General features: G+C 46.6%; 3 protein-coding genes, 1 long non-coding RNA gene and 3 pseudogenes across 6 annotated transcripts; 5 read left to right on the top strand and 2 right to left on the bottom strand.

Annotated features, from left to right (window-relative positions):
- Positions 1 to 16050: 16050 nt before the first annotated feature.
- Positions 16051 to 16810, top strand: LOC109779030 (uncharacterized). Its single transcript, XM_020337607.4, has 2 exons — positions 16051 to 16326; positions 16400 to 16810. The coding sequence occupies exons 1-2, from the start codon at positions 16146 to 16148 to the stop codon at positions 16657 to 16659; spliced, it is 441 nt and encodes a 146-aa protein (XP_020193196.1). The 5' UTR covers positions 16051 to 16145; the 3' UTR covers positions 16660 to 16810.
- Positions 16811 to 18523: 1713 nt separating this feature from the next.
- Positions 18524 to 19820, top strand: LOC109779025 (BTB/POZ and MATH domain-containing protein 1-like; annotated as a pseudogene).
- A 3517-nt stretch (positions 19821 to 23337) lies between these two features.
- LOC109779029 (BTB/POZ and MATH domain-containing protein 1-like) lies at positions 23338 to 24215 on the top strand (annotated as a pseudogene).
- A 3036-nt stretch (positions 24216 to 27251) lies between these two features.
- LOC109779048 (65-kDa microtubule-associated protein 2) lies at positions 27252 to 37754 on the bottom strand. Of its 2 annotated transcripts, XM_020337635.4 has the most exons (15): positions 37434 to 37585; positions 36654 to 36836; positions 36333 to 36536; positions 35734 to 35991; positions 35409 to 35624; positions 35161 to 35316; positions 34779 to 35090; positions 34575 to 34662; positions 34236 to 34384; positions 33648 to 33838; positions 32987 to 33091; positions 32603 to 32687; positions 31211 to 31271; positions 30717 to 30802; positions 27252 to 29651 (listed from the first exon to the last, which is right to left on the bottom strand). In XM_020337635.4, the coding sequence occupies exons 2-15, from the start codon at positions 36705 to 36707 to the stop codon at positions 27315 to 27317; spliced, it is 4302 nt and encodes a 1433-aa protein (XP_020193224.2). In that variant the 5' UTR covers positions 36708 to 36836; positions 37434 to 37585; the 3' UTR covers positions 27252 to 27314. The 2 variants fall into 2 exon arrangements, with proteins under 2 accessions (XP_020193224.2, XP_073358245.1); XM_073502144.1 differs by lacking the exons at positions 27252 to 29651; positions 30717 to 30802; positions 31211 to 31271; positions 32603 to 32687; positions 32987 to 33091 and having other exon boundaries at positions 33257 to 33838; positions 36654 to 36839; positions 37434 to 37754.
- On the top strand, positions 30442 to 32954 carry LOC141026161 (uncharacterized). Its single transcript, XR_012187983.1, has 2 exons — positions 30442 to 31370; positions 32093 to 32954. It is a non-coding gene; the product is annotated as an uncharacterized lncRNA (long non-coding RNA).
- Positions 37755 to 52375: 14621 nt separating the features above from the next.
- On the top strand, positions 52376 to 53123 carry LOC109779022 (uclacyanin 1-like; annotated as a pseudogene).
- Positions 53124 to 53380: 257 nt separating this feature from the next.
- LOC109779047 (uncharacterized) lies at positions 53381 to 62481 on the bottom strand. 2 transcript variants are annotated; one of them, XM_073502143.1, is made up of 5 exons: positions 62318 to 62481; positions 56411 to 56723; positions 54301 to 56019; positions 53906 to 54024; positions 53381 to 53735 (listed from the first exon to the last, which is right to left on the bottom strand). In XM_073502143.1, the coding sequence occupies exons 2-3, from the start codon at positions 56721 to 56723 to the stop codon at positions 54338 to 54340; spliced, it is 1995 nt and encodes a 664-aa protein (XP_073358244.1). In that variant the 5' UTR covers positions 62318 to 62481; the 3' UTR covers positions 53381 to 53735; positions 53906 to 54024; positions 54301 to 54337. The 2 variants fall into 2 exon arrangements, with proteins under 2 accessions (XP_073358244.1, XP_073358243.1); XM_073502142.1 differs by lacking the exon at positions 62318 to 62481 and adding an exon at positions 60655 to 61278.
- Between the last annotated feature and the right edge of the window lie 8787 nt (positions 62482 to 71268).

The following is a 71268-nucleotide window of genomic DNA, read 5'->3' as shown; positions in this document are numbered from 1 at the left end:
TAATTGCTACCATCATCTTTCAACTTTGCTTTCTCAAGGAACGCATTAAAATTCAACGAAACAATAGCACGGGCCGTCTATCTACAACAACATAGACATGCAAAATACTATCAGGGACTAAGTTCATGATAAATTAAAGTTTAGTTAATCAAATTATTAAAGAACTCCCACTTAGATAGACATCCCTCTAATCATCTAAGTGATCACGTGATCCATATCAACTAAACCATGTCCGATCATCACGTGATATGGAGTAGTTTTCAATGGTGAACATCACTATGTTGATCATATCTTCTATATGATTCACGCTCGACCTTTCGGTCTCAGTGTTCCGAGGCCATATCTGCATATGCTAGGCTCGTCAAGTTTAACCTGAGTATACCGCGTGTGCAAAACTGTCTTGCGCCCGTTGTATTTGAACGTAGAGCTTATCACACCGATCATCACGTGGTGTCTCAGCACGAAGAACTTTCGCAACGGTGCATACTCAGGGAGAACACTTCTACCTTGAAATTTAGTGAGAGATCATCTTATAATGCTACCGTCGATCTAAGTAAAGTAAGATGCATAAAAGATAAACATCACATGCAATCAATATAAGTGATATGATATGGCCATCATCATCTTGTGCTTGTGATCTCCATCTCCGAAGCATCATCATGATCACCATCGTCATCGGCGCGACACCTTGATCTCCATCGTAGCATCATTGTCGTCTCGCCAACTATTGCTTCTACGACTATTGATAACCCACAAGTATAGGGGATCAATTGTAGCCTCTTTCGATAAGTAAGAGTGTCGAACCCAACGAGGAGCTAAAGGTAGAACAAATATTCCCTCAAGTTCTATCGACCACCGATACAACTCTACGCACGCTTGACGTTCGCTTTACCGGAAACAAGTATGAAACTAGAAGTACTTTGTAGGAGTTCTTGGATAGGTTTGCAAGAATATAAAGAGGACGTGAATAAAAACTAGGGGATGTTTAGATAAAGACACAATAAAGTAAATATAGCGAGTGTGGAAAAGTGGTGGTAGGAGTTGCGAAATTGTCCCTAAGCAATTGACTACTTTACTAGACCGATAGCAAGTATTATGTGGGAGAGGCCACTGCTAGCATGTCATCCCTTACTTGGAATTCTATGCACTTATGATTGGAACTATTAGCAAGCATCCGCAACTACTAACGTTCATTAAGGTAAAACCCAACCATAGCATTAAGTTATATTGGTCCCCCTTCAATCCTGTATGCATCAATTTCTATGCTAGGTTGAAGCTTCTGTCACTCTTGCCCTCCAATACATAGTCCTATCAACATACAACTAACCCTATGGTGTGATCCACGCGCGCGCTCATATGATGGGCACCAAAGGACAGCAACATAACCTCAAGCAAATTAAATCAATCATAGCAATTCATCAACCACCGATAGGACAACGAAAATCTACTCAGACATCATAGGATGGCAACACATCATTGGATAATAATATGAAGCATAAAGCACCATGTTCAAGTAGAGGGTACAGCGGGTTGCGGGAGAGCGGACCGCTGTAGATAGAGGGGGCAAGGTGATGGAGATGTTGGTGAAGATGGCGGAGGTGTTGGTGTAGATCGCGGTGATGATGATGGCCCCCGGCGGCGTTCCGGCGCCACCGGAAGCGAGGGGGAGAGAGCCCCCCTCCTTCTTCTTCTTCCTTGACCTTGTCCCTAGATGGGAGAAGGGTTTACCCTCTGGTCCATGGTCTCCATGGCGTGGGAGGGGCGAGAGCCCCTCCGAGATTGGATCTGTCTCTCTGTCTCTCTTTGTTTCTGCGCTCTCCTCTTCTGCCTTTTCACCGTTTCGTGTATATATGGAGATCCGTAACTCCGATTGGATTGAAACCTTCGCCCAGATTTTTCTCCGAAAATTAGCTTTCTTGCGGCCGAAGAAGAGCAGTAACCGCCTTATGGGTGGCCCACGAGGGTCAGGGGCGCGCCCAGGGGGGCAGGCGCGCCCCCTGCCTCGTGGCCACCTTGGGCACCGTCTCGCATTGATTCTTCTTCCGGAATTCTCCAAATATTCCAAAAATATTCTCCGTCCGTTTTTATCCCGTTTGGATTTCGTTTGATATGGGGTTTCTGCGAAACATAAAACATGCAACAAACAGGAACTGGCACTGGGCACTGGATCAATATGTTAGTCCCAAAAATAGTATAAAAAGTTGCCAAAAAGTATATGAAAGTTGCATAATATTGGCATGGAACAATCAAAAATTATAGATGCGACAGAGACGTATCAGCATCCCCAAGCTTAATTCCTGCTCGTCCTCGAGTAGGTAAATGATAAAAAAGATAATTTTTGATGTGGAATGCTACCTAGCATAATCTTGATCACATATCTAATCATGGCATGAATATTAAGACACGAGTGATTCAAGGCAATAGTCTATCATTTGACATAAAAACAATAATACTTCAAGCATGCCAACCAAGCAATTATGTCTTATCGAAATAACATAGCCAAAGAAAGCTGATCCCTACAAAATCATATGGTCTGGCTATGCTCCATCTTCACCACACAAAGCATTCAAATCATGCACAACCCCGATGACAAGCCGAGCAATTGGTTCATACTTTTTAACGCGCTTCAGCCTTTTCAACCCTCACGCAATACATGAGCGCAAGCCATGGACATAGCACTATAGGTGGAATAGCATATGATGATGGAGGTTGTGTGGAGAAGACAGAAAAAGGAGAAAGTCTCACATTGACGCGGCTAATCAACGGGCTATGGAGATGCCCATCAATTGATGTCAATGTGAGGAGTAGGGATTGCCATGCAACGGATGCACTAAGAGCTATAAGTGTATGAAAGCTCAAACTAGAAACTAAGTGGGTGTGCATCCAACCTGCTTGCTCATGAAGACCTCGGGCATTTGAGGAAGCCCATCATCGGAATATACAAGCCAAGTTCTATAATGAAAATTCCCACTAGTATATGAAAGTGATAACTCAATGAGACTCTCTATATGAAAAACATGGTGCTACTTTGAAGCACAAGTGTGGTAAAAGGATAGTAACATTGCCCCTTCTCTCTTTTTCTCTCTTTTTTTTATTTTTTTCTTTTTTTCTCTTTTTTTGGTGGGCTTCTTTGGCCTCTTTTTTTTATTTGGGCTTCTTTGGCCTCTTTTATTTTGATAAACTCACATGGGACAATGTTCTAATAATGATGATCATCACACTTTTATTTACTTACAACTCAATATTACAACAAGATGTCTAGAATAAAGATATGACTCTATATGAATGCCTCTAGCGGTGTACCGGGATGTGCAATGATCTAGCGTAGCAATGACATCAAAAAAAACGGACAAGCCATGAAAACATCATGCTAGCTATCTTACGATCATGCAAAGCAATATGATGATAAATGCTCAAGTCATGTATATGATGATGATGGAAGTTGCATGGCAATATATCTCGGAATGGCTATGGAAATGCCATAATAGGTAGGTATGGTGGCTGTTTTGAGGAAGATATAATGAGGCTTATGTGTGACAGAGCGTATTGTATCACGGGGTTTGGATGCACCGGCGAAGTTTGCACCAACTCTCGAGGTGAGAAAGGGCAATGCACGGTACCGAAGAGGCTAGCAATGATGGAAGGGTGAGAGTGCGTATAATCCATGGACTCACATTAGTCATAAAGAACTCATATACTTATTGCAAAAGTTTATTAGCCCTCGAAGCAAAGTACTACTATGCATGCCCCTAGGGGGATAGATTGGTAGGAAAAGACCATCGCTCGTCCCCGACCGCCACTCATAAGGAAAGCAATGAAAGAACACCTCATGCTCCGACTTCGTTACATAACGGTTCACCATACGTGCATGTTACGGGACTTGCAAACCTCAACACAATTATTCCTCAATTTCACAATTACTCAACTAGCACGATTCTAATATCACCACCTTTATATCGCAAAACTATTGCAAGGAATCAAACATATCATATTCAGTGATCTACAAGTTTTATGTAGGATTTTATGACTAACCATGTGAATGACCAATTCCTGTCATCTCTCTAAATAGATATAAGTGAAGCAAGAGAGTTTAATTCTTTCTACAAAAGATATGTCCACGCTCTAACAAATATAAGTGAAGCAAAAGAGCATTCTACAAATGGCGGTTTTCTATGTGAAGAGAAACAGGCAATCCAAACTTCAAATGATATAAGTGAAGCACATGAAGCATTCTATAAAGCCATACTCAAAAGATATAAGCGAAGTGCAAAGAGCATTCTATAAATCAACAAAGGACTATCTCATACCAGCATGGTGCGTAAAAGAAAAAAAAAGGAAAACTAAATGCAAAAGACGCTCCAAGATTGCACATATCGCATGAACGAAACGAATCTGAAAACATACCGATACTTGTTGAAGAAAGAGGGGATGCCTTCCGGGGCATCCCCAAGCTTAGACGCTTGAGTCTACTTGAATATTTACTTGGGGTGCCTTGGGCATCCCCAAGCTTGAGCTCTTGCCTCTCCTCCTTTTCCTCATATCGAGACCTTCTCGATCATCGAACACTTCATCCACACAAAACTTCAACAGAAAACTCGGTAAGATCCGTTAGTATAATAAAGCAAATCACTACTCTAAGTATTGTTTCAAACCAATTCATATTTTGTTTTGGCATTGTAGCTACTGTAATATAACTTTTTTATGGCTTAATCCACTGATATAAATGGATAGTTTCATCAAAACAAGCAAACTATGCATCAAAAACAGAATCTGTCTAAAACAGAACAGTCTGTAATAATCTGAACATTCAGCATACTTACGATACTTGAACAATTATTCCAAAATTAGGAAAAATAAAAAATTTGTACAGAAAGACAATACAAAAAGTTTCAGAACCGTTTGTCGTTCTAGTAAAAAATTAAAAATCGCGCACTACAGCCAAAGTTTCTGTCCTGCACCGTACAAACCAACAAGCATTGTAAACATCCTAAAGGCAAACCTTGGCACATTATTTTATTTTTAAGCTTTATAAAAGCACACAACAGAAATAAATGACTCTCTAAAACTTCCGGGTTGTCTCCCTGGCAGCGCTTTCTTTAAAGCCATTAAGCTAGGCATATAGTGCTCAAGTAATGGATCCACCCGGATCCCAAGGTATATCAAAGCCAATTTGAATTAGCAATGATTTGTAATTTAGTAATGAGCACAAAGCAACATATATCATGTAATGACGAAGTCTAACTCTCTTCCTATGCATTGGCATGTCATAAAGGAACAATTCATGCACACAAAGTAAAGGCCAATGCATAGTATAAACAGTTTCTTGCAATTTTATCGTGTTGGAAACATAGAGAGGTGGAGATATAATTTCTCTCTCATAATAATTGCAAGTAGGAGCAGCAAGCACATGCATATTATATTCATCAAAATCATCATGTGCAACGGTATAAGGCAACCCATCAATATAATCCTAAATAAGGGTAAACTTCTCCGATATAGTGTAGTTTGGAGAATTCAAAAAGATAATAGGACTATCATGTGTGGGTGCAATAGCAACAATTTCATGTTTAACATAAGGAACTATAGCAAGTTCATCTCCATAAGCATAATTCATATTGGCACCTTGGCCACAAGCATAGCAAGCATCATCAAAAAGGGATATTTCAAGAGAATCAACGGGATCATAACAATCATCATAGCATTCATCCTTCGGTAAGCACGAAGGGAAATTAAAAAATGTATGAGTTAAAGAGTTACTCTCACTAGAAGGCGGGCACGGGTAGCTAATCCGCTCTTCCTCCTTTTGTTCTTCGCTCTCCTCCTCATCTTTTTCATCCAATGAGCTCACAGTTTCATCAATTTCTTCTTCCATAGATTCCTGCAAAATATTAGTCTCTTCTTGGACAGCGGAGACTTTCTCAATAAGCGCATCAATATAGGAATTATATTCATAATTATCATAGCAATATTTCAATATAGCAAAATTTTCAGGTCTATAAACATCATCATCAAAAGCTTCATACTTTTCAAACAAAGATTCAATTTCATAAGCACCCTTAAAAGCAACAAATTCTTCTATTTGTTCCACATCATAGTAATCATATATACCATTAGCATAAGAAGCTAAGGTTTCATTATCATTAAATTTGCATGAAAAGGGAAGGTGTGGAGCCTTCATCCTAGAGCAACAAGTATAATCATATATCAAGCATACTTGCCGAGCATACCACTTCAACATATAAATTTGATCCCATAATAGTTTCCCTTTTTGTGTCAAGCGATAATCCCTAAAGTATTCACGTTGATCCAACGTTACTCCCATTACCAAATTGAATGGGGTTTTCTCTGGATTATCAAAGTAGTACATAATATCTGTCACATAACGAGCATCGAGGGTTTTAGGAGGTTCCTCATCTCCATGAGCAGCAAGTACACCTAATTTTTTTTGGTATTTCGTGTTCCAAATCCATAACTAAAGATAGAGAACAACTAAGAACAGCAAATAAAAATTACTTAGTGATACAGCAAACAAGCACACACGAGAATATTCACCCCACGCTATTGCTCCCCGGCAACGGCGCCAGAAAAGGTCTTGATAACCCACAAGTATAGGGGATCAATTGTAGCCTCTTTCGATAAGTAAGAGTGTCGAACCCAATGAGGAGCTAAAGGTAGAACAAATATTCCCTCAAGTTCTATCGACCTCCGATACAACTCTACGCACGCTTGACGTTCGCTTTACCGGAAACAAGTATGAAACTAGAAGTACTTTGTAGGAGTTCTTGGATAGGTTTGCAAGAATATAAAGAGGACCAATAGCGAGTGTGGAAAAGTAGTGGTAAAAACTAGGGGTTGTTTAGATAAAGACACAATAAAGTAAATATAGCGAGTGTGGAAAAGTAGTGGTAGGAGTTGCGAAATTGTCCCTAAGCAATCGACTACTTTACTAGACCAATATCAAGTATTATGTGGGAGAGGCCACTGCTAGCATGTCATCCCTTCCTTGGAATTCTATGCACTTATGATTGGAACTATTAGCAAGCGTCCTCAACTACTAACGTTCATTAAGGTAAAACCCAACCATAGCATTAAGTTATATTGGTCCCCCTTCAATCCTGTATGCATCAATTTCTATGCTAGGTTGAAGCTTCTGTCACTCTTGCCCTCCAATACATAGTCCTATCAACATACAACTAACCCTATGGTGTGATCCACGCACGCGCTCACATGATGGGCACCAAAGGACAGCAACATAACCTCAAGCAAATTAAATCAATCATAGCAATTCATCAACCACCGATAGGACAACGAAAATCTACTCATACATCATAGGATGGCAACACATCATTGGATAATAATATGAAGCATAAAGCACCATGTTCAAATAGAGGGTACAGCGGGTTGCGGGAGAGTGGACCGCTGTATATAGAGGGGGGAAGGTGATGGAGATGTTGGTGAAGATGGCGGAGGTGTTGGTGTAGATCGCGGTGATGATGATGGCCCTCGGCGGCGTTCCGGCGCCACTGGAAGCGAGGGGGAGAGAGCCCCCCTCCTTCTTCTTCTTCCTTGACCTTCTCCCTAGATGGGAGAAGGGTTTCCCCTCTGGTCCATGGTCTCCATGGCGTGGGAGGGGCGAGAGCCCCTCCGAGATTGGATCTGTCTCTTTGTTTCTGCACTCTCCTCTTCTGCCTTTTCACCGTTTCGTGTATATATGGAGATCCGTAACTCCGATTGGATTGAAACCTTCGCCCAGATTTTTCTCCGAAAATTAGCTTTCTTGCGGCTGAAGAAGAGCAGTAACCGCCTTACGGGTGGCCCACGAGGGTCAGGGCGCGTCCCCCTGCCTCATGGCCACCTCGGGCACCGTCTGGCGTTGATTCTTCTTCCGGAATTCTCCAAATATTCCAAAAATATTATCCGTCCGTTTTTGTCCCATTTGGATTCCGTTTGATATGGGGTTTCTGCGAAACATAAAACATGCAACAAACAGGAACTGGCACTGGGCACTGGATCAATATGTTAGTCCCAAAAATAGTATAAAAAGTTGCCAAAAAGTATATGAAAGTTGGATAATATTGGCATGGAACAATCAAAAATTATAGATACGACGGAGACGTATCAACTATCGCTATCGCTTAGTGATAAAGTAAAGCAATTACAGGGCGATTGCATTGCATACAATAAAGCGACAACCATATGGCTCCTGCCAGTTGCCGATAACTCGGTTACAAAACATGATCATCTCATACAATAAAATATAGCATCATGTCCTGACCATATCACATCACAACATGCCCTGCAAAAACAAGTTAGACGTCCTCTACTTTGTTGTTGCAAGTTTTACGTGGCTGCTACGGGCTGAGCAAGAACCGTTCTTACCTACGCATCAAAACCACAACGATATTTCGTTAAGTATGTGTTGTTTTAACCTTCACAAGGACCGGGCGTAGCCACACTCGATTCAACTAAAGTTGGAGAAACTGACACCCGCCAGCCACCTGTGTGCAAAGCACGTCAGTAGAACCAGTCTCGCGTAAGCGTATGCGTAATGTCGGTCCGGGCCGCTTCATCCAACAATACCGCCGAACCAAAGTATGACATGCTGGTAAGCAGTATGACTTGTATCGCCCACAACTCACTTGTGTTCTACTCGTGCATATAACATCTACACATAAACCTGGCTCGGATGCCACTGTTGGGGAACGTAGTAATTTAAAAAAAAAATCCTACGCACACGCAGGATCATGGTGATGCATAGCAACTATAGGGGAGAGTGTGTCCACGTACCCTCGTAGACCAAAAGGGAAAGCGTTAGCACAACGCGGTTGATTTACTCGTACGTCTTCACGATCCGACCGATCCAAGTACCGAACGCACAGCACCTCCGAGTTCAGCACACGTTCAACTCGATGACGTCCCGCGAGCTCCGATCCAGCAAAGCTTCGCCGGAGAGTTTCGTCAGCACGACGGCATGATGACGGTGATGATGATGCTACCGACGCAGGGCTTCGCCTAAGCACCGCTACAATATGATCGAGGTGGATTATGGTGGAGGGGGCACCGCACACGGCTTGGAACAATCAGCTTGTGTGTCTTTAGGTGCCCCCCCCCCCCCGCCCCCGTATATAAAGGAGCAAGGGGGAGGCCGGCCAGCCTTGGTGCGCCCCAAGGAGAGGAGGAATCCTCTTCCTACTAGGAAGAGGATTCATCCTTTCCTAGTCCAACTAGGAAGAGGGAAGGGGGAAGGAAAGAGAGGGAGAGGGAAAGAGGGCCCCCCCTCCCCTAGTCCAATTCGTACTCCTCATGGGAGGGGTGCGCCACCTCCTGGGCTGCTGCCCTCTCTCTCCCCTCAGGCCCACTAAGGCCCAATACTTCCCCGGGGGGTTCCGGTAACCCCTCCGGCACTCCGGTTTTCTCCGAAATCACCCGGAACACTTCCGGTGTCCGAATATAGTCGTCCAATATATAGATCTTTACGTCTCGACCATTTCGAGACTCCTCGTCATGTCCGTGATCATATCCGGGACTCTGAACTACCCTCGGTACATCAAAACATAAAAACTTATAATACCGATCGTCACCGAACTTTAAGCGTGCGGACCCTACGGGTTCGAGAACTATGTAGACATGACCGAGACACGTCTCCGGTCAATAACCAATAGCGGAACCTAGATGCTCATATTGGCTCCCACATATTCTACGAAGATCTTTATCGGTCAAACCGCATAACAACATACGTTGTTCCCTTTGTCATCGGTATGTTACTTGCCCGAGGTTCGATCGTCGGTATCTCAATACCTAGTTCAATCTTGTTACCGGCAAGTCTCTTTGCTCGTTCCGTAATACATCATCCCGCAACTAATTCATTAGTTACAATGCTTGCAAGGCTTATAGTGATGTGTATTACCGAGTGGGCCCAGAGATACCTCTCCGATAATCGGAGTGACAAATCCTAATCTCGAAATACGCCAACTCAACAAGTACCTTCGGAGACACCTGTAGAGCGCCTTTATAATCACCCAGTTACGTTGTGACGTTTGGTAGCACAAAAAGTGTTCCTCCGGTAAACGGGAGTTGCATAATCTCATAGTCATAGGAACATGTATAAGTCATGAAGAAAGCAATAGCAACATACTAAATGATCAAGTGCTAAGCTAACGGAATGGGTCAAGTCAATCACATCATTCTCCTAATGATGTGATCCCATTAATCAAATGACAACTCATGTCTATGGCTAGGAAACATAGCCATCTTTGATCAACGAGCTAGTCAAGTAGAGGCATACTAGTGACTCTCTGTTTGTCTATGTATTCACACATGTATCATGTCTCCGGTTAATACAATTCTAGCATGAATAATAAACATTTATCATGATATAAGGAAATAAATAATGACTTTATTATTGCCTCTAGGGCATATTTCCTTCAATACATACCATCAAAATATCAAACACATATCGAGTTCACATGATTACTTGCAACAAGATTTCTCTCGTGACCTCAAGAACAAAAGTAACTACTCACAAATGATAATCATGCTCAAGATCAAAGGCGTATTAAATAGCATAATGGATCTGAACATATAATCTTCCACCGAATAAACCATATAGTAATCAACTACAAGATGTAATCAACAGTACTAGTCACCCACAAGTACCCATCTATAATTTCGGTACAAAGATTGAACACAAGAGATGAGCTAGGGTTTGAGAGGAGATGGTGTTGTTGAAGATGTTGATGGAGATTGCCCTCCCCAAGATGGGAGAGTTTTTGGTGATGATGATGATGATTTCCCCCTCCAGCGGAGGGCAAAATTGCTCTTGCCCAAGTTCCGCCTCGAGACGGTGGCGCTTCGTCCCGAAAGTCCTCTCCTAATTTTTTCTAGGTTAAAATGAATTATATACCAGAAGAGGGGCACCAGAGGTGGGCCGAGGAGGGCACAACCCACCAGGGCGCGCCCAGGTGGGTTGTGCCCACTTGGTGGGCCCCCTCTGATACTTATTTGCTCCAATAATTCTTATATATTCCATAAAAAAATTCATGAAGTTTCAGCTCATTTGGAGTTCTGCAGAATAGGTAGCCTGACGTGGCTTTTTCGGGTCCAGAATTCCAGCTGCGGGTGTTCTCCCTCTTTGTGTGAACCTTGCATATTATGAGAGAAAGGCATTAGAATTACTTTAAAAAGCATTATTATGCATAAAAACAATATAAATAACAGTAGGTAAATATGATGCAAAATAGACGTATCAGTCACTTGCCAAATGGACTCTTGACATGGTGATGTCCGTAGGATGCTCCGCATCAGGGAGGGTGCTTCCGTGGAGCTCAGGTGGGTTTCCAGGATGGTCTAAGATAAAGGAAAACCGGTCGGGTAACCGGCGGTGCCCTTCTTGGGACCCAAGCGGCGACGACCCCCCGTGTTCTACTTCTACTCGATGATGACGACGGGCGCGGACGGGCGGGCCGCCACCTCGTCCACATCCGCGCAGCCGGCTTCTTTCTCTGCATGCATGGCGCCGCTATGCGCGTGTCGATGGCAGATGGCGTGGTCGCAGGCACTGGATGGGGCGATGCCCGTGCCGCCATGCTCCCCGTCGTGCTGGTGTGGAGCAACTCGCCATTCCTCATCGAGTTGGCCTGGAGTGGCAAGTTGCCGAACTACGCGGCGGCTTGGAGCGACGGCTTGCTTCGTCGGGTCAGGCATGGGAGATGGAGTAGCGAGCTGCCTCGCTCATATCCCGCAGGCTCGGCGGACCACCCAACCGGCTTGTAGGCCGGAGAACTGCTCTTCGGAAGCCATCGGAAGAGTGAAAAAAATGATGAAGGAGGAGATGGGGAAGCTGCGGAGGGGTGCAATTTTTCCCCGGCGTCTGGCTGTGACGCCCGGATAATTAAGCTACAGTAACTTTCTACTAATGATGCCACGTCACCTCGATTACTGTTGCTAATCTCATGTTAGTTCGAAACTGATTCAAATTCAAATTCAAAATCAAGCAAACAATAAAAGTTTTCAAATATTAAAATTTAAATGTTCGGGATGAGCCAAATAATCCATACTAAATATTGGTGTAGAAACCACACTCCTCTAAAGTATTTAAATGCACCATAGTAGTTAAAACAGCGGCAAGACTGTTATTTAATAAATACTTTTAAATAATAAATAATTACAAAACTATTTTATTTAGGTGCCAAAGTTAATGTGGCAGTAGTATATTTATAAATACAAATTTAGGTGCTAGTGTTAATTTTTATAAAACTGAAATAAAAAGGAACAAAAATAAAACAAAAAAAGGGAAAAGTCTAAACAAAGAAATAAAGAAAAATAAGAAAAGGAGAAAAGCAAACCCCCCCCCCTCTCACTGGGCTTCGGCCCAGCTGGCCACCGGGCCAACCAGGCCGGCCCAGCCGCCCCCTGCTAACCCCCCCCCCACCCCGACCGAACCCTAGAGCCCAACCCCCCACTCTCCCCCCGCACGATCCCCTCTGCCTTCCCCCGACTTGATCCAGATCGGGGCAACGGCCTCCCGACCCCCATCGCCGATCCCGCCGCCCGTCGCCCCACCTCGCCGGCGCAGAAGGCCACCCCACGCCACGGCCTCCTCCCCGCTGCTCCCCGCGGCCCCGGCGAGCACGCCCACGCCCGAGGGCTGCCGTCTCCGCCCTGCAGCTCCTTCACTGCCTCGACCACCGCGCGACCCGACATCGCCGCCGCACGAGGACCCGAAGCCGCCTGACACTGCCCCGCCGTCGCCGCGTCCCCGTCCTCCTCCCCGCCGGACTGCGTCCGCCTCCCCAACGCGGCGACGACGCCTCGTCCCCATCCTCCTCCACAACGGTCGCCCCCGAGCCTCGCCGCCCCGCTTCTCTCCAACGCCGGTGAGGCCACCTCCGGCCTCCACTCCCTTCTCCCTTCCCCGCGCCGTACCCGCCCGCTGCCCGCCTCGCATCGCCCCACCGCGCCTATTCCGGTAGCCGCCCGTGCCGCCGCGGATGTCGACTCCGCCGTCGACGCCGGCCAAGTCCGGCCGCCCCGCGACCACCGGTCGACGTGGTCGACCACCAGCTACCCATCGGTCCCCTTCGCGCATCGAACCGACGCCCGTAGCGCAAGCCCGGTGGGTTCCCGCGTTGCTGTCGTCGCCGGCGCACTGTAACTCCTCGCCGGCGTTAACCACGATGACGTGGACGTCATTAACCCCCTAACCAAATCCCTAACAGCCACTGACATCGGACCCCACAGTCCTAATTAATCTCATCGGTTTTGTTTAAAAGTCTGTTAAACAAATCACTCAATGACACTCGGGCCCCACTGGGCCCTTTGACCAATCAAACTACTGAGTAGGACTAGCCCAGTCAATGGTAGGTGGGACCCCGTGGCCCACGTTGACCAGTCAACAGGGACCAGTCAACTGCTGACTGAGCAGTCAACTGGGACCCACTGTCATCCTCACATACAAATAGCTAGGTACACTCTCTATCTACCCGTAGCAATTTAACATTTAATTTCGAATTAAAACAATTTAGAAAATGTTTTAAAACTTTAAATATTAATATAAAATAATCCGTAACTCGGATGGAAAAACTTTGTACATGAAAGTTGCTCAGAACGACGAGACGAATCCGGATATGCAGCCCGTTCGTCCGCCACACATCCCTAGCATAGCAAACACGCAACTTTCCTCTCTGATTCATCTGTCCGAAAACGCGAAACACCGGGGATTCTTTACCGGATGTTTTCCCCACTTCACCAGTATCACCTATTACTGCGTTAGGTCACCTTTAGACCGCGTATTGCCATGTTACGTTTTGTGATGCTTTGATTGCTCTGTTATTTATTGTGTTCCCCCTCCGTTACTTCTTTCCGGTAGACCCCGAGACTGTCGGCGACCCCCAGTTCGACTACGGTATTGATGAACCCTCCTTCATGCCAGAGCAACCAGGCAAGCCCCCCCTTGATCACCAGATATCGCCTATTCCTTCTCTATACTGCTTGCATTAGAGTAGTGTAGCATGTTACTGCTTTCGGTTAATCCTATACTGATGCTAGCCTATCATTGTTGCTACAGTTGTTACCCTTACCTGCTATCCTACTGCTTAGTATAGGATGCTAGTGTTCCATCAGTGGCCCTACACTCTTGTCCGTCTGCCATGCTATACTACTGGGCCGTGATCACTTCGGGAGGTGATCACGGGTATATACTATATACTTTATATACATGACACATGTGGTGACTAAAGTCGGGTCGGCTCGTTGAGTACCCGCAAGTGATTCTGATGAGGGGGCTGAAAGGACAGGTGGCTCCATCCCGGTAGAGGTGGGCCTGGGTTCCTGACGGCCCCCGACTGTTACTTTATGGCGGAGCGACAGGGCAGGTTGAGACCACCTAGGAGAGAGGTGGGCCTGGCCCTGGTCGGCGTTCGCGGATACTTAACACGCTTAATGAGATCTTGGTATTTGATCTGAGTCTGGCCATTTGGTCTATACGCACTAACCAACTACGCGGGAACAGTTATGGGCACTCGATGTTGTGGTATCAGCCGAAGCCTTCGTGACGTCAGCGACTGAGTGGCGCGCACCGGATTGGACTGGAACGCCTGCTAGGCTAGGTCTGCTTCCGGCCGCGTTCGCAACGTGCAGGTGTGCAATGGGCGATGGGCCCAGACCCCTGCGCCATAGGATTTAGACCGACGTGCTGACCTCTCTGTTGTGCCTAAGTGGGGCTGCGATGTGTTGATCTTCCGAGGCCGGGCATGACCCAGAAAAGTGTACCCGGCCAAATAGGATCGAGCGTGTTGGGTTATGTGGTGCACCCCTGCAGGGAAGTTTATCTATTCGAATAGCCGTGTCCCTCGGTAAAAGGACGACCCGGAGTTGTACCTTGACCTTATGACAACTAGAACTGGATACTTAATAAAACACACCCTTCCAAGTGCCAGATATAACCCGGTGATCGCTCTCTAACAGGGCGACAAGGAGGGGATCGCCGGGTAGGATTATGCTATACGATGCTACTTGGTGAACTTACCATCTACTCTCTTCTACATGCTGAAAGATGGAGGTGGCCAGAAGCGTAGTCTTCGACAGGATTAGCTATCCCCTCTTATTCTGGCATTCTGCAGTTCAGTCCACCGATATGGCCCTTTACACTTATACCCATGCATATGTAATGTAGCTCCTTGCTTGCGAGTACTTTGGATGAGTACTCACGGTTGCTTTTCTCCCTCTTTTCCCCCTTTCCCTTCTACCTGGTTGTCGCAACCAGATGCTGGAGTCCAGGAGCTAGAGATCCCGAGGATGATTCTACATGGAGTTCGGCTTCGAGGAGTAGTTTGGAGGTCCCAGGCAGGAGGCCTTGCCTTTTCGATCGTTGCTACTTTTGTGCTAGCCTTCTTAAGGCAAACTTGTTTAACTTATGTCTGTACTCAGATATTGTTGCTTCCGCTGACTCTCTATGATCGAGCACTTGTATTCGAGCCCTCGAGGCCCCTGGCTTGTATTATGATGCTTGTATGACTTATTTATGTTGTAGAGTTGTGTTGTGATATCTTCCCGTGAGTCCCTGGTCTTGATCGTACACATTTGCGTGCATGATTAGTGTACGGTCAAATCGGGGGCGTCACACTGGCCTCGTTTAAATAGAGGACGGACGGGAGTGGGTCGGCCGACGTTACGTTTAATGCCGGCCAGCTCATGAGCGGGCGTGTGGCCGAAGTAGCTTTCTCGGCTTCCGCGCGGGTGTAACGAAGGTGTATGAATGTGACGAGAAGCCATGTTCAGCCGGGCGTGCAGTGGGCGACGTTCTCGGCCGGTGCGCTGCTTCAATGACGAAAGCAATGAGAGGTCGCGTCCGCTCTGACCCGTCTTCAATGTAGAGCAGCGCGCTCGGCATAAATGCGGGCAACCGGGGGAAGCGCAGCGAGAGAGGGGAAGGATTTTTGGTGGGGCAGGCGATCACAAGCGGGCTTGGAATCTGTCCGGACTCCCACAAATCTCCTCCATTTTTGTCTCCGGTTTATTTGAGAAATTGCATGCGGACCACTTCTTGAACCCGATACAGCCCCACGGGTCCGCCCTCGAGATGCCTTGGTGCGGCGCTAGGGTATGGGGAGATCGATCGAAACCCTAATCCCCAATCCCCACCAAAAATGTCCACGCCGCCGTCGGAGGAGGGAGGAGGAGGAAGCCTTCCACTACCGGCGGACTGCGAAGGCTTGATCAGCGAGAAGACGTGGGCGTTGCTGGGTGAGGAAAGGCGTCGTATGATCATGGATACCCTGCACCGGACGGAGGCGGATAACGTGGAGGCACCGCGGGGACGCTTCGACGGTACCCTCCTTCCTTCTCCTCGCCGCGCGCGCTTCCATTAATCTCTGATCCGCTTATGCGTGGATGGGCGCAGAGTTCCACTTCTCTCCTGTCTCTCCTGGCTTGGGTTTCAAGGCCATGATGCCGTCCGATGGTTACTGGGAAGCCGTGCGCCGGCTGAAGGAGGAGGATGCGCGCCGGCAGGAAGAGGAGGATGATCGCCGCGAGAAGAGAGAGGAGCTCGCACGCCAGCAGAGGGAGGAGCTTGTGCGCCAGCAAATGGAGGAGCACGCGCGCCAGAAGAGCGAGGCGATGCTGCTGCAGACTAAGCCAGTCGATGACCCCAGCCATTAGCGACAGCCAGGTCTAATAAGCCGTAACACTGGAGATGGACCAGAGGAGAGGATCCATGTACGTCAAGTATGACTTGTTTAGGCTCGTTAATTGATTATTCTTCTGTGAACAAATTTCATATGTTCTGGGGATTATATAAGATTTGAATGTCCAGTGCAAATTTAATCTCCTTTTGGATTTAAGTGGGAGAAGATGGAGAAAGAAGAGGGTACTTTCATTTTAGTATGGAACGGTTTGTTTTTCTTGTCAATCTGTCATAGTTGCCATGTTTGCTGATGCGCTTATGCTCTTGCTTTTTTTATCAGGATTACAAGGAAGCTAACGGTTTACTTCTGTTTACTGCTTCGTAGTTGGCTTTGATTATATCAAATATGTGCTTACATTAGTGGGTAAGAAGTGTAGAACAACGTTTTCCCCCTTAACACGATTCACTACTATTTCTGGGATGGAAATCAGTAGTGAAAGATATCCCTGTCACCGGTTTGGTACGGATTGTTTTGTTGAGCAACGTTAGATGATAACAGTTTTCAGGCAGTCACTTTGTGCATTTAATTATGTATTGGTGCCATGCTGTGTATTGAAACTTGATTAGACTTAAGAATTGTTCATTTGCTCAATGCTTTTACTGCCAATCTTAAGTTTGATAATGTATAGAGAAGATAGCTGTAGTTGAGCTCAACTTTGAAAAGTAGACACCGCATGTTAACTGAAGTCTCTTTTCAACCATGAACAATCAAGTATGAGACTGGCATAACTTCTACTACCTCCGTCCCATAATATAAGAACGTTTTTGGCACTAGTGTAGTGTTAAAAACGTTCTTATATTTTAAGACAGAGGGAGTACCATACTATACACCCTTTGTTCCTAAATGTAAGACATTTTTGCAGTTTTTATGAATGGAGGTAGTAAAACACGTTTTTTTACAATGTGTGTCCAGTTAACCAAATTTTGGCTTGCAGTTGTCACATTAATGAAGTTTGCCACCTAAGAAACCCCAACATTCTTGTTAGATATTTTGGTCCTGCACTTGAAGTTCATGTTGTGAATGGAGCATGCCAGAACGGGCAAGCAATGTTGCATCCCTTTTTTGCATCCCATTGTTGATTGTAACACCAGTTCTAACTTCTAAGCAAGCAGCAAATAAATATGCCGTGCATGTACCTTTGGCTTCTAATAATTTTTACCAATTAGTAACATAAATCCGAAATCAGTTTATTGCCATGTTTAGACAAGAATGATTTAGCAACTGCTAGCATGCCAATAATTGCAAGGGATCATTGATCATGTTCGGATAAATAGGCAGTGCAGTCAGGCCAACTCCAACAGGCGACCCCATTTGGTCTGGCCCTGTCCGTTTGGGTCGAAACGAACAAATGGACGGCCTAACGCACCGGAGCAAGGCCAAATCTTGTCCGTCGCGACCCAAATTCGAAGCAATTCTGGGCTAGATTTGCGTCAAACCGGACAACGGACGCGCATACTCTGCTTCTTCCTCCCCTGTTCTAATTTTACCAATATCATGTTGCCTGCAAGCTGTTTGCTGAAATGTGCATGGGATCTTCACCCTGATTCGCTCGAACCTCACAGCTGCGGCGCGCCATGTAGCTTGCGACGACCGTCGCATTCCCTGTGCTCGGCCGGCCGGTCACCATGATCCTTAGTTGAGCAGTGTTGGCGGTGGAGAGCAGAGGCCATTGAGTACTGTAGATGCCACACATAAATTGGTTGGGTATCTCTGCAAACTCGGTTGCATCTGATCTGACAGTCACTGCTGCTCTGAAATGCAGGGATGGAACTAAACATTTCTTGCGCTGCGCCGTCTCTTCTGTCCTCTGCTGACCATACTCTTAACCTGGTAGAGAGGTTTCTAATTTGGCAAAGTTTGGCACTGTAATCCTCAAGTGAACAGCAACATACGACGCTCAGTCAAGTCTGAACGACAAGACATCAGCCCACAATACCTGCATAGGGCGAAGATAAGAGGCCGCATTTAAATAGATTGATACTATTATCTACGCTTAACAGTCCAAATGGATTCCTATAGAAAAGGTCCAAATCAGTTAGAGTCCACGATGTCGTCACAGGAAAGCGACATCGTCTCCGCCTCCACCATCTCCACTACGGCTGCCACCTGCTCAAAATCGCCGGCTACTCGCAGAGCAAGCAGCTCGGCAATGGCGCGAAGCTGCGATCATGCGAGTTCGAGGCAGCCGGGTGCTCGTGGTGCATCGTGTACTACCCACGGCCCTTGAAAAACACCGAGTACGTCGCCCTCGCCCTGAAGCTCACCACCGAGCGCGTCAGCCAGCCGATCAACGCCGCCGTCCGGCTCACGCTGGTCCCTCACCACGGCAAGCCGGCGCCGGCCACGCCGTACCATCTTAGCCACCGGTCGAGCTTGGATCACACGGGCGATTTCTGGTTCTACCCGCTCATCACGAGGGAGGAGCTGGAGAGCTCCGAGTACCTCGTGGACGACTGCTTCTCCGTCCGGTACGACATCCATGTCATCAGCACATCGGCGGTGGCGGATGAGGTCGTGCAGGCGCATGACCTCGAGAGGATGGGGCTGGCCTGCGCCTGCACGGACGAGCTTTGCACGCGCCGCCACGCGTCCAGCTGGGCCTTGCAGAAGGAGAAGCCTTCCGCCTCAGGGTCCGCGACGACGACGTCGGTGCAGCGCCGCATTAAATCAAGAGAGAATTTCTTATTTAACATTGTCTTAAAAAATTTTGCCCTATTCGACACTGAAAAACTTTTTCTTCCTTATATAACACAAAGTTTAAATTTTGTTTCTTTTGTGACATTTTCATCCATTTTGACAACTAACGGTGTTAAATGGCACCTGAAAATATGACTTTACCCCTGATGCAATTTGTGACAAGAATTATTCAAATGACCAAAGAAGCCGTTATTTACATGGTCGTGGAAGGTGGCGGACAAAAGCAGAGACGTTTTTATACCTGATGCACACGTACAAACACACGTACATGTGAAACTGGCATGTACTGCATGAACCGGATCCATGAGGTCGATAGCCTCGCTAGAGAGCAAGCTTAGCCAGCCCAGGCTACGTGCACGTATGCAAAGTTTATGATGTTGCTTGTGTGTGCTATTGATACAGAAATCAGTCAAGCTGCTTGCTAGTCTGCTTCTTTGAGCTAACTTTGCACGCACACAATTTCCAATGACTTGATTTAGAGTTTTAGAAACCAACATGCCCGTCCTCCGTCCGGCCGGTTCCTGTCCTTCTGTACGTGGCGGCAGCAACTATACGGTTCCGGCCACTATCGGCATTGTACATGGGACCGGGCTAATTAGGCCAACCAAGCTTAATAATGGCTATCGAAACGTGACGCCGGGCAGCTTAGTGGTCGAGTAAACAAAACAAAGTTGCCAACATAATTTAAGCTGGATGTTAGTTTTCGCGTGTGCAATCAGGCAGTCAATGCAGTACATTTCTTGTTGTTAATTAGCCGTTCAAAAACAAGTCAACCAACCTATATATTGGTGTCTTGCAAAGATGCAGAGGCGCCTGCATGCACCAAGCGACCAGCACATCAGTCCATAAGGGCAGGAGATGATAGAGCTCAAAAGGTATGCTCTACACTCGTAGAAAAAAAGGGTTTGTCTATTGTCCTATACTACCTCAGCATCTGCACATATACTCTTTCTCCATGTAGCTGAAATATCCGACGGTGTCATGGCGCACTGAAACTTCATTGTTCATGTAACCACAAAAAGTATATATTGCCTTTTTATTCCTGTGAATAATGCACTAGGGGTAAAAATCGTCTTTTCACATGTCAATTAACACCGTTAGTACTTAAAATGGATGAAAGTGTCACAAAGGGAACAAAATTTAGATTTGGTGTTATATAAAGAAGGAAAAAATTTCCAGTGTCAAATAGGGAAACAACATTTAAAATAGTGCTATATAAGGAATTCTTTCTTAAATCAATCTGGTTTCGCCTCTTCGGCCGTAAACATTAGTTTCTGTTTCCATGATACAGTACACGTTAGTAGTAATTTATAAGTATTATACACGGTTTATTTGGACGATGACGGTGAATAATGCATGAGATCGCTGTAATCAGAATCAGATCACCCATGTCTCTTGCTGTTATAGTAAAGACAGTAGTACTTGTCTTGCATTGCATGTACTCTTTCCGTTTCTTTTTTACTTTCATTGATCCTTAGTTGAGCAGTGTTGTCGGTGGAGAGCAGAGGCCATTGAATTTGAGTAGATGCCACACTAATTATTATTTTTTGAGACGGATGCCACACTAACAGGTATGTGGTGCATGTAATGGTTCTACCACATTAAGTTGGAGGGGCTATCTATACACCTGATTAAATGACAATATTTGTAGATACTTTTTGGATAAGATTCAATTTTGGGTGTGACTCCTGACCTTAGTTGTGCAATTTAAAAAATTTGCTCAGTTTTAGATAGGAAATATGTACGAGTGCTCAGGATGTGCACGTTTTGGATTCAATACATTGCGGTCCTAAATAGTTTCCCCATTTTCAGTTGAAAAGAGTTTAGATAAGCCAAGGTTGCTTTTGGGTCTCCCCGCAAAAAAAAGTTGCTTTTGGGTCTTAGTAGAAACAATATTGTGTGGATTCAGATATTCTTTGTAGATGCGAATTTCGATGGTTACTACATCATGTGTGGGTTCAGAAACTGTGATAAGAATCGGAATGTCGAGGCTTAAAAAAAGGTGTCTTTAGCATGATGCTCCCCTGTCATGTCATCGCCGTTAGATATACAATAGGAAAGCAACTGTGAGCAAGCATAACCATAAACCATAAAACTACTATGGTTCAAAAGTTATATTCTATAATAATTTTGGATGGATGATAGGTAAAATTTATGAATGTGTTTCTCTGCTTTTTTTTCACCAAGCTTCTCTCATGAACATCATAAATTTGTCCTACCCAGAAACTATCAAATATTGTGTCAAAAATAATATTCTCTATTTATTTGGTGTGGCTTGATTAATCAATATGATGTTGCAATGTATTATATTACTCTCTCCGTTCCCAAATATTTGTCTTTCTAGAGATTTTAACAAGTGACTAGATACGGAGCAAAATGAGTGAATCTACACTCTAAAATATGTCTACATACATCCGTATGTTGTTGTCCATTTGAAATGTCTAAAAAAACTTACATTTAGGAACGGAGGGAGTATTTGTGAGCACCACATATATGTTCAATTGTGTTTTCTGCACTATTAACTTCCAATTTGTCCTTTAACGACATTTTTTCCTCCAGTTTTTTTACTACATAATTTTCAAAGGTATTATTACTGTTCTAATAGTAAGGAAATTACTTGTTGCTTGTATATTGCAGAACTTGGATGGGAAGTTGAGCTGTTGTAGCGTACAAGGTGTCCTCGGGCAAGCTATCTCATGGCAGTACCCAAGTTCAACGCAAGCTATCTCATGGCAGTATCTCAATGCAAAGCGAGACATTTAAGGATAATAGGCAGACCACACATAACAGATCCAGAGTACAGGAAACAGTGCAAACATAACATATACAATGGAGGAGCCCCACACAACAAAATTTACAGCAGCAGCATCATGTATGCTACTCAACAAACAAATAGTTGCTACACCAAAGAGATCTTTTAAGGGCACATACAGAGATGACATTCATGTTTCCACAACAATGAAGTAAAACATACCCAACCACACACAATAGGAAAGGAAAATTCAGCAAGGTAAACTAAGAAGAAAGGCAATACAAGTCACCGAATTCAGTCAAATGAGAGGAACTTCTGAACCACATGGTTCATGCTCGGTCTCTGGCTCTTCTCCTTCTCCAAGCACATAGCAGCCACCTCCAGCATCAACAGCACCTCCGAACACATGGCAATTTATACTTTTCCATGGCAAATTTACGTTTAACATACATGTCGAAATTTTGCCATGAAAAATTTAGTTTAGTGGATCATGGCAAAAATAGTAATTGGCCATGGAAACTTTTTATCATCCCGAACATAGTACAATTATCTACTTTTTATGGGACGATGGCGAATTTAGTTGACGGTCATGGGCTCATGGCAAATTTATCTTATGCATCATGGCATTTTCTAGTGCATGGACCATGTCAATTTTTTTAAACTGTGGCCATGGCAAATTTATTTCATATATTTTTAATATACATATATCATTTTGCATTTTCTGGTGATGATTTGTGTTATGCTTATATGCATGACAAATTTCTTTATACAAGCATGGCAATTTTACTTAAAATACCATGGAAATTTTTAATGTCCATATGCCATGGCAATTTCTAGCTCATATTTTAATGTCCATACGCCATGGCAATTTTCATGTCATTTTTCTGCTTTCAAGCATTTTTTTGTTTTTTCCCAGAAAAAGAAAACAAAATGTGGGTTTTTTTTCTTTTTTTGGTACTGGGCCTTTTTTTTCCTTTTTGTTTTTATAGGGAAAAGGCCATGTAAGGGCCTTGGGGGAGGGCGTTCGTGATTTGGGCAATTCCACCCGAACGAAATCGTTCGTCGTAACGAACCGCTCGTTCGGTCTGGCAGGTCCCCAGACCGGACGTTCGGGGGATATGGACGTCCAAATTTTCTAGGCGAGTTTGTTAGATTTCGCGATCTTCCACCACCGTTTTTCTAGTCTAGGAATAAGGCATGCATGTGGACGTGCGTGTATATAAATCCACTACGTATATATCCTTATCGTTGGCATCTTGTTCGCCTTTGGGTTGGTAGAAGAGCCCACCATGTCGCCACAGGAAAGCGACATCATCATCTCCGCGACTCCGCCTCCACCATCTCCACGACGGCGGCCACCGGCGGCGGCTGCCACCTGCTCAAAATCGCCGGCTACTCGCAGAGCAAGCAGCTCGGCAACGGCGCGACGCTGCGATCATGCGAGTTCCAGGCAGCCGGGTGCTCGTGGTGCATCGTGTACCACCCACGACCCTTGAAAAACACCGAGTATGTCGCCCTCGCCCTCGAGCTCACCACCAAGTGCGTCAGCCGGCCGATCAACACCATTGTCCGGCTCACGCTGGTCCCTCACCACGGCAAGCCGGCGCCGGCCACGCCCTACTCTCGCAGCGACCGATCGTGCTTCAGTCGCACGGGCGCTTACTGGTTGTATCCCTTCATCAAAAGGGAAGAGCTGGAGAGCTCCGAGTACCTCGTGGACGACTGCTTCTCCGACCGGTGCGACATACATGCCGTCGAAACGTCGGCGGTGGCGGACGAGGTCGTGCAGCCGCATGACCTCGAGAGGATGGGGCTGGCCTGCGCCTGCGCCTGCACGGACGAGCTTTGCACGCGCCGCCACGCATCCAGCTGGGTCTTGGAGAAGGAGAAGGAGAAGGAGAAGGTGAAGGTGAAGGAGGAGGAGAAGCCTTCCGCCTCGGTGTCCACGACGTCGGTGCAGCGCTGCATTAAATCAATCTGGTTTCGCGTCTTCGGCCGTAAACATTAGTTTTTGTTTCCAGGATACACGTTAGTAATTTATGAGTATGATACGCGGTTTATTTAAACGATGAGGGTGAATAATGCATTAAATCGCTGTGATCAGAGTCTCTTGCTGTTATAGTAAAGACAGGAGTTATTTATCCAAAACCACCACACTTGGGGCTAGGGTAACCACTTGATACCATATTAAAGGCAGATCACAAAAAACCACCGGAAATGTGCCTAATGCGTATCGCGGAGCACTGATAGTCGGATAACCTCGCGAAAACAGTCAAACTGACTGGTTGGGCCCACCTGTAAGGCTGACGTGGATTGCCTATGTGGAAATTTTGCTGAATTGGACCTAGGTCCCACCTGTCATTGACTTTAAGTGTTTTTTTTCACATTTTCTTTTTATTTCTCTCTCTTTTTCTCTGTGGGCATTTGACCGAACAGGTTGCGGACGAGCATTGGACACAGACATCACCGGCGCCGCCACCACAGAGGACATGTGCAGCGGTAATGCCTGGCCAGCACCACTCCTGGCTGCCGCCGGCGAGCTCCTCCGGGAGACCAGCTCGCTTCCGCTGGCCGCGTCATGGAAGCCTAGCTGCTCGTCCTCCGGTGGACGCGGACATGGCTAGGGCGGGATCTCGCCCGAGCTCAGCGCACGGCCCCGCCTCCTTGCTTCCACTCCCGAGCGCCGCTGCTGCTGCGGAGCTCCACGCCGCCAACACCGACCGCGGCCACCGGCACGGAATGAAGGGACGAGGCAGAGACACAGCAAGCGGGAGCAGCGCCAGCAGCAGGACGTGCGAGCTTGCTCCGCGCTCGCATCGCGCTCTCCCTGCCGCGCGACCCTGCCTCCTCGCTCCCACTCCTGAGCGCTGCCGCCGCCGCGGAGCTCCACGCCACCAACACCGACCGCCGTCACCGTTCGGTGATCGGAGCGCCGCCGCCACGCGCCTGCCATACTATTCCTCTTCTGGCCAAGGGGGTGAGGCGGACGAGCACCACTCCACAACCAGAGTGGCCTGCTTTTTTCAGTTATGGGAGCGCGGTGGCCTGTACCGCTCCAGGCTGCCGCCGGCGAGCACCTCTCCACCGGAGCTCCCGTCCTCTGCTTGACCGATTGAAGAGATGGGGAGGAAGAAGACAATGGATGGATGACAGGTGGGACCTAGGTCCAACTCAGCAAAATTTCCACATAGGCATTCCACGTCAGCCTTATAGGTGGGCCCAATCAGTCAGTTTGACTGTTTTCGCGAGGTTATCCGACTATCAGTGCTCCGCGTTACGCATTAGGCACATTTTCGGTGGTTTTTTGTGCTCGACCTTCAATGTGGTACCAAGTGGTTACCCTAGCTCCAAGTGTGGTGGTTTTGGGTAAATAACTCTAAAGACAGTACTCGTCTTGCATTGCATACTCTTTCCGCGATAATCATCTTCTGAGCCCAGGCTCCTCTTTCCGTTTCTTTTTTACTTTCATTGATCCTTGGTTGAGCAGTGTTGCCGGTGGAGAGCAGAGGCCATTGAATTTGAGTAGATGCCACACTAAATTGGATGGGTATTTCTGCAAACTCTGTTACATCTGATCTGACAGTCACCGCTGCTCTAAAATGCAGGACTGGGACTATACATGTCTTGCCCTGCGCCGTGTCTTCTGTGGTAGAGAGGTTTCTAATTTGGCAAAGTTCGGCACCGGAATCCTGAAGCGAAACAGCAATGTATATTTATACGACGCTCTGTTAACTCGCTCAGTTAACTCTGAACGACAAGACATCGGCTCCTGTTAATAATCAAAAATTGAGATAGTGTGTGACTGTACCTTTTTTTTTATGCAATTGAGGAGGATGGTATTCCATACTGATCAATACCTGCATTTTGTGTAATAATATGGTCTTCAGTGCCTTGGTAACTTTGTTGGCCAGTACTATGTTGTTTTCAAACAGGTATGTGGTACATGTAATGGTTCTACCACATTAAGTTGGAGGGCCTGTCCACACACCTGATTAAATGACAATATTTGTAGACCCTTTGAGGATAAGATTCAATTTTGGGTGTGACTCCTGACCTTAGTTGTGCAATTTAAAATTTTGCTCTGTTTTAGATAGGAAATATGTATGAGTGCTCAGGATGTGCATGTGTTGGATTCAATACATTGCGGCCCCAAATAGTTTCCCCGTCTTCAGTTTAGATGAGCCAAGGTTGCTTTTGGGTCTTAGTAAAAAAAATATTGTTCTGGATTCAGATATTCTCTTTAGATGTGAATTTGGATGGTTACTGCATCATGTGGGTTCAGAAACCATGATAAGAATCGTAATATGTTAATATTTAAACAAAAGGTGTCTTTAGCATGATGCCCCCCTGTCGCCGTTAGATATACAACAGGAAAGCAACTGTGAGCAAGCATAACCATAAACCAGAAAATTACTATGCTTGAAGAGTTATATTCAGTATAATATTTTGGATGGGTGGTAAGTAAAACTGATGGATGCATTTCTCTGATTTTTTTTTCACCAAGTTGTGATCTCTCAAGAACATCATAAATTTGTTCTACCAAGACACTATCAAATATTCTGTCAAAAATAATATTATCATATTTGTTTGATATGGTTCGATTAACCAGTATGATGTCGTAATGTATTATAAGACAATATACAGATTATTTGTGAGCACCATATCTAGGTTTATTTGTGTTTTTCTGCACTATTACTTTCCAATTTGTCCTTTCACAACATTTTTTCTTCAAGTTTTCTTACTACAGAATTTTCGAAGGTATTATTATTTGTTTTAACAGTAAGGAAATTACTTGTTGCATGCATATTGCAGAACTTGGATGGGAAATTGAGCTGTTGTAACGTACAAGGTAGCTCAGGCAAGCTATCTCATGGCAGTACCCAAGTTCAACAAGGTATCCTGAAGAAATTGAACTATAGGTTTCAATGCAAAGCAAGATATTTCAGGATAATAGGCAGACCACACATAACAGATCTAGAGTACAGGAGGAGGAGAGGACAACAATGCAAACATAACACATAAAATGGGGGAGCCTCACATAACAAAATTTACAGCAGCAGCATCACGTATGCTACTCAACAAACAAATAGTTGCTACACCAAAGAGATTTAAGGGCACATACATAGATGACATTCAGCAAGGTAATAAGAACAAAGGCAACACAGTACAAGTTACCGAATTCAGTCAAATGAGAGGAACTTCTGAACCACATGGTTCATGCTCGGTCTCTGGCTCTTTTCCTTCTCCAAGCACAGAGCAGCCACCTCCAGCATCAACAGCACCTCCGAATACACGAAGTCACCCTCCAACCTAGGATCCACAAAGCCATCAATCCATGTCAGGTCGTCACTTTCCATCTTCTCTTTGATTGTCCACTCTAGCTGCCGCAGTGCAGCCTCTGCATCCTCGCGGCCATCAGTAGCCCGCTCGGATACTCGAGACCCCATGACTAGCTCCAGCAGCACCACCCCGTAGCTATAGACATCCACTTTTTCAGTTAAGGGGGCGGTGGACACCCATTCTGGGGCCATGTAGCCTCTGGTTCCACGAACCTTGGACATGCTGCCGGGATCGGCCTGGCCTCTCTGCAGCAGCTTTGCGAACCCGAAGTCGCTGATCTTGGGATCGAAATCCATGTCTAGAAGTATGTTCTCAGGCTTCACGTCGCAGTGAATGATCCAGTCCATGCACTCATGGTGAAGGTACGCGAGGCCTTTGGCCACACCAGCCGCGACCCTGTACCGCTGATGCCATTGCAGTGGCCCTTTGTCGCCGAACAAGAACATAGCCAGTGAGCCATTCTCTACATACTCGTAGACCAGCAGCCGGTGACTGCGCTCTGAGCATACACCCATCACCCTCACCAGGTACATGTGGTAGATCTTACCGATCACGCTCACCTCGGCCTCAAACTCGTCTTCACCTTGCTTCACGTCGTTGAGCTTCTTGACTGCGACTACACGGCTGTCGTGCAGAATCCCCTTGTACACAGAGCCATGTCGCCCATGGCCAAGCTCCTCCTTGAAATTCTTAGTGGCCCTCCGCAGTTCCTTGTGTGTAAAACTACGGAAATGGTCCGTCACCACCCTGTAGCCTTCCTCTGCTGCCCAGATCTCTGATCGTGCCGAGTGCTGTCTTGACATGAACCACCAGCCAGAACCAATGAAGCAGACCTCCACAAGAAAGAACACAGCGAGGAACCAATAGTAGTAGTGCCACATTGTTCCCTGTCCGTCATTGGTGTGTGTGGTATAGCTCACGGTCTGCTTGTTTGACGCATCACAAGCATGACCATGATGGAAAACAGAGTCAGATGTGTGCGGCTGCGACAGAAAGCTCTCGGGAACCTTGAGATATGCCGTGCCGGGGTATCCTGGAAGCGTCTTGCCATTGAAGAGAGCAGACTTGAGGAAGCAGGCGTTTGGGAACGTTTTGTACTCGAATGCCACACATGCACAACTCCCCAAGCACATCTCCTTGCAAGTGTGCATGGACGTTGACATGGTGTAGTTCAGATCGGAGCCCCAAAAGTCGGTCTCAGGAATGCGCACGAAGCCCGTACGCTGGCCGCAGGTGAGGTTGAACACCGGCTTGCAGCCCTTGCTCCAGTCGCTTGGATCACTGACCACATAGCCGGGAGGACAAGAGCAGCGTGGTGTTGGTGAGTACTCACATATTCCATTCCAACCACATAGGCCATGTATGTCACAGGGCTGGGAGAAAGCCACCCAAGAAACATACCAGCTCCGATCAAATTCATCGAGGCTGTAAAGCCTGAGATTACCATCATAATCTAGTGTTAGCCTCCTCTTGATCTCCAAGCCCCAATCAGAGGCACGAAAGGTGGTGTTGTCAGTAGCCACAAACTGACCCAGCTTATCAAGCACAGCCCTCCTACTACTGTTATAGGAGATTCTATAGTTCATCCAGCTACTGTGGTCAGGGTTAGGCCAGTAGTGGTTAGAAAGATCCGGCCCCTCATACGCGAGCGACAGGACATATCGGTTGTCGAAACACAATGTATAGTAACTTGAAGGGTGTGAGAGATCTTTTGATACCAGCTTTGCAGTGGCCGTCACTGGCTGGCCTGGTAGCAGAGTGTCGGTCGGGTGGTCGAAGCTTTGCCACAGTATGTTGCCACCTTGATCCTTCATCACAAGGTTCCCGGAGTCCATGAGCTCCGCGTGATCGGCCTCCGCGGACAGCGCGTTGGTTCGCCACACGACCGTGCCATCGTAGTCCGTGAGGACCATGCTTCTTCCATCGGTGTTCAGCTTGACCTTGGACCCGACCCCGTGTACGGGGCGGTCTCGGTTCGCGCTCCAGGCGACGGTCCTGTCAGCCGACTTGGTGAACCAGATCGACAGGGTGAAGGCAGTGGATGAAAGGTTGTAGAACCCAAATGAGAAGGTGCCATCAGGCGACTCTATGACATCGGAGGCATGCTTCACGGCTAGTGAAGATCCTTTGTGCAGGTAGTTAACACGGCCAACTGCTGCTATAGTGGGAGCTACTCCCTCCGTTCGGAATTACTTGTCGCGGAAATGGATGTATCTAGACGTATAGATACATCCATTTCCGTGACAAGTAATTCCGAACGGAGGGAGTACAATGGAAGAGACCAAAAGAAATGCGAGGTTCAAGATCCAAAATGAAGCTGCCATAATGGCATGAAAGGAAGCTGCTGCTGCTCCTGCTGCTTGATGATGAGAGAGGAGATAAATCACTTTCATGTATGGTATTTTCGTAGTTTTGTATAATCAAGTTGCATTCAAAGTGTTAAACAACACAGTCAGCACATGCAAGTGATTAAGAAGAGTAATTACTAATCATAACCTAATCAGTTGGACCGACTTCCAACATGATCATTTTGGACTATTGTCCCATTCAGTATTTCTCCCCTTGGATTTCCACAACCTCTGTATGATTGATTTCACACATCTCCATCATAACTATTTTTTTACTCGACCAATCCGGCAGCCCCCTAATAAGCGGTGACTTTTTAAGTTCAGGACAGTTTGGTCTTCATCTTGGTTCTACTTAAATACTCCCTCTGTTCCTAAATGTAAGGTGTATTAGTTTTTCAAAAAGTCAAATGGTGTCTATGTTTGACCAACTTTATAGCAAAACATATAAATATTTACAATACTAAATATACAAAATCTAAAAATACATTTCAAGGTGAATCTAGTGACAATGATTTGATATTCTAGATATTGATATTTTTGACAATCAACTTGGTCAAAGTTAGAGAAGTTTGACTTTTAATAAAAATAATACACCTTATATTTAGGAACGGAGGGAGTATATTATTACATTGCTATAGATCCAAATGCATGGTTGGCTGATAGTATTGGAAAAGTACACATGATTTTATATGGGGAACGTAATATATGGAGCGGGATTAACAATGGATTTTTTGCGCTATCAACAAGTCACGATCTGTTTTAGTTTCTTCCATCCATTTTCGTTACTTGACTATTATGATGGTAGTCTTTGTGTGAATGTGTGACCGACGGATTTTGCATTCAATGATAGTCCTGTAATAATACATTAAAGAAGTTTAGGGGAAGATGGCTCACCTGTACGTCCATTGCTAAAAGTTTTATATACCCCATTGGTGCTGAGGTTGGTGGCAACCTCTTGCCATGGTAGTATGATATTCCCTCTGTTTATTTTGGCAATCAACTACAACTATTTCAACCTCACTCATTTTTAGTATGCCTTTTTTTTGTCAAACTCCCCCTATCATTGGCTCAAACGTTTGTTGCTCTTGGTGTAGGTTCAAATCGGTGGGTTTCACATTGGAGGGGATACTTCCTGCGATCGTGATGTATTAACATTCTCAGGGAATGCGATTGGTTGCAGAGATGCACTACCTTGTTACAGTTTGAAATAATTGGATGCTCCTATGGGCAAACAGCTAAAATGTTGCTGTGGGTTAAGCATTGATGAGAAAACTCCACCGAAGACGATGTCTTAAAAAAGCATTGCTCCTCTGTATGTTGCGCATATGCAGCTCAAGCATATTGTAGACTTGACCCTGGTTCTTGTTGCTTCTCATTGTCTTACTTACTTTGTTCCATATTATTCCTTGAACTACATTTAACTTCATTCTTGAACACACACTCTGAAATCTGAATAGATAAATCACCAAAATCAGGGTACAGATAGCATTTTGGAAGAAGCATGTCCTGATGATATCCTTCCCAAACTGCCAACGTTGAATCAAATAGGTAGGGGTTTGTTGTTGTTTTATGAAAAGTTGGCATGCCATTTTGCTAGAAATCTTTGGGTAGTTTGTGCCACCTTTCGTGACAATCCACTTTCTTATTAAAAGGTTAATTTGATTTGTTAAACATGATAGTATATATTTTCAAAATGCCAAAAAATATTACCGAAGATAACTGGAGACTAGAAACTGAAGATGTATGTAATTTAAGCACCGGGGTTAAGCCCATGTATGCATGAACGAGGAGATTTGGAATGACGCATATTCTTTCTTGTGGAGAAGCTATTGGATGGGTGTATGCATCTATTATTGTATTTATTTCTTGTTTGGCTACTTGAACTTATGTATGTGTTACGTTTCCGGTCGACTTTAAGAAAAATATCCTTTGCGGGCATTTCAGGTTTGGATACTTTTAATGTTTCATTTTTGTTTCCTAAATATTCATTCACTTTTGCAGTGCTGCAAAAATAAAACTATTAGGCAAGACGTTGCATTCATTTGTGTTATTACTATCATAGAAAATTACTTTAACTGTGATGAAATAATAGCAAGTCCATGACATACTATGTTAATAATTCGATTCCATGTGGGGAAAAAAGACTTGCAACTACAGCAACACTGAGACCAAAGTATAGTTCAGCATATTTATTTTTTAAATGTTGAGCTGACATCACATCCTCCGTCTAATAGTGGATTTACAACATTTATCATATTATGCTTTTGCAGAGTCTGCAAGTTGTGTTGCTAAAAAGAAGGGAAAGGCGGGAGCGACAATTGAGGATAGGGTGGACAAGCTGCAAGGGAACGCTATGGCAGCGCGGAGCAACATGGCAGTGGGAGGAGGAGAGGGAGGTGGATAAGAGGGCTGGGTGACCGGGATACAGGGTCAGTTTGGTTCACATCCTGGGTATTTGATGCCTGGCCTGGGACCTCCCTGGGAGCTGCCTGGGTGCTGTTTGGTTGAGATCCTGGTGATCAGGGAGCCAGCCTGGCCACAAAATGTGACAATGCAATTAGCCTGACCACAAAACGAGGCAAGTTGGTTAGCCTCGTCCAGGCAAGCGAATTTGGACGCCTGGGCCTGCCTGGAGCAGCAGTCTGGACTTATTAATTATAGGGCTCAAGGAACGAGGCATCAGGGAAGGAATCAAATCGCTGTGTCAGAGAAGAGATTGCTTTTTAGCGCTCACCAGGCGAGGTTGTGAACCAAACGGGGCTTCGCTCTACTTGCCTGACCAGGCAATTTTTTGTAGTTTCTCGGGCGCATGCCAGGCATCGATATTTCCCAGGCGTGTTGTCGAGGACACCAACCAAACTGACCCTGAATGCCGGAGAGGTACCGACCATTTGCAATCCTCAACAGATTCAGACGTGGAATTGAATTATTATGCGTAGTAGTGATTCGGAAGTCATATCGAAGCCATGGGATATGCTGTTTCTAACTTTGATTCTGCGCCTTTGTTACTTTATTGGGTAAGTCATAATAACTCAAATGCACAAAATTTTATTTCTATTAGTCAAGACATGCTTGCGTATTCAAATTTTGAATTCTATAACAAGATTGTGCGCATACGCTAGCTAGTGTAAATAATTCGTGTACTTCTTTTCCTGTTTTGTTACCTTAATGGAAGTATAATCAGCTTCTTTCGACAGATGGAGTCAAGGATGTTGCCATGGTTATCCATAGGGCAAAGGCAACATCTCTTGTAATTTCCTTTTCTGTTTCTGTTTCACATTATTTCGTACAAATTATTTAATGAATAGATAAAATTTACAATAGTACGCTGTCCTGCTATTTCAGGTAAAGAAAATCCGAGCTCCAAATGCAGCGAGTTTTATTTAGCTGCCAAATGCAGCGAGTTGATGCTAAACAAACAGACACAAGTTCAGTAAAGAAAAGCCTCAATTTACCAACCACAAAATTGTACACCCAGATAAGTAAAAACGACGCAAACCTGCAAGAGCCTCTTTTACTTTCAAGGAATGGATTAAAGCTAGACATCTAGTACAACTACTCAGACGTTAGGATACCACCACTAACCGATTACAAGATTCGACATCAGATAACCAAACTCCAGTTCTGAACCTACCAAGAAATCACTACAAAAATAGTACAGAGCAATCGAACGAGAAAGACGCAACAGTTCATGGTGAACAAGGGACTGGATCAGCGTCCGTGTGCTGAATGGGCGTGTCGTCTTCTTTCACTGTTGCAGCTTCATTCGGGGAAGCTGGTGTTTTCGGCTGTGCCGCCACAGCAGCAGCTTTCTTACCAGCAGACCGGGAACTCTTGCTCTCGTTCTGCTGAGTGCTCATCGAGAGCCTTCTACCAGGGGACCCGTTGGCCACGCTGCCGTTGGGCTTTGGACTAGGTACCTTCTTTGCACTGGCCACTCTATAGGGACTGACACGTGTCCCGAACGGCCCTTCACGGTCGATGTTCAGTAACTGCTCAGTGTAGCGCTTTTGTTCCTGGAATGTGAAAGGAACAGAACTATGACAGCTGATTGCAGTTGCAACATTTGATCAAAAGCATGGATAAGTATCACTTCAACACCCTTGTTGGTTTATATGTGAACGTTACATATCTTCAACCAAACACAAAGTAACTCAGAACTGTGGCAAACTGGCAACTGAGAGAGAAATTTTAGTACGCAAAAGAGGTAGAGACAGAAACTATGCATATTGGCCAGCGTGGCAGGTTGACATCTGGAAAACGCAAGCAAGCAACTACTGTAACTACATCACAGTTAACAGAAAGCAAGAACATTATATAACTAGAAGGACACAGGTACATTCAGGTTCAATATCTAGTTTCTACTTGGCATTTAAATTCTTTCAAGAGTGCAATAAAGGAAGTAACACTAACCCGCATTTTTCTCTTCTCTTCTTCCTTCTCTTGCCTAAGCATCACATACTCATCCAACATAGCTAGAAGAGGAACACCATCATATGTGAAGGATAGACCGTGATTCTCTTCCCAAGCCGTTGTCTTGGCCACCAGAGTTTCAACAAGGCCTAGAAGAATGCTTACATCAGCAAACAGACAGGAAAATAAAATAAATCAAGAAGAAAAGCATTTGCCTATTCTGCATTTCCCCTCAAAGAATCTCTTCTACACTTGGATTGTAGTAAATGCATCAAAAGAAGGCATAAGTTTATTCAGTGTCACAGCAAAGATTATTTGCTTATGCGCCAACAAAAGCACCTGGAATTTTGTTAACTTGAATACGAGCCTTTTCAGCGCGTTTGAGATTCAGGTGGGCACCTCGGCCTGAATTATATCTGTTATCATCCTGCAAAAGAAATTTGCTATAAGAAAAAAAAGTTCCAGAAAGGAATAACTTAGTCGCACCAGTTCACAGAGAATACAAGTATGATCATGATTTACTAGAACTAGAGACTAGCATACTCGGTTATAATCTTCAAGCCAGCTTTCTTCCTCGCATGCAGATATCCATCTCTCAACTTTATCTAAAATTTCTTTCCTGCTTAGAGCTTCTTCCTTTGCTTTCAATATCTGACTATCCATATCAGCAATCAATTCTGTAGGTTCCATGCTCCCTGATTCGATCAGCGCAAATATTTTATCATGGGCAGCTGCTGTGTCTATTACGATGTGAGCACTCGCATAAATGTCTTCCAGTGTGGTTTGCTTCTTAAAAGCTATTTCTTTCATCTTGCTGTATTTGAGCTCATCCAATCTTTGAACCTCGACCTCAGCCTGAATATTGGGGGGAAAAGGTCAAACAAGAATACTAGAGGAATAAAATGACGATATTGCTTCATCTCACTTGATTAATTATGTCTAGAGCAAGTGCCCCAGGTGCGGTGACTTCCTCAGCACTCGCTGTTCTGTTACAGGTAACGTGATCAAACAAGCTTCTTTCTTCCGTTGGTGTGTCCATGAGATCCCAGAGATCATTTAGCTGAGTGGCAAGCTCTTGAAGCTGGAAATGATATTTTGAACATATTCACAAAACTGAATGTAAAAATAGAGTGGCTATTGGTTGGCAAGTATATAATTGGACATATGCCTTACCTTCTTTAGCCTCAATGTTTTGTCCTCATTAAGAGTAGCTATTGTCCTATCAAGTTTTGACAGGGTATCATTGCTAATGCTCTTGTGGTCTTTACCAACAGAGTCGTCTAGACTCTCATGAACTTCAGTTATTATGCTAAAATGTTCCATCTTCAATACAGAACAGAGATCTTGTACTGTACTCACATGCTCAAGTACCTTCTTCAGCCTCTCCCTCTGTAATGTCAAGAAAAATGTATCTTATCTTCTCCATGAAACCAAAGATATGACAATCAATAAGCACTAAAACACTACTACAAAGCAAATGAAACAGAGAAATGCATACCTTCTTTTTCTCGAGCTCTTGGAGCTGAGACTGGAAGTCCCGAAGTTTCTCATCTGTCAAGTCATCCTCATTGATTTGTGGTATTGCTACCTGCTGGCCTATCTCGAGATTGCCAGCAATCTCACCCCTTATTTGCTCGATTCTTGACATTATATCAGCAAATTTATTTATTCTCTCCTTTTTCTGCTTGCCCAGTTGTTCAAGTGTTGGAGCTAAAGCAGCAAGCTGTTGCTTGATTGTTCGTGCTGTTTTCTCAGGCTGCAAACATAAAGAGCTATCAATCTTACACCCTTTTGTAATCATTATGAAAACATGTGAAAGTATCATCTGACATCTGGCATGCAGCAAACCAGTAACTAGTAAGATCAACTGCTTCTGAACTGAACTTATGGGGAAGTAGCAACAAGGCAAGCACTGAAATTAATCTAGCATAGCAGAGCAGAACTACAAGTCCAACAAAGAACACACGACAAAACATTGCTACACGACACTGAGAATGCTGAAAACTCTAGTTGGTCAAGCATGCCTCATTTCTTCAGAGTTACAGACAGGCTGAATTAGCCTAACATTATTGAAAGCAGACATGTATTTTCACTTACACTTGTTGCTATGGATTTCTCTCCAAGGGCAGAAGCGAGCCTGGCTAACTCCATCTTTGAGTAGTCCAGTGCTTGGAGAAGAAGGTCCCTCGACTTGAGTGCCTGATCAACTTTCCTCTTGTACACATCCAAGCATTCCTGATCCAGCTGAAACAGAACCTTGTCGCGGTCCTCATCGCTCTCACCAACTTCATCCCATACTAACTGAAAATCCGAAAACAAAACAAAGAAGAAATGTCACCTTGCCAACAAATCAGATGCCAAATGAAAGAATCGGCTTTTTTATGGCATTATAAAGTAACGAGCAGTCTGAGCATGTACCTGCAGTTTTTGTAGCAATGATCCACACGAGGTTTGGCCGTGCAAAGCGTCCATTCCAGAACAGACGAATCCTTTCGTTGAGGGTTCAAGGATATATGATTGTCGAGAAGTCTAGCTTATGGTTACGGCGATGACGAAATGTGCTTCTGAACTTCCCAACACCAATGCTTAATCGAACGGCACCTGCTGGTTGAGCATTCAAATCAGTCAGAAACAAATAGATGGTGAAACTAAGACACACGTGGGCATACCAGCTAGTACTACCGAACTTGACATGTCCACCCTAAATTGGCAGGCATTCGGTTAAAAGTTAATTACTTTACTTCAACAAGACAACAACTAATGGCCCAAGCAAAACTGTACCACGTAATAAATAACTGCCACACAGCAAGCAAAACAGGCAGTATACATTTGGGAGTCTCAACAGCCAATGTCGGTCCTAAACCTAAAGGATCCACCGGCGCAATGCGGCCGGAGAACGAGAAGGAGCGGCGTCGAGAACATCGCGACGGGCCGAATCACGTAGGCCGCACAAATCCTAAACCGCAAACATGGAACAGGTTTTCACCAGTTCAACTACCAGAAGCGCTTCCTAAAACCACCGGAAACATCGGGCTATCTGGACCAGGGGGGCAGAAACAGAAGCACTCCGCCGCTGCGGTGATCGCATCTCCCAGGCCGAGGCCGTCCCCTGGATCCCACATTCGCGCGCAAACCCTCCGCTCACCCACGCTAAGCGCCGCCTCGCCAGATCTCGGCGTGAACAGTAGAGAGGCTTACCGGTTACCAGATCGCGCGAAGGAGAAAGCAGGCGGCGGGCGAGGGCGAGGGGGAGTCGGGGAGGCGGCGGGAGCTGGCCGTCGCTGAGCGGCGCCCGGAGAGGGGAATGGCGGAGGGGGAGGGGGAGGGGGCGGTGGTCGGTGGCGGCACTGCTGTGTTGCTGCGCCTTCTGGTGTGGCAGTGTTGGCTGTGGGGTGTGGCCGTAGTGGAGTTGGTGTGTGGGATCGGCGCGACGTGGCGGTCGACGAAGCGGTCACCGGACGGTGCGGCCCGGGCCAAGGAGGAGGATGCGGCCGTCGCCGCTTGACTCGCTGACCAGATAACACGACTGAAATCAGAATTTTTTTTTAAATCAGGATTTGGAACTGTGGATTGGCAGAGTTTGGACTATGGGGCCGTGAAATCTAAAGAACATCCGTATCACGTTAAATAATTCAAGAAGGTACATGTGTTACCTCCATTTCAAATTATTTTGTTTTAATGTGTTTAGAGCATCTACAGCCAGACGCCCTATATCCGTCTCATACGTCCGGGCAGGCGGTCCGGCATTGACCGGTAAAAAAAAGACCCAACCGAAACTCTCAGACGGGCCTCAAACGCCCGGACCGGCACTTCTCATATTCGTCTCAAATGTAGGGCGGATATGAGACGGCCTGTGCACGCTTGAGAGCGTCCGCCACGTCAGCCCGGCCCACCGCTGGCCCACCCTGACCCCATAAAAACCTCCGTCTAGCAGAAACCCTAGCTCACTCCGCTCTGCTCCGCTCCCTTCCCCGAGGCTCTCATTTCCCCAATCCGCCAAATCCCTAGCGCCAGCGACCATGTCCAGCACTGGCAGCCACTCCAACGGCAGCTCCGGAGACGAGGAGGAGCTGGTGCTCCGTATCGCGCTCAAGCGCTCGTGGGTCGATACGGGAGGCAGCTCCGGTTCGGTGTGACGCCACCTGTCGCACGTCGCCACAGCACCGACGCCGACGCCGGCCCTTCCCGCCCCGCGCGCGTCTCTGCGAGGCATCTACGCTCTGCTCCCCCTCCCCCCCCCCCATGACGGCCTCCTCCACCTCTGGCCGCTGCTCCGCGCGGGCAGCGCTAGGTTCTAGTGCCCGCTCCAGCACAGCCGCAGATGCGGACTCCGGAGTCGGAGGCGCGTGCCGCCCGTCGCGAGAGGCAGAGGGCAAGGGAGATGGCGAGCGGGTCCGACGCGTTTGCGCAGTCCGCCCGCCGCCATCGGGTGCCCGACGAGGACGACCGTCTCCTCGAGTGGGTGTGCCGCCGGTCACTTGCTGAGGCGGAGACGAAGGCCCGGCGGCTCCGGAGGATCAACGCCAAGCAACTCTGGCTTGGCATTGAGCAATCCGAGCGGGAGGCAGCGGCAGAGGCAGCGAGGGTGGCCAAGCTCAAGCGCAAGCAAGACCGTGTCGTCCGGCGCTTGCAAGGCTACATCGTCATCTCCGGTTCCTCCTCCGACGATGATGGGTCCGACGGCTCCGACGTGGATCCACCTCCTGTCGCGGACTCCTACAACTGCGTTGGCGACCGGAAGGGCAAAGGGCCGGCGAGGAAGTGGTGAACATCCGTCTTAATTTCAAGTTTTTAGTTGTAGTTTGAACTTGTCCGCCGTATATGTGTAATATGTGAACTTTGGCTATCTTTTGAAAATCCCGTTGAGATCTTTTGATGAACCAATTGTGCATTTATATGTCCGCTCACGATCTACGTAGTTTTTATCAACGTTGCATGGTTTAATATGAATATAAGGGACGGAATTTGAGATATGTGGGTGTGAAGGCGTGTACATAGGGAGTGCCCGGTCAGTATCCGTGGGCGTGCCCGGACGCGTCTACGGACGTATAAGGGGCAGGATTTGTCAAGTCCGGCTGTAGATACTCTTAGATACGGATGTATCTATCTAGACACCGAGGCGAGGGAGTATGAAATTCCTACTCTAGCAAGTTGCATTTGGTAAGTGGGTATATGCCTTTGGTGAGTTGAAAACGCAACCTCAGAGCAACTCTAACAGGTGATTTATAATAGTCTTGGTGATGTAAAAACTAACTTTTGATTCTGGGGCTCGCTCCCACCTTGCTGTCAAGTATGGATGGTCTGATAACCGGGACCTTGATATTCCTCACCCTTTCGAATCTAATGTTCGACACCACATTGCCAAGGGGCTTGAATTTTTCCGATCAATAACCAAGGTGCATATTGGCAATAGTATGACCACCGCCTTTTGGCTGGACCTTTGGGTACAGAACTCCACCCAAAATCTCGCAACAACTTTCCCTGCTCTTTTCTCCCATACTCTCAGACCCTCGGCCTCAGTTGCCCGGGTACTAAGCATTCCTACTTTTAACCTGGATTTGGCACCGCGCTTTTTCTCATGTCGCTGAGCTGGAACTAGAAAACATACGCGCTATGCTGGCAACTGTCTCCTTGAATGTGCAGGTACATGACAAACAAATTGGGCGTATCAACGGCAAGCCGCTGACTTGCAACTCGGCTTGCAAGGCTATTTGGAGTGACAAGCCTCTCGACTACTTCGCTCTAGCCATTTGGAAAAATTATGCACCCAACAAATGCAGAATTTTTCTATGGCTCGCAAGTAAAAATCGACTCTTCACCAACGAAAGACGCTTCAACATGGGCCTACCTGACTCCAACTGCTGCCCGTTCTGCCCAGCCTCTGAATTAACGAGTCACCTATTCCTTCAATGTCCCGATCTTCGCCCTCTTTGGCACGAACTGAGCTCTCTTTCTGCTACAATACCGTCGGATTTTCAGCATGTTTGGGGCATGGACCTGGCCAACAGACCACGATCAACGGTCATCATTGCTATTCTCTGGAATATCTGGAAAAGAAGAAATGCAAAAGTTCTTAGGCAGGAACTGCAACCTATCCACCTCATCGCCGCTCAGCTGTAGACGACCTCATGCTTTGGTCCAACAGATGCTCCAACGAGCAGGCCGTGAACCTTCTGTGTGATTGGTGTACTATGTTGTTCCACTTATCTATGAGATTGTAACCCAACTGTTTTTGTAATCTCACCCTCGTCCCCAACTCTCAACCTTTGTAAATGTACTCTATCTTATAATGAAATGCATGGTTCAGGCTGGCGTAAGCCCGCCGTAGCACCGTAAAAAAAATGTAAAAACTAACTTGTATATCACATGGGGCCAAGAATGCCTCTCCAACGGGTGATCTAGACCTATATAGTGATGTGAGTATAATTTCGGGGCAAGTGATCTCAATCAAACGGTAAGGGCGTTCGATGGGAGTTCCTTCCCCGTGAGCGTCCACCAGTTAGCGTTGTCATATAAAAAAGTTGTCCATTATTCGAGCAAAAACAAATACGAGTGGACTGGTTGTTCTCTTGACCTTAACCTGCGGTTCTCGTCACTGGAGCTTTAGCCTAACTCTTCTTCTTCTTTTGCCGTGCAGCGACCTTTGAGAAACTAAGAGCCTTCAAGGGCGTGTTTGGTTGCAGTTTGCAACAGTAGTTGCATTGCATGTCCATCTTCAGGCAGTCTGGTTCTTGAAATGCAGCCTCATATGTAGCAGATGCAACCTGTTTGGTTGCCTGCAATGCATGGAGGGGCACTTACCCTCCTGCTGTTTGGTTGCCGTTTTTGTGCTTAGGGTGTGAGCAGATGCAAACTTCAGCTGTTTGGTTGCAAACATCGTTTGTGTTTTGCTCACCCCATTCAAATGTGGTGGTATGTGGTGGTCTTACCACCACATGATAGCACAACAGCAAGATCAAACAAAGCAAGCAACCAAATGAAATCAAACACAACAAGCAAGGAAATGACAGCAAACTACTTAACTACATAGTATAAGTCTAGATTAACAGCAGGGGCATCCTCCTTCCCTGCTCCATGCCAGGGTGCTGCTCCTGGCCAAAATATGAACAAGTTCCCAGCACAAGTCTCGCCACACACCATAAAAGTTCAACACTAACACCTTACTTAACTACATAGCATGCTCGATGTCACCAACGAAATTTTGCCTGCTGCAACGAAACCTGCACATGACCGAGGAGTCGTGGTTGTAGATCTGAACCTTCAGTCCGAGTCCTGAGATGCGCACAACGACGAGGTCGCCGGGGACGATCCGGTGGCGGCGGCAGAAGTAGTTCCAGCCCCGGCCAAGCACCATGTGCCCCTCGAAGTTCTGGACCTGCACCCAGAACACGCACCGCTTGTTCACCGACAGCCTAACCACGCGCGGGAGCCGCTTGATGACCAGCCAGGTGTTCATCACCTCCACGAACTTGCGAGGGACGACGAGCATGGCGAGGTCCTCGTTGTCCTTGATCTGCTGGTAGAAGCGCAGCGGCTCCCGGGCCCCCTCCTCGTGGCCCTGCCTCGGAGATCGTCCCCTTGAACGAGGCAGGCTCATGAAAGCGATCCTGCCAGGCAGGTCCACCGTCCTGAGCCACCTGTTCGTGGGGATGAAATCCTCGGCGCCGTCAGCTCCGGCCACCACCTGAGCTCCTCCACCCGCCACATCCCAGTCAGTCTTCAATACCTTGTCAAATAAGATGACGAGTATTAGTGCACAAAATCTTTGCAAAATGGCACTGATCAGAGACATTTGCCTTGGGCAAGTCTCTAATCAGTGCACAAACTCTTTGAGAATGCCACTGATCAATGGAACTTGCTGTTGGGAAAATGCCACTAATCAGTACTAATCAGTGTTACTGATCAGTGGACTTGCCCAAAAGCAAGTGCCATTGATCAGTGGCATTGTATGGGAAAATGCCACTGATCAATGGCACTTGTTGTTGGGCAAGTCCACTGATTAGTGGCACCTGCTTTTCTGCAACTGCCACTCATCAGTGCACTATCCTAACCATGGAAATATCTAAAAATAGCAACAACAAGTGCCAATAGCACCCATGTGCACCCATGCACATTTGGCAGCATCCTAAAATGGTCCTACTACATGCATGTATAACAATCAACACAAACCCTAGCTCGAACATGTATGTACCAACATGAACAACAACATGAACATGATCCATGCATGTATGTAGCAACATGATCCTTGCATGTGTTGGGGAACGTAGCAGAAATTCAAAATTTTCTACGCATCACCAAGATCATCTATGGAGTAATCTAGCAACGAAGGGAAGGGGAGTGCATCTACATACCCTTGTAGATCGCGATGCGGAAGCGTTGCAAGAACGCGGATGAAGGAGTCGTACTCGTAGCGATTCAGATCGCGGTTGATTCCGATCTAAGCACCGAAGAACGGTGCCTCCGCGTTCAACACACGTGCAGCCCGGTGACGTCTCCCACGCCTTGATCCAGCAAGGAGAGAGGGAGAGGTTGGGGAAGACTCCGTCCAGCAGCAGCACGACGGTGTGGTGGTGGTGGAGGAGCGTGGCAATCCTGCAGGGCTTCGCCAAGCACCGCGGGAGAGGAGGAGGAAGAGGGGTAGGGCTGCGCTATGAGGGAGATGTGTTCTCATGTGTATGGCAGCCCCAAAAACCCCAATATATATAGGGGAGGGGGAGGGGCTGCGCCCCCATCTAGGGTTCCCCCCCAAAGGGTGCGGCCAGCCCTAGATGGGACTTGGGGCGGCCAAAGGGGGGAGAGAGGGGGGCGCCCCACTAGATGGGCCTTAGGCCCATCTGAGCCTAGGGTTTCCCCCTTCCCCCCTTTCCTGCGCCCTGGGCCCCTTGTGGGAGGCGCACCAGCCCACCTAGGGGCTGGTCTCTTCCCACACTTGGCCCACGCAGCCCTCTGGGGCCGGTGGACCCCCGGGACCCTCCCGGTGGTCCCGGTACGTTACCGATAGCACCCGAAACTTTTCCGGTGACCAAAACAGGACTTCCCATATATAAATCTTTACCTCCGGACCATTCCGGAACTCCTCGTGATGTCCGGGATCTCATCCGGGACTCCGAACAACATTCGGTAACCACGTATATTTATTCCCTATAACCCTAGCGTCATCGAACCTTAAGTGTGTAGACCCTACGGGTTCGGGAACCATGCAGACATGACCGAGACGTTCTCCGGCCAATAACCAACAGCGGGATCTGGATACCCATGTTGGATCCCACATGTTCCACGATGATCTCATCGGATGAACCACGATGTCGGGGATTCAATCAATCCCGTATGCAATTCCCTTTGTCAATCGGTATGTTACTTGCCCGAGATTCGATCGTCGGTATACCGATACCTTGTTCAATCTCATTACCGGCAAGTCTCTTTACTCGTTCCGTAACACATCATCCCGTGATCAACTCCTTGGTCACATTGTGCACATTATGATGATGTCCTACCGAGCGGGCCCGGAGATACCTCTCCGTTTACACGGAGTGACAAATCCCAGTCTCGATTCGTGCCAACCCAACAGACACTTTCGGAGATACCTGTAGTGCACCTTTATAGCCACCCAGTTACGTTGTGACGTTTGGTACACCCAAAGCATTCCTACGGTATCCGGGAGTTGCACAATCTCATGGTCTAAGGAAATGATACTTGACATTAGAAAAGCTTTAGCAGACGAACTACACGATCTTTTGCTAGGCTTAGGATTGGGTCTTGTCCATCACATCATTCTCCTAATGATGTGATCCCGTTATCAACGACATCCAATGTCCATGGTCAGGAAACCGTAACCATCTATTGATCAACGAGCTAGTCAACTAGAGGCTTACTAGGGACATGGTGTTGTCTATGTATCCACACATGTATCTGAGTTTCCTATTAATACAATTCTAGCATGGATAATAAACGATTATCATGAACAAGGAAATATAATAATAATAACCAATTTATTATTGCCTCTAGGGCATATTTCCAACAGTCTCCCACTTGCACTAGAGTCAGTAATCTAGTTCACATCACCATGTGATTAACACTCATAGGTCACATCACCATGTGACCAACATCTAAAGAGTTTACTAGAGTCAACAATCTAGTTCACATCACTATGTGATTAACACTCAATGAGTTCTGATTTGGTCATGTTATGCTTGTGAGAGAGGTTATTAGTCAACGGGTCTGAACCTTTCAGATCCGTGTGTGCTTTACGAATATCTATGTCATCTTGTGGATGCTACCACGCGCTATTTGGAGCCATTTCAAATAACTGCTCTACTATACGAATCCGGTTTACTACTCAGAGTCATCCGGATTAGTGTCAAAGTTCGCATCGACGTAACCCTTTACGACGAACTCCTTTTCACCTCCATAACCGAGAAAATTCCTTAGTCCACTAGATACTAAGGATAAGTTCGACCGCTGTCATGTGATCCATTCCCGGATCACTATTGTACCCCTTGACCAACTCATGGCAAGGCACACTTCACGTGCGGTACACAGCATAGCATACTGTAGAGCCTACGTCTAAAGCATAGGGGACGACCTTCGTCCTTTCTCTCTCTTCTGCTGTGGTCAGGTCTTGAGTCTTACTCAATACTCACACTTTGTAACACAGCCAAGAACTCCTTCTTTGCTGATCTATTTTGAACTCTTTCAAAATCATGTCAAGGTGTGCGTTCTTTGAAAGTATCATCAGGCATCTTGATCTATCTCTATAGATCTTGATGCCCAATATGTAAGCAGCTTTATCCAGGTCTTCCTTTGAAAAACTCCTTTCAAACAACCCTTTATGCTTTCCAGAAATTTTACATCATTTCGGATCAACAATATGTCATTCACATATACTTATCAGAAATGTTGTAGCGCTCCCACTCACTTTATTGTAAATACAAGTTTCTAACAAACTTTGTATAAACCCAAAAACTTTGATCACTCCATCAAAGCGTATATTCTGACTCCGAGATGCTTGCTCTAGTCCATGGAAGGATCGCTGGAGCTAGCATACCTTTTAGCATCCTTAGGATCGATAAAACCTTTCTGATTGTATCACATACAACCTTTCCTTACGAAAACTGGTAAGGAAACTTGTTTTGACATCCATCTGCCAGATTTCATAAATGCAGCTAATGCTAACATGATTCCGACGGATTTAAGCATCGCTACGGATGAGAAAATCTCATCGTAGTCAACTCCTTGAACTTGTGAAAATACTCTTTGCCACAAGTCGAGCTTCATAGACGGTAACATTACCGTCCACGTCCGTCTTCTTCTTAAAGATCCATTTATCTCAATGGCTTGCCGATCATCGGGCAAGTTCACCAAAGTCCATGCTTTGTTCTGATACATGGATCCTATCTCGGATTTCATGGCTTCTAACCATTTGTCAGAATATGGGCCCACCATCGCTTCTCCATAGCTCGCAGGTTCATTGTTGTCTAGCAACATGACTTCCAAGACAGGATCACGTACTACTCTGAAGTAGCACGCATCCTCGTCGTCCTACGAGGTTTGGTAGTGACTTGATATGAAGTTTCATGATCACTATCATAAGCTTCCACTTCAATTGGTGTAGGTGCCACAGGAACAACTTCCTGTGCCCTGCTACACACTAGTTGAAGTCATGGTTCAATAACCTCATCAAGTCTCCACTATCCTCCCACTCAATTCTTTCGAGAGAAACTTTTCCTCGAGAAAGGACCCGTTTCTAGAAGCAATTACTTTTGCTCCAGATCTGAAATAGGAGGTATACCCAACTGTTTTGGGTATTCTATGAAGATGCATTTATCCGCTTTGGGTTCGAGCTTATCAGCCTGAAACTTTTTCACATAAGCATCGCAGCCCCAAACTTTTAAGAAACGACAACCTTAGGTTTCTCTAAACGGTGCCCTATTTAAAGTGAATGCGGTTGTCTCTAATGCCTAACCCATAAACGATAGTGGTAATTCGATAAGAGACATCATGGTATGCACCATATCCAATAGGGTGCAGTTATGATGTTCGGACACACCATCACACTGTGGTGTTCCAGGCGGTATTAATTGTGAAACACTTTCCACAATGTCTTAATTGTGTGCCAAACTCGTAACTCAGATATCTCTATGATCATATCATAGACATTTTATCCTCTTGTCACGACGATCTTCAACTTCACTCTGAAATTACTTGAACCTTTCAATAATTCAGACTTGTGTTTCATTAAGTAAATACACTCAGCATCTACTCAAATCGTCTGTGAAGTAAGAACATAACGATATCCACTGCGTGCCTCGGCACTCATTGGACTGCACACATCAAATGTATTACTTCCAACAAGTTGCTCTCTTGTTCCATCTTACTGAAAACGAGGCCTTTCAGTCATCTTGCCCATGTGGTATGATTTGCATGTCTCAAGTGAGTCCAAACGATCCATCTGCATGGAGTTTCTTCATGCATATATACCAATAGACATGGTTTGCATGTCTCAATCTTTTCAAAAACGAGTGAGTCCAAAGATCCATCTACATGGAGCTTCTTCATGCGGTCTATACCAATATGACTCAAATGGCAGTGCCACAAGTATGTGGTACTATCATCACTATTTTATATCTTTTGGCACGAACATGTGTATCACTGCGATTGAGATTCATTTTAGGTGCAAGACCATTGAAGGTATTATTCAAATAAACAGAGTAACCATTATTCTCCTTAAAATGAATAACCGTATTGCGACAAACATAATCCAATCATGTTTATGCTCAACGCTAACACCAAATAACAATTATTTAGGTTTAACACCAATCTCGATGGTAGAGGGAGCATGCGATGCTTGATCACATCAACCTTGGAAACACTTCCAACACATATCATCATCTCACCTTTAGCTAGTCTCCGTTTATTCCGCAGCTTTTATTTTGAGTTACTAACACTTAGCAACCGAACCGGTACCTAATACCCCGGTGCTGCTAGGAGTACTAGTAAAGTACACATTCATATAATGTATATCCAATATACTCCTGTCGACCTTGCCTGCCTTCTCATCTACCAAGTATCTAGGGTAGTTCTGCTTCAGTGACCGTTCCCCTCATTACAGAAGCACTTAGTCTCGGGTTTGGGTTCAACCTTGGGATTCTTCACTAGAGCAGCAAATGATTTGCTGTTTCATGAAGTATCCCTTTTGCCCTTGCCCTTCTAGAAACTAGTGGTTTTACTAACCATCAACAATTGATGCTCCTTCTTGATTTCTACTTTCGCGGTGTCAAACATCGCGAGTTGCTCAAGGATCATCATGTCTATCCCTGATATGTTATAGTTCATCACGAAGCTCTAATAGCTTGGTGGCAGTGACTATGGAGAACCATCACTATCTCATCTGGAAGATTAACTCCCACTCGATTCAAGTGATTGTAGTACTCAGACAATCTGAGCACATGCTCAATGATTGAGCTTTTCTCCTTTAGTTTGCAGGCTTAAGAAACTTGTCAGAGGTCTCATACCTCTTGACGTGGGCACTAGTCTGAAATCTCAATTTCAGTCTTCGGAACATCTCATATGTTCTGCGACGTTTCAAAAACGTCTTTGGTGCCACAATTCTAAACCGTTAGCATTACGCACTGAACTATCACGTAGTCATCAAAACGTGTATGTCAGATGTTCCGCAACATCTACAGACGACGCTGAGGTTCAGCACACCGAGCGGTGCATTAAGGACATAAGCCTTCTGTGCAGCAATGAGGACAATCCTCAGTTTACGGACCCAGTCCGCATAATTGCTACTATCAACTTTCAACTAAATTTTCTCTAGGAACATATCTTAGTAGAACTAAAGCGCAAGCTATGACATAATTTGCAAAGACCTTTTGACTATGTTCATGATAATTAAGTTCATCTGATTATTTAATGAACTCCCACTCAGATAGACATCCCTCTAGTCATCTAAGTGATACATGATCCGAGTCAAACTAGGCCGTGTCCGATCATCACGTGAGACGGACTAGTCATCATCGGTGAACATCTCCATGTTGATCGCATCTACTATACGACTCATGTTCGACCTTTCGATCTCTTGTGTTCCGAGGCCATGTCTGTACATGCTAGGCTCGTCAAGTCAACCTAAGTGTTTCGCATGTGTTCCGAGGCCATGTCTGTACATGCTAGGCTCGTCAACACCCGTTATATTCGAACGTTAGAATCTATCACACCCGATCATCATGTGGTGCTTCGAAACAACGAACCTTCGCAATGGTGCACAGTTAGGGGGAACACGTCTCATGAAATTTTAGTGAGGGATCATCTTATTTATGCTACCGTCGTTCTAAGCAAATAAGATGTAAACATGATAAACATCACATGCAACTCATAAAGTGACGTGATATGGCCAATATCATCTTGCGCCTTTGATCTCCATCTTTGAGGCGCGGCATGATCACCTTCGTCACCGGCATGACACCATGATCTCCATCATCATGATCTCCATCATCGTGTCTTCATGAAGTTGTCTCGCCAACTATTACTTCTACTACTATGGCTAATGGTTAGCAATAAAGTAAAGTAATTACATGGCGTTTTTCATTGACACGCAGGTCATACAATAAATTAAGACAACTCCTATGGCTCCTGCCGGTTGTCATACTCATCGACATGCAAGTCGTGATTCCTATTACAAGAACATGATCAATCTCATACATCACATATATCATTCATCACATCCTTTTGGCCATATCACATCACAAAGCATACCCTGCAAAAACAAGTTAGACGTCCTCTAATTGTTGTTGCATGTTTTACGTGGCTGTTATGGGATTCTAGCAAGAACGTTTCTTACCTACGCAAAAGCCACAACGTGATATGCCAATTTCTATTTACCCTTCATAAGGACCCTTTTCATCGAATCCGATCCGACTAAAGTGGGAGATACAGACACCCGCTAGCCACCTTATGCAACTAGTGCATGTCAGTCGGTGGAACCTGTCTCACGTAAGTGTACGCGTAAGGTCGGTCCGGGCCGCTTCATCCCACGATGCCGCCGAATCAAGATAAGACTAGTAAAGGCAAGTAAATTGACAAAATCGACGCCCACAACTACTTTGTGTTCTACTCGTGCATAGAAACTACGCATAGACCTAGCTCATGATGCCACTGTTGGGGAACGTAGCAGAAATTCAAAATTTTCTACGCATCACCAAGATCGTCTATGGAGTAATCTAGCAACGAAGGGAAGGGGAGTGCATCTACATACCCTTGTAGATCGCGATGCGGAAGCGTTGCAAGAACGCGGATGAAGGAGTCGTACTCGTAGCGATTCAGATCGCGGTTGATTCCGATCTAAGCACCGAAGAACGGTGCCTCCGCGTTCAACACACGTGCAGCCCGGTGACGTCTCCCACGCCTTGATCCAGCAAGGAGAGAGTGAGAGGTTGGGGAAGACTCCGTCCAGCAGCAGCACGACGGTGTGGTGGTGGTGGAGGAGCGTGGCAATCCTGCAGGGCTTCGCCAAGCACCGCGGGAGAGGAGGAGGAAGAGGGGTAGGGCTGCGCTATGAGGGAGATGTGTTCTCATGTGTATGGCAGCCCCAAAACCCCCAATATATATAGGGGAGGGGGAGGGGCTACGCCCCCATCTAGGGTTCCCCCCCAAAGGGTGCGGCCAGCCCTAGATGGGACTTGGGGCAGCCAAAGGGGGGGAGAGAGGGGGGCGCCCAACTAGATGGGCCTTAGGCCCATCTGAGCCTAGGGTTTCCCCCTTCCCCCCTTTCCTGCGCCCTGGGCCCCTTGTGGGAGGCGCACCAGCCCACCTAGGGGCTGGTCTCTTCCCACACTTGGCCCACGCAGCCCTCTGGGGCCGGTGGCCCCACCTGGTGGACCCCCGGGACCCTCCCGGTGGTCCCGGTACGTTACCGATAGCACCCGAAATTTTTCCGGTGACCAAAACAGGACTTCCCATATATAAATCTTTACCTCCGGACCATTCCGGAACTCCTCGTGATGTCCGGGATCTCATCCGGGACTCCGAACAACATTCAGTAACCACGTATATTATTCCCTATAACCCTAGCGTCATCGAACCTTAAGTGTGTAGACCCGACGGGTTCGGGAACCATGCAGACATGACCGTGACGTTCTCCGGCCAATAACCAACAGCGGGATCTGGATACCCATGTTGGCTCCCACATGTTCCACGATGATCTCATCGGATGAACCACGATGTCGGGGATTCAATCAATCCCGTATGCAATTCCCTTTGTCAATCGGTATGTTACTTGCCCGAGATTCGATCGTCGGTATACCGATACCTTGTTCAATCTCGTTACCGGCAAGTCTCTTTACTCGTTCCGTAACACATCATCCCATGATCAACTCCTTGGTCACATTGTGCACATTATGATGATGTCCTACCGAGTGGGCCCAGAGATACCTCTCCGTTTACACGGAGTGACAAATCCCAGTCTCGATTCGTGCCAACCCAACAGACACTTTCAGAGATACCTGTAGTGCACCTTTATAGCCACCCAGTTACGTTGTGACGTTTGGTACACCCAAAGCATTCCTACGGTATCCGGGAGTTGCACAATCTCATGGTCTAAGGAAATGATACTTGACATTAGAAAAGCTTTAGCAGACGAACTACACGATCTTTTGCTAGGCTTAGGATTGGGTCTTGTCCATCACATCATTCTCCTAATGATGTGATCCCGTTATCAACGACATCCAATGTCCATGGTCAGGAAACCGTAACCATCTATTGATCAACGAGCTAGTCAACTAGAGGCTTACTAGGGACATGGTGTTGTCTATGTATCCACACATGTATCTGAGTTTCCTATTAATACAATTCTAGCATGGATAATAAACGATTATCATGAACAAGGAAATATAATAATAATAACCAATTTATTATTGCCTCTAGGGCATATTTCCAACAGCATGAACACACATCCTAGCAAGACCCTACCATGAACACAGATCCTAGCAAAGCACACTACCATTGGGGATTCTAGCATGAACACAGATCCTAGAACACACTAGCAGTAGCAGAAGAAAATTATCCTAGGACACACACTGTACGAAACAAGAATAGATCGGTCCGATTGGATTCGATTGGGATCGCATCCAATCGGATCTACTCGAATCCTATCTAATCCTATCGAATCCACTAACTACTAGCACATGCCTAAGAAATAAACCCTTAATCTACATCTACGAGCAAGCATTGAGGGGGTTTGACTCACCGGAGCACGCGCAGTCGCAACGAATCGAGGCCGGGGTGAAAACCCCGGCGGGAAGAAGAGAGGCGGCGGAGCAGAGCAGGAGCCGGCCCTGGCGACGGCCTACGGCATCGGCCCCGTGCTCATCGCCATGCCGGAGGTCGAGGAGGACGCCCCGCCGACACCAGAAAACCCTTGAACGGGGGTCAAGAAAACCCCCCTGCCCAATGGGGTCCCAAGAAGCGGCGGCTCCGTGGACGGCGCCGGCGCCGAGCCCAGACCACGAGGTCCGGAATCGGCGGCGGAGCAGGAACGGCCGGCACCGCATTGGCCGACGCTTGTGGTGGCCGGCAGCAGATGGGGGACGGCGCTCGCAGCGCCGACGCCAGGTCTCGGCCCGAGTTCTGGAGCCCGGCCAGCCAGCGCTCCTGGATGCTGGCGATGCGCTGATCGACGGGGTCAGAGGACGGCGTGGCGGTGGGCGAAGCGGAGCCATCAGAGGAGAGGAGAGGGAGGGGCGGTGAGGAAGAGAGGGAGCGGTGGGAACAGGGCGACTGGGGCGGTGGCAGGAGAGTGGGGCGAATTATGAGACGTCCCCTCCGTCTCCCGCGCTGCCCGAGGCGTGCAACTACCTCGCACGCGTGGCCGCGCCGATCCAGGCTCGCGAGTCGGCAGTTTCCACCGGGCCAAGCTGCGGCCTGCTTTAAGATCCGTGCGGGCCACAAACCGCATGCAGTCCAGGCAACCAAACAGGCCACGCACATCCCGCGCGGGGCTGGTTGGGCTGCATGCGGGCAACCAAACACGCCGCAAGCTACACAACCTACCGTTCTCGTGGCTGGAGTACTGGACTGGTTGTTCGAGACAGCTCCCTTTATAGCCAACCAAGTATTGCAAATGACTCGTTTCATCGTGTGTCGCTCTTCGTCTTACCACACATCATGTCTTTCGTCTCCGCTACGAGCCACCGGGCGGCCGCCGCCGGCATTTTGTTTCTGGCCGCTGCCATGCATCAACACGTCGCAGGACCGCACCCGCTGCTGCCGTCCACCACGTCGTCGGAGGCGACCCGGGCTGGGCCGTGGCCTCCGACGTCCTTGCCTGGTCGGCGGGCAGGCTCTTCACGGTCGGGGACACACTCTGTAAGTCCATCCCACACGGCATATTTCAGTTAAACGATAACTTCGCCTGTCGATCTCAGGGTTTGCGTATGAGGCGGCGGAGGTCGCCGGCGAGGCGGAGTTCGAGCCGTGCGAGGCCGGCGACCCCATCAGAACGTACACGGACGGGCTCAGCAGGGTTAGGGTAGGCCTCGACGACGAAGGCACGAGGTATTTCCTCAGCGCAGACCCCGCCAAGTGCAAGGGCGGGCTGAAGCTGCGGGTCGACGTGCGGGCTACAGTGTCGGTGTCGCCGCGGTCGGTGGACCGAGCTGCCGCAGCGGCGCCCGCGCCGCCCGCGTCGAGTGGCACCCAAGCTGTGGTACCGCTGGTGCGCCGTGCGTTGTGTCTGGTCTCCGTGTGGTGCTTTCTGTTCCTGGGTGCATGAATGCGACGATCGTGCTGTGTTTGATCGGGTTATGATGGGGAACGCCATGATTATACGCATATGTGTGGCAACCTATGTGTACGTCATGTATTATAAATCAATCAAATCAAATTTTATCAAAACCTTAGCAAAATCAAAAAAAAAAAAGCCTTCCCCTACCCATACCTAAATCAAATCATATCTTACCAAAACCTCAACTAAATCAAAAAGCTTCTTAGCCTTCACTTACTCATACTCAAAAATTAAATTACCAAAAACTAGAATATGATAGGTACTCCCTCCGTTCCAAAATAGATGACTCAGCTTTCTACTAACTTTAGTACAAAGTTGAGTCATCTATTTTGAAACGGAGGGAGTATAAGGTTTATGTCAGACATGATTAATGTTTAACCATTAGATTATGGATGCCCATGTTGCAACAACAATTCGCTAGTACAGGTAGCGACTCACTTCATAGCTCAATGTCAGACGAGTTGTACTAATATAACATTGCGGTGTTTTCACTTTGGTTCATTTCATCACCTTCGCATGGATGCAGTCAAGGTAAAGCTCTCGTCTCCTTGGCACAAGTTGATCATGACGGCAAATGTCATTATTATGACGCAAACGATTCAGTCCCCAGTCAAAGCATGTCTAATTACAGCATCGCAGATTAACACGGAGCAACAGAACGAATCAGCTAACTAGAAACGCAAGTACAACAACCTCACGAGGCACCAAGAAGCTCCGGGCATCTGCATAAATTCAAGGGAAACCCGTGTCAGCAGAAATGAAGAATGAGCTGGGCGATGCCGACAAACTCGTGTAATAATAACCTATCTGATGAGCGTGTTTCATTCAAGGGGCAAACCAGTCAAGAACACAGATAGAAGGATTTTAAGAGAGGTCGGGGTGCAGAACAAACCTCGACGAAAATGGTTGTCCATCACTAATAAATCTAAATAGGTGATCCAGGAGAATGAAGAGAGCATGGCTAATCACTGATGCTAGCTGATCTACTGGTGCATCCTTCATGCCCCCCATCTGTTGAAGATTAAACATAAGGTCAGGTACAAATTGCTATATCTGAAAGGGTTTAGCAATTACAATTTGAAAAGGCCGATGGGGGTATGACATTTGTTTGCTACACTAGGTCTCATCTGTGAAGCACATACTGGACCATGAGGATTCAGTTAGGCCACAGTTGCATCATAAGATTCTAAATCAGCTATAGAAACAGCCAATTTTGAGTAAATTTTCCACTATGACTAAAACATATTTATTATGATAAGTTAATAACTGGTTGGATTAGAAACGTACCTGCAAAAGTAAATTGGATGCAACCTAATATCTGAATCTAGTTGTTGTCTTCTCTTAGGGCCACACTGCAACCCACAAGGTGACCCTCCTTAGTCTCCTGACTGCATAAAGCTTCATCTGTGGCTGGTAGCACCCCATTTGGAATTAACTGATGGTTGGTATGATGATCTGACATTTCGCTGAAGTTAGACTTATCTATGCATGCCTCTTCATGGCGAGGTTCTCCTACTCCATTTTCAGTTGATCCATCTGCTAGTTGTGTGTGATCTGCTTCCAATCCAGCATCGATGGTCATCTCCACATCTTTGACTACAGATGTCGCTTCAGATTGGGGCTTTTCTTCAATACCAACATCGCTTTTCTCATCCATTACTGATGTCATTTCCACATCTTCGATCAATTGTGGCTCAGAGGTTGCCCGAGTTCCAGTATTATCTTCAACAGCGATTTTTCCTTCTATAGCAATGTTGCTGCTTTGACCTATGGTGATTCCAGTGCTGGTAGTCATCTCTACATCATTGATTGTATGTGGTTCAGAGTTTGCTTCAGTGTGGACTTTCCCTTCCACAACAACAGCGCTACCTTGATCTATTGGTTTTTCTGTGTTAGTAATATCCACATCGTTCTCTGTATCTAGCTCTGGCTCAGAGGTTGCTTGAGTCCCCTTATTATGTTCACTGCCAATATTGCTTGCTTGATCCACAGGTGTCACATTTTTATCAACCATTTTCACAGCTCCGCCCAGGGCTTCGGACTGTGCTTCAGACTTGATCTTCGTATCAGCAGCAATAGCAGAAGAATTATCTGGACAATTTGCCCTAGAAGTGACTGTAGATTGCTGCCCGTGAACGGTATCATTGGGTGAATCCACAGAGTGCAAAGATAATTCACTACCAGCAGTGAGTTCGCATCCTGTACTGCTGCATGATTGCTCATTCCATTCCATATCATTAGAGGAGGTTTCAGCATTATTAGCATTTACTTTTGCAGGCCCGGAGATAGAAACTGCTTGTGATTGCGAGAGATCAGTAGCAGCATTCAGAGCCAATACAGGACTGTTTTTTACAGTGTTACCAGTTTTCATGGAGTTTGGCTTGATAATGTTTCCATTTGTAGCAAGCGCTTGGTGATTTCCCTTTGCAACCGTATTTCCCCCCACTCGCTGAACAGAAAACTGTGTTCCACCAACAGGTGGACCAGACTGTGATGTTACAACAGTTCTTGTGACCTTGCCATATTTTGGTGGAAGGGGTTTACCCTTGCTCTGTGCTACACATGTTGGACAATGCCAGTCAGCTATAGGAATACCTTTGTTACCATAATGCTGAAGGCACTTCAAGTGTGCTCCCCTCTCACAAGCATCACAAACAAGCAAACTGTTTGCATCCATGATAGCAACTTTGCATATTTGGCAGTCCAAACGAGCTTGCATATACTCAGTTGATGGTGGAGTCCAGCTAGGATGATTAGCAGGTTGTTGCAGAACATTTTGAACACTTTTCGCTATTGCATTGTGGTTGGCAAAAATAGGTTTTGCAGTAACAGAAGACGCTGTCCCTGGTGTAGCCTGATGCCCCATAACAGGGTTTACGGTCACAGCTTGAACTGCCGCTACCTTTGTGTCCTGATTTTTCACGACCTGATTGTTACTCGCAGCGGCATTTGAATTGGACCTAGCAGATGTATCGTGAAACGGTTTGTTCAAGTGGCCAACAGTCGCTGCAGCAGTGGGCAACACAGCCAAATTAGTTTCTGGGCTAGGAAAACCAAAAACAATCACACATACCAAGATTATTTTTAGACATGAGAGGAAGTAATAGTGTGAAACTGAGTACGAAAGCACCTTTAGGAATAATTCTCGAGCAAAGTTTTAAATTCTATATGAAGAGTAGCTAGACAGTTTCAGTTATCCATACCCATCATATTTAAGGAGTTGACAATACAAAACATTTATGTAAAATCATAGGCAAAAGCAAGACATTGTTCCAGAACCAAGCAAACATGTTACAGCATTTAATCTACACTCTAGAAAGAATGGTATTCATGAGCTAAAAACATCAAGTGTTTACTTAAAGAATGAAATGCTGTAGACAAGATGATGGAGCAGTACCTCGTGTTAAATTCAAAGGACCATTAACACCTCTTTCTGACTTAACATGTGGTTGACCAGTATGGGATAGTGCAACAACTGAATGGTTAGTAACTGGCTTTACAGGAGATGATCCATGCTGTTTCAAGGCCATTACAGAGGTAGAAGTTACTGGGACAGTAGCAGGCGAGGCTGCAGCAGCTGGTGGAGTCCTATGAGATCCAACAGCAAACATGGGAGTCCCATGCGGCTGGAATTCAGCTGTTCCACTCGAGACAGTCGTTTGAGGTGTGATTGCTGTTGGTTGAACTGGAGATTCCTTGACTTCTTCCATCTATATAACGAAAGAAGGTAGCCAAAATGATCCATGAGCAGATATATATTGTGTTTAGCATAGACCAGAAATAATTCAAATGAATTCAGCAGCTAGGAGTAAAATGAATAAAACTACACTATAAAATATGTCTATATACATCCGTATGTAGTCCATATTCAAATCTCTAAAAAGACTTATATTTAGGAACGGAGGGAGTAGCTAGCCAAGCGATACATAATCAGTAGATAAAAAAAATATCCATATCCAAATGACCAAGTTAAACATCGCTGTGCTTTAAAGTACAATCATATACACACAGTATAGTAAATGACATCACAAAGATAGAAGCAGTAAGCTTAACAGAGGTAAATTCACAACGAGACCAAAGTCACAGGCGTTAATTTTAGAACCCTGAAAAACATAAAGCTAAATATTTCAAAAAACCACTTTGGCTCCCGAGCCCCAGTGCACTTGTTATCTTGGCCATCTGCTGCTATGTGAGATGCCAAATCAACGCTTGTACAAGGCCTAGTACTAAACCGTATATGATATTGTATTTCTAGTTCTCCCCTCGTATTTCTCTCTCTCTCTCTGCCACTGCCAGGGCGATTAACTGATATCCCAGACCACATGTCCACGTAGCATTGGGTATCTGAGTATGCTTTCAAGGTATTATCACGTAGGCTGCCCTATTTACCTACCTAACATAGAACGTGCTTTGTTACTTATTCTTTTTTAATTCATTATTCCGGTAATTCAATTTTTTCCTTGCTATAATATCTCTGAGATAATTATTTTTGGAAACAATTGCTCATCATAGTAAAAAATTATATTACTTCCCAAATTTAGCTATTTATTATTTTTCCATTTGTACAATTTCTTACAGTTCATCATATAACTTATTAGTATGATTAATGTTTTGCGCACATTAAATTCCACCCAAAGCAATACTGACTTCAGCTAATTACGTGTCCCAATATTTTTGGTCAGGGAGAAAAGAAAGGATCGGGTCCGGAATGTTGATATACGTGATAGAGCTGGGGTAGCACCAATTGAAGAGAAGCTTGTCCAACATCATCTGAGATGGTTTGGTTCGGGCATATACAACGTGCATAGCGGAAGGATAAAGCGTGCTGATGATATCAAGAGAGGTCGGGGTAGACCGATGATATATCAAGAGAGGCCGGGGTAGACCGATGATATCAAGAGAGGTCGGGGTAGACCGATGATATCAAGAGAGGTCAGGGTAGACCAATGATATCGAGAGAGGTCGGGGTAGACCAAACTTGACATGGGAGGAGTCCATTAAGAGAGATTTGAAGGACTGGAATATCACCAAAGAACTAGCCAAGAAACAGGGGTGTGTCGTACGTGGAAAGTTGGGACGACAATGGCCTTTGGCCCCATACCTGCCAAACCCATGGGGATTTCATCTATTAGGGGGTGAGGATTGGCAAAACCCTTCCCCATAGGGATATTTACCAAACTAGTTTATTCCCCATAGGATACGATGGGGATGGGGACGACACCCCCTTCCCCATACCCGATACCATTGGTAACCCGCTTTTTAAATATAACGCTTGGACCATGTACATGCCTATATATACACAACGCGGTCAAACCTAAGAATTTCACAAACAAATTCGCAGAACAACAAAAGCCTTGAAAAACTTTAACCCTACCTTACCTCAGTCTCCGCCATGACGAAGAAGTCAAAATGGACAAGATTGGCTGCAACTTGGACAAGGCAACTCGGTAGCACTAGGTCCAAAGGTAACACATTGTCTTATCCGGGCATGTTGCTGCCTTCCTCAGCCACCACCCAAACACCAGCTAGAGTGCCTCATTATATTCATATATGATTATTATTTTTATGGGGAAAGGGGGCACCAATGGGGTCCCCCAATGGGATGGGATGGGCAAATTTCATCCCCGGTCATGTAAATGGGGATGGGATAATTGGGAATAGATGAGGATGGGGATGTCAGGGCCCCCAATAGGGGATTGTCCCCATTGCCATCCCTGCGTGGAAGTTAGCTATCCACGTGCCAGAACCATAACTAGGCTTTGAGATCTTATGGGTTTCAACTCTAGCCTACCCCAACTTGTTTGGGATTGAAAGGCTTTCTTGTTGTAGAAAAGAAATGCAATACATCCTCAATAAGTTTGGTGTAGACGAATTAGAGGAATGTTGGCTTAAATGAATCAGAACAAGCCTTTTACAATTCGACTGGTGGATTACTTATCATTCCATTTTTACACATCCATGATTTTCGATAACTTTTTTGCGAGGTTAAACATAATAGCTCTGTATAACTTCTCATTTCATTTGTACGCATCCATTAGAACTTTTCTTGCTTACCTTTTATGCAAGGTTAAAAAGCCAGTACAATTTATTTACGTGCCAACATCAGGATCAAAGTGTCATAGCTAAGCCCACCTATCTCGTGTACGCGCACATCAGCCGCTGATGAAATTAATATCAATTGTGCACGTCCTGGACACACTGCAACACGCTGTTTTCCCATACATATCCCTTGTATTACTACTGTATACTCCCATATATATTGATTAAATTACCATTTTAGCACAGATCACAAGTCAATGTCTGTCGGACAGGATTCCAAGCACCAGTGTGCTCGGGAGCCAAAAATCTGATTCACAAATATTTGCTCAATATATGTGCATGACAAAAGCAGCTCTATTAGCATTGTCACATCACGTGCTGGAATATCCGGACAGAGAGAAATCACAGGATCTTCGACTCGGCTTATGATTTGGACCAATCAGTTTGTAGATGTCGCCATAAAAGGCACCTTGCATCCTTTACCGTGGTAAAATGATAATAACGGCTAGATATCCCTACCTCGGGTTTTCTTCCTGTAGTTATATTTCAAGCGTTTCAGATCCTCCCCCCCCCCCCCCCCCCCCCCCTTCTAACAGTCTTAGGAGAAAGCGCTCTTGAGCAATGACGGGCCAGGCTGATGCATGGGGGTACAGCTCTGCAGCCCCTGATGTTTGTGTCAGCGATGATACTCTGACGAAGGAGGACCAGGTGAGTGAGGCGGGAAGGAGCGTTTGAGCCTCACGCGCTCATTTAAAAGAAAGAGTCCAGTGGACCGGACAGTGATGGTGGGCTGCAGCCCAAGTCAGGGAAGGCACCAGCCGAGAGTATAAGGATGACTGTATGGTGTTTGGCTAGTTTCAGTTTTCGAATTAGTTCAGTCCCTATTTCCATTTCTTGTGTCTGTCTCTGACCTTCCCCAAGTCTATCTATCTCTCTCTACAGACTCAATTCTCCAATGTATCCCAAATTATCTTACCTACACGTCCTACAGTGAAGTTGTGATCCTAAATAGGGTTTGGGATATCACAGTTTGTAACCACAAGGATAGTGATGGTTTAGTGGACAAGATGTTATTACCATACCACAAGCAGTGTTCAAGCCTTGAGTAAGCAATTGGCGTGCAGCTGTTCTGCAACTGATGCTTCAAACATGTTATGCTTTTTTTCTAAGCTATTTTAGTTGCTGGCGCATGATTTTTAATACCGTTTAGGTAACTGAACCTTTTTGGTTGGCATATCTTGGAATCATGAATATATCAGATATTAGAGACGACTGCCAGCCATTGGCAAAGCTTGCACACCGCTCGGCCAAAATCCTGCCTCCCCCAATGCTCATGAGAGCAAATAAAATCCATCGAACTAAAGTACAACAGGAGGGGTTGAACTATATCGAAAAATCAGCAGACATAAAGCAGCATCCACATGGTAATACACATAGCCTGTGCTTCTACTAGCATACAGACTATAGAATTTTGATAGACGCGAGCAGCCTCACATCCACATCGACATCGGCATCACCAAATTGCTTCGATTCCGGTCACTAGTACGACTGCGCCACAAGGCCAGTAAACTGGTAGGAAGCGGGAATCGGGAATCCACAAACCTTGCGCTTAGTAAGCGAGAGCCTGTCGGCGATGGAGGCCTTGGGCGGGCGGAACCCCATGGCGGCGGGGTCCTTGGCCCTGTTGAGGCCGAGATCCTCGACGACGGCGCGCACAGCCTCCCCCGGGAACAGATCCTTGGGCCGGGTCGCGCCCCCGGCGACGGCGGCGGCCAGCCTCTCCCGCGCCTCGGCCGCGAGCGCCCGCTCCGCCGCCGTGGGGTCCCTCCCGCCTCGCATCTCCCCGGCGGCGGCCAGCACCATGACGATCTCCGCCACCCGCCGCATCCCCGCGCCGTCGTCCCCGCGCCGCCGCTTCGCCGGCGCCGCGCGGGGCGACGCCGCCGCGGCGTCCCCCATGGCCGCGCGAGGGGGTCCCGGAGCGAAACCCTAGGCGGGCCGGGCGGCAGAGGGGGCGCCCCGAGGAGGCGCTGGAGGCGGAAGCTCGCGGGGAATTCAAATGGCGCGCCCGTTTGGCGCTTCAATTAGACGGGGGAGGGGGTTGAGAGGGCGTGGCGGTGAGATGGGCGAAGCGGAGGAGAAGTTTCGGTCGGGGGAGACGGGGCGGGGGCGATGAGAGAGGGGATTCCCTTCTAGTCGAGCACCACACCAGCAGAGCACGCAGAGTTTCCGTCGGCTTTTTTATCTGAGCCTTTCTCTTCTGCGTGGGGATTTCTCGGAGCGGTGCGGTGGGTTGGTGTGTGGGGTACTCCGGGGTCCGGGCCCGGGGTCAGATGGACGGCGTGGATGACAGCGGAGGGTTTGGAAGGTCATGTCGATGACGTTGGCTTGGCTTTTTCCGGATGACGCAGGTTTTTTTTTTTTCCTTTCTTTCTTGGACCCGTTATCTGCCGAACGTTTGCTCAGGAGAAATTGCCAGCGAACGCTCAGTTGCCATGGCAAAATAATTAAAATTGGCATGCATTTTCTAGGGACTGGCCATGTATGAAATGAAAAATTGCCATGTTTGGAGAAAAAAAATCATGCATTTGATCACGAACCGACGGCTTTAAGGTTGTTCGTTGGCAGCTCCCTCCCAGCAAACGTTCGCCATTCAAATATACCTTTTTTTGGGGGGGGGGGGGGGGGGGGGGGGGGGTAGGCCTTGTCAAACTGAGGAGGTCTGGGCTCATAGTGTGCTAGGCCTTATCAAACTAGAGGCTTTCGTTTGTTTAGCATCAAGTCTTTATTTGTTAGAAAAATATAAATATGGTACCTTGATGAAGAAATAGTATCGTTTTGTTTAGCAAATATCAAGGTGGCAAAACTACTGAAATGAAGATTTCTAGATCTAAAAACTCTTCTGATTTTCTCACTCAAAAAGGTCCGAGGATTTAAAGATGATTAAAATTACACCATTGGTGCCCACCTATCGGGTGTCACTTGCAAAACAAACAACTGGCATGAACTTGGTGAACTCATTATTTCAGATCTGTTTTCCAAATCAACTCATTATACCGTGTTCATACACACAATGTCGAGATTGCCAAAAATAGCTCAATTACATGGTAGATTAGATTTACCAAAAGTGTTCTTGGCATAGTCATCTATCCTGCGTCGCCACCCGACGTCAAAGACATCACCGGCGTGCGCCCGTTTGCAAGAGATAGATGGGGGAGGGAGAGAGCGAGGATATATGAGAGAAAATATGAGAGGGGTGGTGTACCTTGATCTAGCCGTTGTCCATTGTTCCAACTCGGAGGGCGCCATGTCAGGAGAAATCAAGATGGGAGGGTCGGAGGAGGCTAGATCTGGAGAAATCGAGAGGGGCATGGTAATGGAGTCATCAGGTAGAAGGAAAGGGGGAGGGGCTTTGATCTGCTTTAGTGGAGGGTGGGAGGTAAGTGAGCGAGTGGGTGTGGTTGGCTCCATCCTGCACATTTTGTCAGCTCCGCTCGACCACTGTTTCGGGGATATTTTTGGAATATTGGATACCCCGTCCTTCCCCATCCCTCTTAACCCCAAACTAAAATAGGTGGCATTATCCCAATCCGAGGGATAGCTCATAAAGCAAATGCACTCATAAAATAGGTTTTTTATCGACCGACTGGAAAATAACTAGATCAAACATATATTTAACCTCCTTCAAGTACCCTTGTTTGTTTATTTCTCATGGAGTAACATTTTAAGGGAGAGAAACCAAATAAATAACCTCTGACTCAGTTTCAAAGGCTTTGTGAATTGGCAAATAGTTATGCTGGTGTGGAAATTTCGTCCTCCAAGACCCTTTCAAGGTCGGACACTCGTGGACAAGTTGATAAAACCATGCCTATGTCATTATACGTGGAGGCTCACGCAATACAGTAGTCGTTGCATTGTCCCTTCTCTCCCCTTTCATCGTGTTGCTCCACAGGAGGACAACTCCAGTTTGGCAGACGACAAACGATGGGCTTGTCTTCTCTTCTGGAAGATGCTACTCACGATGGAGTTGTTGGATTTCCCTGAAGAGGAATGGTGATGTAGCACAGCAGCAGAAAGTATTTCCCTTGGTTAAGAACCAAGGTTTACCGAACCAGTGGGAGTCACAGAGCTAACATTATTGGTGGTTGCTACTTGTGAGCTGCATTGGGATTTTCCCGAAGAGGAGAGGATGATGCAGTACAGTAGAGATAAGTATTTCCCTCGGTTAAGAACCAAGATTATCAATCCAGTAGGCGAACCACGCAAGACCTCGTGAACAGCACCTAAACACAAAATAACAAATACTTGCACGAACACAAACAAGGGGTTGTCGACCCCTTGGTGGTTAATTGTAAGGATCAAATCTCGTAGTGATAGATAGATAAAAAAACACAAAAGTAAATAAATTACAGCAAGGTATTTTTGGATTTTAATATATGATAAATATAGACCCGAGGCATGGTTTCATTAGAGGCTTCTCTCTCAAACAAAAAGCATACGGTGGGTAAACAAATTACTGTTGGGCAATTGATAGAAAAATGCATAGTTATGACGATATCCAAGGCAATGATCATGTATGTAGGCATCACGCCTGAGACAAGTAGACCGACTCCTCCCTGCATCTACTACTATTACTCCACACATCGACCGCTATCCAGCATGCATCTAGAGTATTAAGTTCATAAAGAACGGAGTAATGCCTTAAGCAACATGACATGATGTAGACAAAGCAAATCCAATCAATTTGAATAAACCCTATCTTTTTATCCTTAATGGCAACAATACAAATACGTGTCTTGTCCCTTTCTTGAAGGAAATATGCCCTAGAGGCAATAATAAAGTTGTTGTTTATATTTCCTTATATCATGATAAATGTTTATTATTCATGCTAGAATTGTATTAACCGGAAACTTAGGACATGTGTGAATACATAGACAAAAGAGAGTGTCCCTAGTATGCCTCTACTTGACTAGCTCGTTAATCAAAGATGGTTAGGTTTCCTAACCATAGACATGTGTTGTCATTTGATAAACGAGATCACATCATTAGAGAATGATGTGATGGACATGACCCATCCGTTAGCTTAGCATTATGATCGTTTAGTTTTATTGCTATTGCTTTCTTCATGACTTATACATGTTCCTTTGACTATGAGATTATGCAACTCCCGAATACCGGAGGAACACCTTGTGTGCTATCAAACGTCACAACGTAACTGGGTGATTATAAAGATGCTCTACAGGTGTCTCCGATGGTGTTTATTGAGTTGACATAGATCGAGATTAGGATTTGTCACTCCGGGTATCGGAGAGGTATCTCTGGGCCCTCTCGGTAATGCACATCACTATAAGCCTTGCAAGCAATGTGACTAATGAGTTAGTTACGGGATGATGCATTAGAGAACGAGTAAAGAGGCTTGCCGGTAACGAGATTGAACTAGGTATGATGATACCGGCGATCGAATCACGGGCAAGTAACATACCGATGACAAAGGGAATAACGTATGTCGTTATGCGGTTTGACCGATAAAGATCTTCGTAGAATATGTAGGAGCCAATATGAGCATCTAGGTTCCGTTATTGGTTATTGACCGGAGATGTGTCTTAGTCATGTCTACATAGTTCTCGAACCTGTAGGGTCCGCATGCTTAACGTTCGATGACGATTTGTATTATGAGTTATGTCTTTAGGTGACCGAAGTTTGTTCGGAGTCCCGGATGAGATCACAGACATGACGAGGAGTCTCGAAATGGTCGAGAGGTAAAGATTGATATATTGGACAAAGGTATTCAGACACCGGAAAGGTTTCGGATATTTATCGGGGAACCGAGGGGTTACCGGAACCCCCCGGGGAAGTTATGGACCTCAATGGGCCATAAGGGAGTAGGAGAGGGCAGCCCATAGGGTGGCACGCGCCCCCAAGGGCAGTCCGAATTGGACTAAGGGGAGGGGGAGCGGCCCCCTCTTTCCTCTCCCTCTCCCTTTCATTCCCTCCTTCCCCCTCTTGGAATAGGAAAGGGAGTCCAACTAGGATTGGGAATCCTAGTTGGACTCCCCCTTGGCACGCTCCCTCATGGCCGCCGGCCTCCTCCCTCTCTGAGGGAGTCCTGGATTAGGGGGTCCTCGGACAGCCGGACTATATTCTTTGGCCGGACTGTTGGACTATGAAGATACAAGATTGAAGACTTCGACCCGTGTCCAGATAGGACTCTCCTTGGCGTGGAAGGCAAGCTTGACAATACGGATATGTAGATCTCCTCCCTTGTAACCGACTCTGTGTAACCCTAGCCCCTTCCGGTGTCTATATAAACCAGAGGGTTTAGTCCGTAGGACAACAACAATCATACCATAGGCTAGCTTCTAGGGTTTAGCCTCTATGATCTCGTGGTAGATCAACTCTTGTAATACTCATATCATCAAGATCAATCAAGCAGGAAGTAGGGTATTACCTCCATCGAGAGGGCCCGAACCTGGGTAAAACATCGTGTCCCCCGCCTCCTGTTACCATCCGCCTTAGACGTAGAGTTCGGGACCCCCTACCCGAGATCCGCCGGTTTTGACACCGACATTGGTGCTTTCATTGAGAGTTCCACTGTGTCGTCATCATAAGGCTTGATGGCTCATCTTGTTGTCAAGGACAACATCACTTCTGCGGGAGCCCTGGCTGTAGGCCAAACTCTCCGACTAGGCGGTTTCGTCATGACCGCCTATTCGGCCGCTGCGCCGGCGATGACTTCTCGGGTCATCGAAAACAGCCTCCACATCGGCTCGGAATTCGCCGAGCAGTTGGATCCAATGGAGCTCTCTTCCTTGAACGAGCTCTTGGATTGCATCGCCTCCTTGGGAGTCGCTACGGACTATGATCAGATCGGGCTTAAACCTGACCAAAGGGAGATTAACTCCCCGCCGGTCACCCATCAGATAGCGGTGGTGGAGGAGCAATGCGGCGATTCTTCCTCTATCTTGAGGACAAACTATGTCCGGATTCCCGAGCTCTCCGAGCCGGATACCCGTCTACGGGAGGACATGGCCCAAACCTTGAACCTAGAATCAGGCAGCGGGTCAGGCCTATTGGGCAACATCTCGGAGCCCGAACTTCCAAGATCGGAAACTCCTTCGCCCCTGGGTCTCAGATCGGGTCAGGGTTCGGACCTAAATCTACCCACCCACCCAGATATAAGCAACCTTTCCCACATAAGACAAGAGCCCCAGGAGACAGTACACCACTATTGGGCTAGATTCCTCCTTGTAATGAACAAGGTCAAGGACTGTCGCGAGGAAGACGCAATTTCATTCTTTTGCAATAATTGCACGAACAAGGGAATCCTCAACGCCATAAGTCACCGTGACATAGCACACTTCGCTGACTTGGCGGCCATAGTACGGAAGTACTGTGCGATGGAAAGCGCCTGGAAAACCCAAACAAAATTTTGGGATCCCCCGGCTCTGACGAAACCCCTAGTCCGAACTAAAAGGGTGCACTCTCATAAGTCGCCCGACCCAATTGCAAAGAAGCAAAAGCCCACTACAGGGCGTGGAACCGTATTGGAGGGATGGCTTAATGGGCCATGCAAAATTCACAGTACAGCGGATACCATACCAACACACAGCCTTAGAGCATGTTGGGTACTCCGGCAGGTGGCCAAGAGCGGTGAGGATCTCCTCATCAACAATACTGCAGAGCACCATCCCGTAGAGAACAACAATACAATATTGACAGTCTTCGAGACCTTCGCCTCAAATAATAGGCGTAAGCGAGCACTTTGCAGCCTTGCCGAAGTCTGCCACGTGGCAGCAATAAATCCATGGAGCGATACGGCCATCACCTTCAACGCCAGTGATGAACCTAAATTCCGAACAGTCAGAGCACCAGCCGCCTTGGTCCTTAGTCCAATTGTGGACGGCTTCCGGCTTACTAAAGTGCTCATGGATGGCGGCGGCGGATTAAACCTCATCTATGAGGAGACTCTTCGAAAAATGGAAATAGACAGAAGCCGCCTTGAGCAAAGCAGCACGACCTTCAGAGGAATTATCCCTAGTCGGGAGGCACAATGTGCTGGGAAAATCACACTAGATGTGGTATTCGGCACACCGGAGAATTATAGGTCCGAAGAAATCACATTCCAAGTGGCCCCGTTCAATAGCGGATACCACGCCCTTCTAGGGCGGGAGGCATTCACGATCTTCCAAGCCATACCCCATTACGGGTACATGAAACTCAAAATGCCCGGGCCCAATGGAATCATCACTCTAACTAGTGATCCGGACATAGCACTCTGCGCCGAAAATAAAACAGCCGCACTGGCCCTCGAGGCGTTATTCGAAGCCCTCACGGCCGAGGAATTAACTGCGCTGCGCTCTATAGTGGACAGAGACAACGTGATACTTGACAAAAGATCCAAGTCCACCTCTTTTAAACCAGCGGATGAGATAGTCAAATTCCAAGTCCACCCAACGGACCCTACAAAAACAGCATCCATCGGGGCACAGTTAAACCCCACAGTAGACGCCACACTACGGGAGTTCCTGCGCGAGAATTGGGACATATTCGCCTAGCATCCTTCAGACATGCTAGGAATCCCACGCAGGCTGGCCGAGCATAGCCTTAACATTCTAAAGGGGTTCAAGCCGGTCAAGCAGACTCTTCGGCGTTTCTCTGAACCTAAGCGACAAGCCATGGGAGAGGAGCTAGCCAAGTTACTGGAGGCCGGATTCATTAGAGAAATAAAACATCCAGACTGGCTAGCAAACCTGGTGATGGTACCAAAGAAGGATAAATCCTGGCGCCTATGTGTCGATTTCAAGGACCTTAATAAGGCTTGCCCCAAGGATCCCTTCCCCCTCCCCCGCATCGATCAAATTATCGACGCTACTGCAGGACACGACTCATTGTGTTTCCTCGACGCATACTCCGGATACCATCAAATCAAGATGGCGGAGTCCGATCAAGCCGCAACGGCATTTATCACCCCATACGACCCCTTCTGTTTTAACACCATGCCTTTCAGGCTTAAGAACGCCGGTGCAACCTATCAACGCATGATTCAGACATGCCTGGAAACACAGATCGGCAAAACAGTGGAGGCATACGTAGACGATGTGGTCGTTAAAACCAGACATGTCAAATCCTTAATAGACGACTTGAGGCTCACATTCGACAATCTCCGAACATACGACATCAAGCTCAATCCGGAAAAATGCGTTCTCGGCGTGCCCGCCGGAAAGCTCCTGGGCTTCATCGTCTCTAGTAGAGGAATTGAAGCAAATCCGGCTAAAATCCGAGCTCTGTCACAGTTGGCTATCCCAACAAACCTCAAGCAAATCCAGAAATTAACTGGATGCATGGCGGCCTTAAGCCGCTTTATCTCCCGATTAGGAGAAAAGGCACTACCCCTTTATCGCCTTCTTCGGTGCACCGAACACTTCGAGTGGACGGATGCGGCCACGACCGGATTGGAAGAAATAAAAGCCATCCTGGCCACCAACCCAATCTTGGCCGTGCCAAATGTCGGCGAACCGATGCTGTTATATATAGCAGCAACTCACCAAGTTGTGAGCGCAGTGCTCGTCGTCGAACGAGAGACGGACGGACATAAATTCCCACTTTAAAAGTCGGTATACTATGTATCCACTGTCCTCACTCCATGAAAATCACGGTACCCACATTATCAAAAGATAGCATACGCGGTATTCATGGCATCCCGGAAATTACGATACTACTTTCAAGAGTGTTCAATTACGGTGGCCTCGGAAGTACCACTCAACGACATAATAAATAACCGCGATGCCACGGGCCAGATTGCTAAATGGGCTATCGAGCTCCTCCCGTTCGACATAACATATAAACCACGGCGAGCCATTAAGTTGCAAGTACTGGCCGATTTCATCGCCGAATGGACGGAAGCCGAACTCCCTAAAGAGTATGGCGCGTACTCCAATTGGATCATGCACTTTGACGGTTCAAAGATGCTGGCGGGTCTGGGGGCAGGCATCGTCCTGACATCCCCCACCGGAGATACAGTCCAATACGTACTCCAAATATTATACACAGACTCCAATAATGCAGCAGAATATGAGGCCCTGTTGCATGGTCTCCGGATAGCAGTCTCCATGGGCATTCAACGCCTAGAGGTGCGTGGGGATTCGAATCTCGCAATATCTCAAATAAATGGAGACTTTGATGCCAAGGACCCAAAAATGGCGGCTTACCGCAACGCCGTCCTCAAAATGTCAGCTCGGTTCGAGGGGCTCGAATTCCACCATGTGATCCGAGAAAACAATCAAGCGGCGGACATCCTAGCCCGCATCAGCACTAAGCGCGACCCTGTCCCACCCAATATCTTCTTGGAAAGGCTGTTTAAGCCATCCGTGGTATGGGAAGGAGAGACCGGCAACAACAGTCCGGATTTGGCCACAACACCAGATACCGAACACTCTGACATAATCGGAGGCTCTGCCACCGAAATAACACCTTCCGCCCACGTGATTATGGTTGTCATTGCCCTGTGGACAGAACCCTTCCTGGCCTACCTAACTAGGCAGGAACTACCTGAGGACCCAAACGAGGCACGTAGCATTGTGCGGCGGTCTAAAGCCTACAAGGTCCACGAGGGAGAGCTTTATAAGAAAAGCGCTACTGGAGTCCTTCAAAGGTGCATCTCCAAAGAGGAAGGACGGCAACTTTTGGCAGAAATTCATGTTGGACTCGGCGGTCATCACGCCGCATCTCGGGCCCTTGTAAGCAAGGCCTTCCGTACATGTTTCTACTGGCCGACGGCCCGAGCAGACGCACAGGACCTCGTCCAACGTTGCGTCGGTTGCCAGCTTTTTGCAAACCAAAGCCATATGCCGCCTACCGCTCTCCAAACAATCCCAATTACTTGGCCCTTTGCGGTCTGGGGGCTTGATATGGTCGAACCCCTCAAAGGGGGAAGCCATAAGAAAAAATACTTATTGGTCATGGTGGATAAATTCACCAAATGGATAGAAGCCAAACCAGTTAAAACGGCCGAATCCGGACCAGTGATAGACTTCATATCCGGGGTTGTACACCGTTATGGCGTCCCCCACAGCATCATCATCGATAATGGCTCGAACTTTACAGCTGACGAGGTAAAACTTTGGTGCAGCAACATGGGCATCAAGCTCGATTATGCTTCTGTCTATCACCCGCAAACTAACGATCAAGTCGAGCGAGCAAATGGTCTTATCATGAGCGGCATTAAACCCAGATTAGTGCGGTCCTTAAAGGAATCAAACACACACTGGGTAGAGGAGCACGACTCCGTACTATGGGGGTTGCGGACCACGCCGAGTCGCACTACCGGATACACACCGTTTTTTATGGTGTACGGCGCAGAGGCGGTACTGCCCTGTGACATAATTCATGACTCACCTTGAGTGCGCATGTATGAAGAGAAAGAAGCCGAGCTTGATCGGCAGGATAGTTTGGACGCCCTGGAGGAGGAGCGTGACGTGGAAAAAACCCGTTCCGCATTCTATCAGCAACAGGCTCGAAGGTATCAAAGCAGTGAAGTACGGGCCAAAACCTATAACGTTGGCGAACTCGTTCTACGCCTATCGGAGAAGAAAAAGAACAAGCTCAAGCCCAAATGGGAAGGTCCCTTCATTATTGACCAAGTTCTGACCGGTGGAGCGTACCGTCTGCGGGATGCATCGGAAAATCGACTCGAGCCAAACCCATGGAACGCAGCCAGACTCCAAAGGTTCTACGCCTAGTGCCGGACTCTATGTTCGTCTCCTTACCTCCGTCAATTTTTTACATATCCGTTATCTGTCTTTTATTTCGTTCTTTTTTCCTTTTTCTTCAAGGCCTTAAAAGGCTAAATTGTGTCTTGACTACACAATCTTGACGCGCTAACCGCGCTCATCATACCTGGGGGCTTCTTATACAGAAGCTTAACTATTTTCTGGGCTCTATGCCCCGCACATGTGTTATTCTTCCACATGTACCTTTTTTCGCCATTATATGCATCGATATGACTTAAGTTTTGGCCAAGCTGGGTTGCCTGGCTCTTGTGTTTATGCCCTACATTCCCGTTAATTCGGCTAGGGCATAAGGGGAGCACCTCTGCGATTGTTACTGCCGGGTCAGCCGGATGTGTACCTCAGACTGGGTGAAGCCGAAAGCTAGCGTTCTTAAGGGAATACTCGGTCGGTGAACAAAAGATGACTTTTATTTATTTTAATACATGCC

Source organism: Aegilops tauschii, chromosome 6, assembly GCF_002575655.3.
Source record: "Aegilops tauschii subsp. strangulata cultivar AL8/78 chromosome 6, Aet v6.0, whole genome shotgun sequence".
NCBI lineage: Eukaryota > Viridiplantae > Streptophyta > Magnoliopsida > Poales > Poaceae > Aegilops > Aegilops tauschii.
Note: the sequence above shows the minus strand (reverse complement) of the source record. Positions and strands in the feature narration are given on the sequence as shown.

Bases quoted from the DNA above. Each gene is read 5' to 3' on its own strand.
- LOC109779030 (XM_020337607.4), top strand. From the start codon at position 16,146: ATGTCCACGCCGCCGTCGGAGGAGGGAGGAGGAGGAAGCCTTCCACTA. The intron at 16,327-16,399 runs GTACCCTCCTTC...GGATGGGCGCAG, and splicing joins ACCGCGGGGACGCTTCGACG to AGTTCCACTTCTCTCCTGTC.
- LOC109779047 (XM_073502142.1), bottom strand. From the start codon at position 61,011: ATGGGGGACGCCGCGGCGGCGTCGCCCCGCGCGGCGCCGGCGAAGCGG. The intron at 56,724-60,654 runs GTTTGTGGATTC...TTCGTTATATAG, and splicing joins TCTCGCTTACTAAGCGCAAG to ATGGAAGAAGTCAAGGAATC. The intron at 56,020-56,410 runs GTACTGCTCCAT...CCACTGCTGCAG, and splicing joins TCCTTTGAATTTAACACGAG to CGACTGTTGGCCACTTGAAC.
- LOC109779048 (XM_020337635.4), bottom strand. From the start codon at position 36,707: ATGGACGCTTTGCACGGCCAAACCTCGTGTGGATCATTGCTACAAAAA. The intron at 36,537-36,653 runs GTACATGCTCAG...TCGGATTTTCAG, and splicing joins CATTGCTACAAAAACTGCAG to TTAGTATGGGATGAAGTTGG. The intron at 32,688-32,986 runs GTAACAAAACAG...TCCGGCATTCAG, and splicing joins CTGATTATACTTCCATTAAG to GGTCAGTTTGGTTGGTGTCC.